The 60948-nt window shown below is 37.9% G+C and overlaps 2 protein-coding genes across 6 annotated transcripts; both read right to left on the bottom strand.

Annotated features, from left to right (window-relative positions):
- Positions 1 to 11342: 11342 nt before the first annotated feature.
- Positions 11343 to 49077, bottom strand: ZDHHC21 (zinc finger DHHC-type palmitoyltransferase 21). Of its 5 annotated transcripts, none has more exons than XM_061353834.1 (9): positions 48921 to 49077; positions 45635 to 45731; positions 41800 to 42003; positions 40926 to 41024; positions 38082 to 38193; positions 36046 to 36184; positions 28834 to 28950; positions 13650 to 13693; positions 11343 to 13121 (listed from the first exon to the last, which is right to left on the bottom strand). In XM_061353834.1, exons 3-9 carry the CDS (start codon positions 41951 to 41953, stop codon positions 12989 to 12991), a joined length of 798 nt encoding a protein of 265 aa, XP_061209818.1. In that variant the 5' UTR covers positions 41954 to 42003; positions 45635 to 45731; positions 48921 to 49077; the 3' UTR covers positions 11343 to 12988. The 5 variants fall into 5 exon arrangements, with proteins under 5 accessions (XP_061209818.1, XP_061209819.1, XP_061209821.1 ...); XM_061353835.1 differs by lacking the exon at positions 48921 to 49077 and adding an exon at positions 47871 to 48025; XM_061353837.1 differs by lacking the exon at positions 41800 to 42003.
- Positions 49078 to 55095: 6018 nt separating this feature from the next.
- Positions 55096 to 60075, bottom strand: CER1 (cerberus 1, DAN family BMP antagonist). Its single transcript, XM_061353839.1, has 2 exons — positions 58070 to 60075; positions 55096 to 56650 (listed from the first exon to the last, which is right to left on the bottom strand). The coding sequence occupies exons 1-2, from the start codon at positions 58595 to 58597 to the stop codon at positions 56357 to 56359; spliced, it is 822 nt and encodes a 273-aa protein (XP_061209823.1). The 5' UTR covers positions 58598 to 60075; the 3' UTR covers positions 55096 to 56356.
- Between the last annotated feature and the right edge of the window lie 873 nt (positions 60076 to 60948).

Raw genomic sequence — 60948 nt, forward strand, 5'->3', positions numbered from 1 at the left:
TGCTGCTTGAAATAACCTAGGAGTATCACTAACTACTGGCTCATGTCTCAGTAAGACCTATGATTATACTTGTTCCACCTGGCTGCTCAAGTAGTAGTGATTAATGATTTCCTCATATGAGCATTTTCAGTCCAGAGCCTGTTTTGCTTGTAAAAAATAAAAAGACAGGGGCAGGGTTAAGCTGTATGTAGTGTTTGGCACTGTTGAATGGCTACAATTGATTTCACTAGTTGTATTACATAAGAGAGGTAAGGAAAAGGGGAGAACAGGCCAGGGATAAAGAACATCTCATATGTGAAAGATCTAGAAGCTCAATTTCCTTTTAACTGCCTGGATTGATTGGTATATGATTTAAGTACTCATCTGTATGTGCTAAAAGTTAGCAATGCCCAAGACTATATTACAGTGATTTAATAAAAGTTTGGCCTGCTTGGTGTTTTTTCATTTTCCTGTGTTTCTGTGTCTTCCTTTTGTCCAGTTTAACCAGACACAGGCTAGCGCACTGTGGGCAGAGCATGAAGCAATCCAAGAAACTGACAAATCCTCTGCTGCCACACTAGATAACCCAAACCTCCAGGAGACTGCAAACATGATGAATCAAAGGTTCATGGGGAGCTCAGTAACCCAGCATTAGCAGAAGCTAGCCTCATTCTTCCAGTTTGTCATCTTCCTTTTGCCCCAGTGGAGCACAGAGCAGCAAGCTGTAGCAGAGAACAGCAAGCAATATGTAAATGGGAAGAAGTGTAAAATTTAACTCAGTTCCCACCTGGGAAAATTATTGTCTGCCTGATAATGGCCCTAGCATCTCAACAGTAACTATTTTTGAAAGCTTGCTCTTGAAAGGCATTCATATAATAATGTAGTTCAATTCAGCTACACAATCTATAATTCTCAGGACATATTAGACAAACTGAATGAATTATTTCAACCAGCCAGCCAGTCAACCACTCTGGGGAATTATAAACAAAACAAGCTATTTGGTTGATACAAATTCTTACCTTCAAGTGCTGATTGGCTTTTGTGAAATAACTACACAAAATGTGTCGATACAGATAGCATATCCTGCAAAGAATTCACTAAACCAGCAGATCTGCGGTTCCTGTCCTCCTCGAAAAGTAATTTTCCAGTGCTTTTTTACCATTTATTTTAAATGATAAATGATTGAGATCAGATTACATAGTGCTGGTTTTGTACTCAAGTACTACATAGGATAGGCATTCATATTCAAAACCCTTTAAAATTATAACTGAAAGTCCACTAAAGATAGGTTTACCAAATCATTTACTAGACCTAACAATGACAAGTAGCCATGTGGAGTAATAGAACAGCCTTGTTAGCATTCTCCTAGGTACAGTCCTTCCTCTCTGCCTCCTTTTTCAGCCATACATTGTTTACTGCATATCTTTTATGAGAAACCAAATCTCTTTTCCATCCATTCCCATAATTTTTCTCCTAAAATTTTATTAACCACAACAATACGCCAAAACCCAAGTAATTTCTTCCTTTCCCCAGAATCAGTCACACATTGCTATAAGAAAATTTGCCATTGTTGTGTTTCTCAAACAAAAGAAATGCAATTTTCGAGATAATCATTTCCACTAAGTACTATTCTGCCTTATCTGCCTCTCAGCCTAAGTCAAGATCTACTTGGAATAGTAGTGGTTTTGTTCAGACTTTTCCAAAACTGTGAAAGTGTTCATATACATCCATATATGCACACTAATTTCAATTGCAATGGGCAATTTTTCCTGTATCTTTTTTTAAGTATTTAGAATAGGACACCTAGAGAGTGACACATCTTAGCTGTAATACCTAACCCCTGGCTTTTCAACTGCCTTTGAGTTCGTTTTTCAGAAAATAGCAGCTACGTCTTTATTAGAACACTCTATGAAGTCTACAGATACCAATTTAGCCTGCATGTACACTCAAAGAATGATTTCGCTGCTTTGAAAAAGGCGTGCAGGTGGGAAATCTGACCAATTGGACATGACTGTGACTGAAAGTCAACAACGCCACCAATGCGACATTTTCTTAAGTATCTGCAGTTCTATTAGACTTGAAATGTTCAGCTTTTGTAAAGTCAGCTCTCTCGCTAATTTGCAGGAAGACTTGGGAAGAGTGGACTCTGTCCCAGCATGATGCACACATTCATAACTCAGCAATTCCACAGGGAAACTCCAAGAACAAAAGCATCTGAACTGATGATAGCAGAAAGGATAAAGAGACTAATTTTCACACGTAGGCTTGCTAACAGTAGCACTGCTCCCTGCATCTCTCTTTACCACTTTGAGCCAGAAACATTTTGACATTGGAAAGAATTCAGTCACCTTGGGGCAACAACCCTTTTCATCTCATTCAGGAGAGCTAAATCAAACTAGATGTGTATCTTCAGCCCTCCCACGTTTTTAAATGCCTGTCCACACTTTTATGCTTGTTATAGGCCAGCCTGCACATCTTTTTGTCACGTTTTAGGAAGGGTTTATTAAAACTTCTTCTGTAATGATGCAGTTTTCTTACATTCTACAGGGAACAGTACAAGAGCTAACATCAAGGACAGAATGTTTCTGGTAATATGTTTTCCCCCAGTCAAAAACACCTTTCCGAATTCTTGTTTCAAGTGCCAAAATCAAACTGAGATGGACAAGACATTTCGCATTTTGAAATCTCTTTGCCAATTCTGCTATGATAGATTCAATGTTTGTTACTTGCTTCCCCACCTGACGCAGATGATTGTGATTCTAATCTAGTCTTTGTGTGAAGTAATGACATTCTGTCAGTTTTGGACGTCTCACCACATTTACGGTTATTCTTCATTTCAAATATAAACCGATTTCCACATACAAATAAATTTCTTACTTGAATATTATTGTATTATCTTGCTTTATGTTTGACTGATTAGAGGTAAAATGCTACTCCTTTGATAATTTCAAAGGTTAGTGGATACTGATGCATTGTTTTCAACAGCTTTCTTCCTTACAAATAACTGAGTGAATATGAATCTTTTCCACCAAAAATGCTAGTACTTGAAAATGAAGATGAACTTAATGACAAAATTAGCACTGTTTTTAACTATAAATAGTTTTAATATATAAACAATTTTAATATGTTTCATGGTGGCCTGCTGTTAACTTGACAAACCTCTTCCATGGCACTGAGTACTGGCTTTCATGTCCCATGCAATACCACCAGAGACAAACAGACAGGAAGCATTAATGATAGTGAAGATAAAAGCTTACTGAAACAACACAAGAATGGTTGCAGTGCTGTTGAAAATAACTGATTTTGGCAATTTGAGGTCTGTGGGCTGCAAAAATGTACTTTCAGAACCACTTCGCCAAAAGCAGAGATCTGTGTCTAACTTGACATATCAAAAAATACACAGCACAGTCACTTTGAGTGAGAAAATAGAGTAAAATGGCATTGATTCAGAAATGTGAAAAACACTGTGCTGACAAATTCTTCAAAACCAAACATTTTCTTTAAAAAATGTCCAATTTAGGCTGTCATTTTCTAACAAAGAAACCTATAATTTATACTTTCCATCTAAAACTATCAGCACAAAACTAGATGTTCAGTAGCATTCTGGTTTCGTTGAATAGTTGGAAATAAGGTCCTGAAAAATTCTTTACTTGATTTGGTGAGTGCATCTTCTCATACTCACTTACAGAGGTTCAGACATATCTTTACCCTGGAAAGCTGAAAGTAAAGCTGTGTTTATGCAGCAGATACTCAGCAAGAGACTATCCTGCTGAGATGCCAAAGTAGTTCTAAGTTCTCATTTAAAAGGTGTGCAATGCTAACACAGTCACATTCCTTCTCCTTTATCTTCTTCTGCAAAGTTATGGAGGCTATTGAATTGACCCTACTGGAGCTCTCCATCTATGTGTTCAGTAGAACATGGCAAAACATGTTAAGATGTCATAGTCTGGATTTTATGTGACTCTTCCAGAAAAGCAGCTCTTTTAGAGGGGATTTTACAATCCTTCAGCTACCAAATCTTGCTTGTCTTTTGGTATCTGCCAAGCCACTGCCTAATTGGAAGATGACAGAAATATGGAGTATTTGAATCTCATTTCACAGTAAGCATTTATTTCAAGTGACAAAACTTGAGAGGTTTTGAACTTGAAGTTCCTTCTTCCCTTCCTTTCCCCACCCTTCCCTCCCCTTCCCCTGCAGCTAAAAATGGAAGTATATTATTCATCGTCTTGTTACAATACACTCAAAACCACCTCCTCTTCATGAAACTCATTACTTTTCTAATGAAGTGGGATAAAGGAGGAAATTTATTTTCTCATTTTTCTAACTGCCTTTTGGCAGAATGAGGGCAGAAAGCAAAATTGTTTTATCATTAGCAGAAATATGGTGACCTGTCTTACCTGGAAATAATGTTAGAAAGTCAATTAAACAGATCAACTTCTTGAATTCATGGCTTCTCCCTCAGGGCAGAAGCATTATTACATAAAACACCAAGTTGGAAACTACATGACAAAGCCTCATCAGACACAAATATGTGGGACAATAGATCTCTTTTTCTTCTTTGACACATAACAAAGTTACCTTCAACACTTGTGATTTTCAACATAATTCAAAAACCTTTCCATCTCATTTGTCAGAATATTTTGTGGAAATAAAAAAAAAATAAAAATTACAGCACCAAACCACTTATCACCCTTAACAACATTATCCTTAGCATAACTGAGGCAGAAAGCACTTGTAGTCCTACTCTGACATACAGGCAGAAAGAGATGGAGCCTGGATGAAAAACCTGCTACCTGGACCCTAGAAAAGGATGCCACAGCTGTGAATACTGGGGGTTTGACCTCCAGTGAAGTCACCATGGGAGTCAGCACTTTGTGAATGGCAGTTGTGAGCACCCAAGATGTGCTGGGACTACTCTGAGCTGGAAGGAGTACCAAATACCCCAGGGAACTGCTCTAACTGCAAGTCTCTGCTTAAAGATATGCACAATAACTCGCTATGGCCTTAATGTAGCAATGGCTACTGATGTAGTTGGCAAACCCTACCCATGCCCCCCCAGCTGTGTTTGGCTGCATCATTCAAAGGCTTCAGGAAAGGATCCGTGTCCTGCAGGCAGGAAGCAAATATGCAGCTCCCCAAGCAGAGGCAGCCTGGGGCAGTGGGAATGTATTGCTCTGGGCACCCTGGGAGCTCTGGATTCCATATGGGATTACAGCCTTGGCTGCTGTGACACACGATGCAGTGGGATGCACAGCAGCGCTAGAGAAAGGGATCGCAGCTTTCACCTTCGGCACTGCACTTCTACCCAACAACTGCTTTGGACACAAGGTGTCCTCACCAAGCAAACAGAGGCCACACAGAGAACTGAAGGCAGATCTCCTGAGTCCCACACTTGCAGTCTAACCCAGTGCGATAGCATCCATTAGCTACCGAAACAAATTCTCGAATCTCACCTTTGCAGGGATGGAGTAACTACATTGTTTGCATTTACACCACTCAGAAACAAAAGAGGAGCCCATCACCCAAATGGCAGCCAACAGATTGTGGAAGTAGCGCTTTTGGCTGCAGCTACAGGGAAGTACCAGCTTCATGGAATGAAAGGGTGAGAGTGTGAAGCATCCTAAGCAGCAAATAATTTTATATTTGGAGATAAATTATTACTTTGGCTTGAAAGGGTTCTTATTCCTCAGCAGCACCTGTCCAGTTCATTTTATGTTCAGCTCTGTGTGACTGAAATACAGCTTTTTGGCTTACTGCTTACAAAGCCTATTGCTGCATGTGTCAGATCTTAAACTAATCCTTCAGCAAAGGGAATGTTTTTGAGGGGAAGTCTAACAAGAAAAATATTGTGAAACTAGACATACAAAGAATATGCTGTGATTAATACAAATTCTCTCCTGGTTTTTCTTTTAAATTAGCACAGCTGTATTTTTTTCAGACTAACACATCCTCCATCCTTCCTCAAGCCTGTTTACTCAGCTGGATGTCCACAGGGTCCAATTTTCCCTCCAATTGCCCTTGCACGTTAATGTAATTGCAGCTCATATGGGTAATTGGGTCAGCCTACAGCAGTGCTTATATGCATTTGTTCATCTGCACTACCTGACAGCCTCTTAAAATTAATTTATAGACTCAAAGTACTGTTGAATACTTTGTTTTGTTCAGTTTATAAAAGAACAAAACACATCAAGAAACATTCCAGGAGCTTTAGGCATTAAAAATATTGCAGTCTACACAATAAAATTATTCTTATGGGCAAGTGGGAATAGACTTCTGCTTCCACACATCAAAAAGAAGGCACACATTCACACAGGTCAGTTCTATCTAATTTGTAAATACTAAACTAAATAAATTTTATAGCAGAGATCAACCAGATTCAAAATCATTATGTGGGGAAAAGAGGCCCACTGAAATTTCATACAAAGGAAACTGAAACTGTTGGCAGCAGGCACTACAGCCTTGTCTTGGAATACAGACAGAACACAGATTTTACAGGTCAGTTTTACACTGTTGTGGAAGGATCAGGACGGAAGTGATTTTTACTACTGTTATTACCAGAATCCAATTCCTGGGTTGAAACAGAAGACGCAAGTCCTGTGCCACAAACTGTCATCATGTAGTTTGTGCTCCTTTATTCATGAAGTGCCACAGCTCAGCTATTTTAATCATTTCCTTTCAGGCATAACCACTGGCTCTTTTCTTCAGCTGACTATTCTTGCAGTCTGTCTTCCCAGGTGCCCAAAATCTTCCTTTCACCCCTTGTAAAGCTGAGACTACTGCTCATACCATACCCAGCAGTTTCTGTTTTATTCCTCTCTCCTACACTTTTCTATGGCCATTAATACTTCTGCACTTGTTTTCACATGTCTAAATCCAGTACATCATTTGAAAGAGACAAACATGTGAAAACTCTCTGCATCAAAATCTGACATAAATTCACAGGTACACAAACCAGATGATTTGCTGATTCAGATCTATTTAACTCTTTCAAAATGAATGATCTAATACATTGTATAAAAACATATAAGACAAAGATTAAGAAGAAAAAAAAATGGCAATTCATGTAACTTTTAGTTTATGGCTATATCAGAGGCTCCTACTCTAGTGGGGGTTATGGAGAACTGTGAACTCTATCTTGGCATAAATGTGCTTGGGTCTCCTGTGCTTGCACCCCTGAGCAGCTTGCTTTAGAAATCTGATTGCTCTTACCTTCCATAACAAGAGCATAAAGAAAGAAAAAAAAAAAGGAGGGGGTGGAAGGGTAGGAGGGTTAATTCATCAGTATAACATGAACATGTGCATACACATAATTAAATTATATAGGCAAGAAATTTAACCAATACTGTAACTAGTGTTATTATACCAGTAGATACGCCTAACAGAGAAAGTTTTCAATGTTTCCACCAACACTCATTTGGTCTCTTAAAACCAACCAAGCTCAGACAAAAATTTCCTTACTAACTATTGAGTGATTTTTCACAGGTCATTTTTCAGAAACAATCATTTGGGATTATAGCTTAATCTAGTCACAACAAAAAAAATACTGAGCAATGAGAATAGTTTATATAAGAATTAGGAAAAAAAAAGAACAGATTTGGAAAATATTAGCAAAGGATTTACACAACTTTAAACCAATGTAAATGAAATCCAGAGAAGAAAAAGAAACTTTGGTCTCTTTTATAATATAAAAATAAGATTTCCAAAAAATACAGAACATAAGAAATCTCAGTAGGAATAAAAAAAAAAAATCTGTAACTTAAATCAATCAAAAAAGAAAAACCAGAAATACTATGTGACTAAAATAAAGAGAAACAAAAGACAGTACATTGTTTTGCAGATGTACATACTCTTGCACTTTTATATTTGATTAAAGGAATACCAGAGTAAGTTTCCCTGTTATGATATTATTCATCCGTTCACTTCATACATTACCCATTCAGGCATAATCAGTGCTAGATGTTGTAATTTTCAACAAGTACAGTATAAACATTAAACACCACTGTTTGAAAATAGTCAAGATAAACAAATCAGTAAAGCTCAATCACATGTGTAAACTACAAAATTCAGAACACTAGTTTACAAAACTCAGTATTATTTTGCTACCTGGCCCTTAGATTGAAACTGTTAAGGAGACAGAGTGATAATTATCTACCTGTAAACTACACTGTGATCTACAGTGTATGAGTCTCAGGAATGTGCACAGAAATACCTATTCACCCAGAAATGCATATAAATTACAATTTAAGTTTCATATTTTCTAACTTGAAAAGCACATGTTCAACTGTAAATCTGAATTAGTTTTACAGTTATACAGACAATATTTAGATGGGCTCATTGCAACAACTGACTTTCATTGCTCCACCACAGCTTGGCAAGCCACAAGATGCTTAGACACTGAGGAAGTGGTAAAAACTCTTTTGAAGAACAATGCGTTCTGAAGTATTCAGTCAGGCAGTATCTTGCAGATGAACAGACACTGTATTTCAGAAGTATCAATTCTTCCCAAAAGTAAATCGTAGCATCTCTTACTATCACTCAGTTTTAAAGTTGAAACAACACACTATGCACCCACTATTCATCCAACATCGCTTATATCTAACAGAGAGCTACAACATGGCTAGCCGGTATGACTAACAGCAATTTATACTGAGGGCAGAACGGGAAAATCCTTTCAGAGGGAAATGGTCTGACTGCAAAGGCACAGACCCTGAAAAGTGTATAGACTGGGCTTGTGCTATGTATATGCAAACTAAGATTATTTTTCTTGGTCCTGCTGGACAGCTACAGTGCCCAGTCAGGCCACTTCATCAGATTCAAACCTTTAATTCAAAAGACTTTGAATTAAAAGTCTTTGACAGATTCAAAGGCTTTGATATCAGATATGAGATTTTGTGGTTAAACAAAAACTAGTAATTTCTTGAAAGGCAAAAATCCAAACAGTACCTTTTCCTTCTGACAGTTAACTTTCAGTTGGTTACAAGACTATGAATAGAAATGTATTTCTTATATACAATGCTAAAAAAAAAAATATCAATTTATTATGCTTGCCCACGTAACACTACTGTAGTTGTAGGACTGAATGAGAAGTACTATGTGGTACTAATAAAGATCCACATTGTTTTATGCAATTCTTATTCTTCAGAAAGTACACGTACACTTAGTTTCTCTTTTAGGACTAGTTTAGAAATGCTAATACAGTATTAGTGATGTCAATATATGTGGAATATGCAACAATTCTTGTCTGAAAAGATAAAAACTCTGCCATACAAAGGAAACACTTTTAAAGAATGCAATGATATTTTCAGCTGGGATATTGAGAAGAGCCAGTCAACAATATTCATCTTTGTGATATGGTTGTTCCAACAGAGCTACATTGGTTTCTTATTTGTGACCTGTTGAGTGCGTGATGAAGACAAAGGGTGGAGATAGCCAAGTTAAATAATACTTCTAGGTGACAGCATCCTCAAATATACAACAGAAACACTGCAGTAAGTGATGTACCGCTGGCAGGAAGCCTAGACAAATAAGTTAAATAATGCATTACAAAAAAAGTGTTCCATGTTAACTAACAACTTCAGGTTGCCAGAAAACTCATCTTATTGATACGTTTCATCTGAATGCAAAGTTGACTTTAATAGTATTGTAGAAATCCTACCTTTGCCACCTACATTCCTTGCATTGGTACATAATGGCCAATGTATCATTTACTGCACAAAACTGGGCAACTGTAAGATGGACATTGAAAGACATCACATAATGACAGCATATGTATTTATTTACAGTGTAAACCACCACTCTTCACAATCTCACCTCATTTGGTATAATCTGGTCATGAATCAGAACAATCCTTTTGGCCCCACCTTCATTTTCTCTGTGATTCCATGAACATTCCACTCACATTAGCCAATTTTAGATTCAAACCAAGGTGAAAGCTGCCTAGTTCAAAATCTATCCTACCACTTGCTTCTTTGACTGTTTCTTACTTGTGAATCCTCCTCAAGACTGAGAATGACTGCATATCTCAGGTACTCTACCATTTGTTCAATGGAACTTGTCCTTGAAACCAACAGATCAGAGGGTGGGTTGGTAAAAGTTATTTAATGCACAATCTTTTATTTTAGACATCAAGATTTTCCAGATGAAAACTCAACTCTCGGGTATTATAATGAGACAGTGAGGTAGCATTGTTTGGTCCTACCAGGAGCTACCCCATACTGCAAATAAATCAGTTATTTTCCAGTGTTTTCAGGTTGTTTTCCATTAGTGTTTTGAGATCTCTTTGTACCCCTCAGAATATAAAATATGAAGTTCACATCTACTATTAACTGTGCTCATTAAAGCATGCGTAGCTTTGATATTACATTAGGACGAAACACGAGTAACAATGACAAGCACTAATTAGTCCTCAGAATGTAATTTCTACTAAAAAAAAAGAAAAAAATCATGAAGGAGAGCCAGAGGAAATAAGTGGGATTTCAAAGTAAAGATTCAAAGGATTTCAAACTAGATCATAAAAGTCTACCTGATCATTTCCTACTGGAATAACTCTTCCTGATAATCAGTTTCAGAAACATTAATAAACCAATAACATGATAAAGTAATTTTTTTTTAAATATTTTTATTACTTTTACACTTTCGGAGGCCTGTTATTCAAAGATGTAACTCACTGCCTCCTAAAAATGAAGCCTCTTCAAAATCTCCCTTCTCCCCTGCACATACTCAGAAATGGGGTAAAAAAAATGACGCAGTTGCCTCAATTGCATTGCATACTGATTCCCAATGAAAGGATTAATAGCATAGTCAAAAAAAAAAAAAAAAACACAAATAAAAACCCCACCAAACCAAAACCAAAAAAACATTTACATCAAAAATCCAACAATCCGACAACATTTGAGAAACTGTCTATCTGTGAAATCACTATTTTCATTTGACAATCGGGCCGGGTTTTCATGTGCATGATTTAGTTAAATGTATGGCTGATACTTCAGTCTCAAGGCTTTTCTTTCTATCACTCCAGCAAGCGCCTTATCACTCAAGAGATGATGATTTGTGGTTATAGTGGGTCGTTCCTCAGGGCGGCCAACAGAGGGAGCCAGGGGAGCGAAGGAGGACGGGCTGCCAGGTAAACCGCGAACGTCTGTGCGTCGTTTTTGGTACCCGTGCTCCACAGTGCCGGCAGACAACTGCTTTTATTTCCTTGTGTGTTTCACGAAGACTGAACTAGTGAAATTCCAGGGGGGGAACAAACAAACAAACAAACAAACACAAAAACCCCACAAACAAACAAAAAAAAAGGGGGGGGGGGGTAACCAAACCAACCAAACAAAAAAATACCCGAGAGAATACTGCCATTACTTTATAACGTGTATGCACATTCTTTTTAATTCCAAGCACTGCTCCAGCCTTTTCATCCACTTTCCTCAAGCTTCAAGTGATTTTTTAGATGTACCTTTTATAATTTTCAACAGATCATTAAAATCTGTTAATTCAATAAAGGGACACCCAACACTGGCAGTGGCTATGTTTAGGACTTCCAAAGAGCTGATGTAAAAAAACATTATAAATAAAACTCACGACAAATCTAGCCCTTCTTTTTCAATGAACTGTTCATAAACAAGCTATTCTCTCCAAACTCAACCTACCTATATCACATCCTGATTTTTTGTCCTTCATTACCCTGTTGCATGACTGTCATTTAAGGTGGATCCTAGTCCTGTTAGACAACACAGTAAGCAGCATAACTGAACAAAAATTCACACCAAAGCTGTGAATTTCTGAAAAAATTCACAGAACTTTCAAACATCATGTCCTGCTGGTATATGTACAGATCCAGAAGGGCAGAATAAATTACACAATTTTTCCAGATACAGCAAAGCTGATCCAGTACTTTGGAAATCATCATTTTACCAGATGTAACCTTAAGGATGCTTTCTTCGGTTAACTACTTCTGCACTTAAAGGGCCCAGAACAAGCTGTCTACATTGACATAGTAACCTATTATATCAGTTAATGTACTTCACTATTCATGTTAGTATCAAATATCCGATGTATAAATATTTTAAAATATTTTCACATATATTTCCAATATACAAACACAGACCAATTCCAGCTAATCATAACTAACGTAAATATAAAATTTATAACTTTATTAACAATATACTCTTTTTTATGGTACATCATGCAAACTAATTAAATCCACATTTTTAGAAAAGTAATCATTTGAGGTTTTGCACCATACAACTTCTTTATTGAATTATTGCAAAGAAATCCTTGTGATATATGGAAAACATGCTTTCTATCTGCATACTTTACCCTGGAACATATCATCTCCTTTGATGACATAAAGACATGAAAATTTTTCACTATAATCATATTTATGCAGAAAGATAACTGTAACATTTGATTTCTCTATTTAAACACATACATTGACACGTATTTTTACAAATGTCTCTGGGGAAGGCTTTGGAAGAAGTCTGCATCAGTTTTAAATGTTACCTTTTATAGTGCAGTGCCACAGGATTACTATTGCATATCATAAATAAATGGCAGTGTTAGCAAATTTTAAATACATATAGCAGAAAAAAGATGTAAATATTATCAAGACAGATCTACAGATAAAAATTCAAGGCCAAGTAAGACACTTAGTGGGAAAGCTAACAATCAATGTAAACTTCAGTGTTTTCTACCAAAATAAAAAAAAAAAACAATATGAAACAAAGAGAGTAAGACTGCATTCCAGTCATTTGGTTTTCGTATTAACCTCAAATACAAAAGAAATCCCCTTGGAAAGCTAATTTGGAAGTAAATACGCCTAAAATGAAACATACAACTTGTATTAATCTCAGAACAGAATCAAGACCACCATTAAAATAAAGACTGGAGCACACTGTTGTGTCTACGATTGGTGGGTGGATTTTAATTGACTTGAAGACTGTCATAGTCCTATTATCATAAAACCTGTAATGCACTTCCAGCATGGAGGACCCATCTGTGCCCACCATCCATCTGTTTAGACATGATTGGCAAAGTGGTAGGGAACGCGCAGTGGTTGCCTGTGCCTGAAAGGGATAAACCACAGGATCTTCCAGTGCGTGCCAAAAACTTCTGAGAAGGTCTGCTGCCATGGCTTTCGGGGCCTCGATCTACAGAAGACAGCATTATTAGTGAAAGACAGCACGCCCACAGTGCACTTCAGTCAGCTAGAACAATGCAGGTTGGCTGGGGATCCAGTACTGGACTCTGATGAATTGTGTCCCAGCATCATAAATGCAGCTTTTCTTTCATTATGGCAGACAGCTGAGACTTAACTTTGGAGAACAGAAACTATCTGTGTCGTCAATCAACCGAAGGCAACTGTTGAAGCAGAGTAGGACCTCTGAATCAATTAAATGTATGTCAAGACACAGCAGAAAGTGTCTTTTGATCTTTACTGCTGAAAGAAAATATAGTTCCACTGGCTTTGGAATGGGACTAATGTGAAGCTACTTTGTGTACAACAAATATTAAAAGATTAGTGAAGTGCTGCTAGAGATAGGAAGTACAGAGCACACCACCACACAAAAATAATCTTAACAAAGTCCCTGCAATTCCTTTTCTCTTTCACACAGTTTAAACCCCAACTACTCCTTTAGCTTTTCAGCAAATAAACGCAGAAATTTTATAGTACTTACATGTCTTCACAACAGTTTGACATTTTTTCTATACTTGTCGTGTCCTGTGGAAGAAAACACAATTAAAAAGTATTTATTTACAATTATTAACTGTTAAAATGTCATTCTGAAAGCAACTAGGTTACGTATTACTCACACACCAGATTAGTTTTAAATAGGTGTGAGATCATACATGCAAATTTACTCTGTTAAATGTTTTTCACAAACACAATATGAAACTACTGTGTGGTTTTACTGTGACAGTACATAGCACAGAATGTCAACAAAAATGTACAGCATTATTACATTCAACATTTACTCAGATATTACAATTAATGGGACATTTAGATGTAATGTGTGTAAGATAGACTCTTGACATACTTTTCACAAGCACTGATTCCAGACATGGAGTAGTCCACTGAGATAACCACAGAAAAATTTAGTAAAAAGCACCTGTTAACAGATGTGGCATTTTTGAAAAGCAGGAGCTATGAAGAAGTTTTAAAATAGTGATTTTTATGAGTATTCCAATGCAAACAGCACCACTAGGAATATACCATCAGTTTCCGCAGTCACTACAGGCAATTGCCAAATACAAAAATTATTCTCTTAAAATGTAACAAAAACTAAATATGCAGAGTGAATGCATCCCTGAAGCAAACAGTAAATTAAATTCATACTTTTCTGATTATCAGTCACAAAGTTTTATAATTTAAAAAAAATTAAGCTTAGATCACCCCCAAATACAGCTTTTAAAACTACCAACAATAGTACTTTTTCTCACTTTTGCACTACACAATTAACAAAAAAGCCAGTTTTGGTTGTTGTTTTTTTTTTTTTTTTGTTAAATTCCAGCATTATTAGGATTTTCAATGCACATTCATAGCTCATTCTGTTCCAAAATCCCTCATGAGGTCCAAAATTCAATAACCGAAATATTTCTCATGGTTCCATCTCTTTTTTACAGCAGCTTGACATTTCCCTTTACTGTTCATTGATTTAGGCATGCACATAATGCACCTGTCAGATTACACTAGCATCTGAATGAAACCAAGAACTAGTCTCCATTGTCCCAGCTATACAAACACACAAGGGCTGTGGTTTAATTAGGCTGCAACTTCATTGTCATCTGGAAACCAAGAACTAGCAATAAAACCATACTGTGTTCCTTGATTGTTCCTGCCATCAGTGCGTCCAATTCAGAGCAGGCACTGCTGGGATTCTGCCACCATCTTTCATAAAGCTTTGAAGAGGAAGGGTGAAATATGAGTGGGAATAAAATGAAGAAGCTTCACCAGATACAGGTGGCCTCAACTTCCCTTGTCAACTTTTGTCTTTCTAAATCTGCTTCCCAGCTCTGATGAGTTTTGGAAGAGGATCCTTTACCATATGCTAAATGGCAAAAAATCTTAATTGTGCTCATGATCTACCTAGCTGAATTCCAGATGCTCTATGGCAAACGAGAAGTTCCCTCTTCTCACGTATACCTGTGCATCGTGGTGACAATGCACAGGTTTTTCCCTGTTAGTGTAGAGAAGGCACGCTCACAGCAGACTACATAAACTGTTCTGGCCCATGATTAGTCAGATTTGAACAACCGCTCCATAGTGAGAGAGGATAAGACTGGAGACAGAAGAATGTAAATACTGTCTGTTGTTTTGATTCCCGCAGATAAACTCCTTCTTTCCACTGTATGGGCTTGCCTAGCATACCCCTCCTCACCTGAGGAGACTGAGCTCTCCTTGGCTAAGGGAACAGCCAAGGGATATTCTACTTCCTTGGGCTGGCTGTTTTCCTAACTCCTGCCAGAACAAATACCACCTTTTCTGACCACAGAAATCCTCACACAGCTTTCTGAATAAAAAGGACTAAGTAAACACAGGTATTGCTTCCACAACATTTCAGTGAGGCTACAGTATCATCTTCATGAGATGCACCTTCTGTAACTGCAGAAATATCTCAGCTCTACAAACTATCATCGCTATCAACGCAAAGGTGTCTAACTGTTACTAGAAAATAAAATTAACTTTGGTCTGTTTGAAACCAATGATTGCTAAAATGTTTGTACAACAGCAACATGCTAGTCCAGACTATAATTGATTTCTAGCTGTCAAAGATTTATGCTATCATTTCACTAAAGGAACCCTAAAGTAGCTTTGGGTTCAGAAGTAACACAATAAAACAACACCTTAAATCTGGCTTTTTGCCATGTTTCTTCACACTGTTTATTCATGAACATATTCATACAGCTCTTTAAATAATATATTTGAGATTTTTTTAAGAATTCCCAGGTTGAGAACTGGGGATTGTAATTCTTTTTAATTGTTATCATGGCATGTTATCATGACCTGGAAGATGCTCATGAAGGTTTCTCCCCCTCAAAATGTAACCCATTAAATTAATGATCTAAGTGAAAGCACCAAAACAGGAAGTGCGGAACATGACTGAAGAAAAGACTGTCAAGCTTTCACACTTTTAAAACACACTAGGGATATGGAAGTTGGATAGGAAGTCAAAGGAAATCCTTCCTTCTTTCCTTCTCTCCCTCCTTCCCTCTTCCCCTTTCCCAACATCTACTTTAGAATACTTTAAAGGAATTAGGACTGAGCAGTAAACCCTTTGATTCTGGGATACTTTTTCAGAATTAACAAAAACTTTATAGCCACATTTTAAAAGCTGTGAACTATGGCTGTGAATCAAATTCCCCTAACAGCTTCCCTCTGCCAACACTGCTGCCAAATAGTTGGGGTCATTTGAAATGTACTTGCATTTGAGAGTGAACTAATTTACCTTTTCATATGAAAGTGAAACTTCACGGCACCCCAAGAAACTTGGTAGCCCCTCTAGAGACAAGAAAGGATGGAAAGGGAGAGGACCCCAGTTGAGTTTCGGCCTGTTATTTAAGGCTTTCTTCTCAGACAGACAATTTCTATTTCTTTCAGAGACTGGAGGATTAGAATAATCTTATCACTCTTCTGAATGACAAGGTGTTCCTCTGTTCATTAACATATCTCACAGTGGCTTTCAACCAGAATACCACCTCTCTTAATTATGCATTTGATGTATACCCTGGTTTTGTTACATCAGTGTTACAGCCTAAGAGGCTTTGGCTGTCTGCATCTACTATCATCTTGGATTACTATTATCACAAATAGAACTCTGCTAAGATTCCCTCCCTGTTCCCTTACACTGATGTTAAAAATCTTTTGGAGAACTAGCAATCATCTGAAAGTTTAAAATAAACTGCTATGAGCAAACATGGCATATCTATTGAGTCTAGTAACCTCTATCTCCACAAAATAAAATTCACCATAAAATTCACAATCGCATACAAGAAAAAACTGACTAACCCATAATTGATTAATTTCACATGACGGGTCATGCGGACCCCTGGAGTGATCATCCAGACTGGAAACAACTATTATTCCTGCACCTAGTTATTCAGATATGTACCTACTGATAAGCATCTTAAAGCAACCAGGAAAAACAAAACTGTACCTTTGTGAGAAAGGCAAAAGAAATTGAAGGAATTAAACATAGCAATAATTAAAACCACATCACTTCAAAACAAGAGGAAAAGGGTATAGGTTTCTGATTCTGCTGAGGGAATGAAGAGTGGCTTTTTGCTTTGAAAACACTGCAAGTCTGCAACAGCAGCTTGTTTAAGGCACAACAGCTAAGATGAGGAATGGAAAGAACTATGTAAGAACACTGACTGCATTCTGCAGGCTAACTTAAGATTCATTTGCAAATAAATGCACCTGCATTCGCTAAAAAGAGGAATATATTTTTCGTAACTATATTTTGAATTAGCATAACCAACTGCTTGAAAAAACAGGCTTTTTATAAGGATCACATGCACTGTTTAACAAGCTGTGCCATAGGATGGGATTCATCATGAACTAATTTATCATAGAGGAAGCACATGGAAAAATATTTTCCTCTTATTGATTCATGGTCTCCAAAGGAGAAGCTATGATTTGTACCTCACAGGACTAACTCCTAAGCACGCAGCCACAATCTTGGGTTTTTCTTCTGTGTTTGCTTAAAGTGACATGTAATCAGTACAGCTCTATTTAATACTTCCAATAGAAGAATGTAAGCATTGTGCCACACTTTCTTAATATAGTATTTTCAAATACTTAGTATATAAGAATCAGCAGGAAAATATGATAAAGTGGAAAGAGGAGAAAAACATACTAACAAAATACTCAAAACTTGCAAGCCTTTCTGGATTTGCAGCCATTGCTTCTACGCTTAAGTGCAAGACAACATATCATCTAGCTGAATAATAAGTTTTTTCATTCCTTCTACCTAACATCCTTTAGTTGTATGTAAATGACAGGTGATCAACTGAAGAATATAAAAATACTGAAAAACACATAGAAAGCATACTTCCTATTTCAGAAATTTTCCCTTTTGACATTAATTACTTTTGGATTTCCACTTTGTCATCTTTTAGCACTGTTTCCTTATATCTAGACAGCTCATATAATTTTATCAATTACAATTATGTTCAGCCTGAAAATTACCAGTTCAGTTTTAACCTTAAGTCCCTAAATCAGAGAATTGTGTGCAAAATAAAAAAGCTAAACTATATTATTTCTAGGAATACTTCCACACTCCTCTGTGCTCTGATGTATGTAGTTGAACAGATTTCCAATGTATTGATCAGGTACTAGAAAATGATTCAAAGAAAACCTCTGATAGTAAATTAGGAACACACCTACAAACAGATCTCTTTTCTTTGTTCTATTTCAAATCCTTAGTGTGTCATGTGCAGACAGCTGCATGACAGCAAGGCATGTGACAAAAGATACTATTTTCCTTGATACTTAAAAATATCTTCTTAGCACAAAAATATTAAAGGAAAAAAAATACTTAGGAAGGCTAGGTGTTGACCTTCCTCACACAGAAGCCATTTTAATGGTCTGATGTCTAAAATGAGACAAGCAACTTTTAAAGAAAATGTAATCAGCACTCAGAACACTCAAATGTTATTATAGTTACTTATTTTCAATTGGTTAAAGGTACTTCCTTTACTATTTAGAAAAATAAGTAAATATACTAAATATTTATTTATAATAAATGTATAAAATAACTAGAATAGTAAAAGGACTTCCTCCTTGAATGATGATCACAGGATATTTTTTGCATTATATTTTGGTTCTCTGCACAATATAAAGTGTCTTTGATTAAATTTTCTAATGTATGTTTTTCCTTAATGATATTGTAAAAAATTAATTTCAATAAAAGCATTCCCACTTTACCTAAAACCATGTAATATTTTAAAAAATGCAGGTGAGATCTTTTGCCACTCGGTGTGCCTTACACTTGAATTTATCCTTAAATTTTAAATAGCTCAGGAAAGAGGTTTTGAAATTTACTAAAATTGTACTTTAACAGTAAATATGTGTTTAAGACTGTCAGAATACATTTAATGAAATGTTAAACAAATTGCTATTCTGATTGTGAAGAATAAGGTAAACATACGAAAGACTTCACACAGTTAAAAAAATCCCATCGAAAGACCAGGACATCACTAATTCCTGACAATTTACAGGACTTTATGGAGTCTTCTAATAAAAGTTTTACCTACAGGTGGATTACAGGTAGAGACAGGAAATGGGGAAGGGATAATAATGGGGAAGACACAGACAGGCAACATTAACATGAACTTATTTTCTGTTACATCTCTAATTTCAAATTACTAATTGCGTTTGAGGTTTACATACCTTTTGTTCTCCATCTACAATTACTTTATATCTTACACTTAATTATAACCAGGTAAGGAATACGTTTGTCTCCAATCCTAATTTCTTCTGTGTTAAACTTAATTATAAGGATTAATAATTCCTTGATTACATTTCTGCCATGTTTGAAAAAAACAGAAAAAAACCTTAGAATTTCACTAATCAAAATAGCATTTAATAGATTATCTGATTAAAGATATGATTATGAATAAGTTTAATTATAAGATACTTGAGAAACAAAAAAGCATTTTAGCACAACTAGATCACTTGTGCACTCTATATTAAAACAGCAATGGATCAACACTATGAAATATTCAAGGAATTAAAAAGCCTTTGAGCTTATGACTAACTGCAGTTAATTTTTCATTATTTTGCATTTCAACCTTTGTAAGAGTTTATCTGACTGATTATACAAAGAATTTTAATTTTTTCACTGGCATTTTTATTCTTTGCACTTCATTTTTGCACTATACTATTAAAGTAAATGATACTCCTAAAGAAAATTAATGGCTTGAAAATATTCTTTTGTAACAATTATATGTCCAATTTCCATCCTTAAAAATTTCCTTAAAGGACTTTTTGTTCTTTTGAGAACAAGCTTTGATCAAAATGAATAATGCTCCTTATTACATGCTCACCGTAAGTATCAGTCACACTAAGTAAAATAGTTAATATATATGAATTAATAAGTTTAAAATATCAAATTGATGAATGGACCCCTCAGTGGATAAAGAACTGACTGGAAGGCCGCACACAAAGAGTTGTGGTCAATGGCTTAGTGTCAGACTAGAGACCAGTAACAAGTGGTGTCCCTCAGGGATCGGTGTTGGGACCAGTCTTGTTTAACACCTTTGTTGCTGACATGGACAGTGGGATCGAGTGCGCCCTCAGCAAGTTTGCCAATGACACCAAGCTGTGTGGTTCGGTTGATACGCTGGAGGGAAGGAATGCCATCCAGAGGGACCTTGACTTGCTTGTGAGGTGGGCTGATGCCAACCTGATGAAGTTTAACCATGCCAAGTGCAAGGTCCTACACCTGGGTCGGAGCAATCCCAGGCACAGCTACAGGTTGGGCAGACAAGAGATTCAGAGCAGCCCTGCGGAGAAGGACTTGGGGGTGTTGGTCGATGAGAAAATGAACATGAACTGGCTTCAGTGTGCGCTTGCAGCCCAGAAAGCCAACCGTATCCTGGGCTGCATCAAAAGAAGCGTGACCAGCAGGTCCAAGGAGGTGATCCTGCCCCTTTATTCTGCCCTCATGAGACCTCACTTGGAGTATTGTGTACAATTCTGGTGTCCTCAACATAAAAAGGACATGGAACTGTTGGAACAAGTCCAGAGGAGGGCCACGAGGACGATCAGGGGACTGGAGCACCTCCCGTATGAAGATCGGCTGAGAAAGTTGGGACTGTTCAGCTTATAGAAGAGAAGGCTGCGTGGAGACCTCATAGCAGCCTTCCAGTATCTGAAGGAGGCCTATAGGGATGATGGGGATGGAGTCTTCATTAGGGACTGTAGTGACGGGACAAGGGGTAATGGGTTCAAACTTAAACAGGGGAAGTTTAGATTGGATATAAGGAGGAAATTCTTTCCTGTTAGGGTGGTGAGGCACTGGAATAGGTTGCCCAAGGAGCTTGTGAATGCTCTGTCCCTGACAGTGTTCAAGACCAGGTTGGACAAAGCCTTGGGTGATATGGTTTAGAGCGAGGTGTCCCTGCCCATGGCAGGGGGGTTGGAACTTGATGATCTTTAGGTCCCTTCCAACCCTAACTATTCTATGATTCTATGTGGAAACGGATCTGTTTACCAGTATGATAAAAAATAGCTAGTGAAATATATTTGGTACTTGAAGGTGAAAAGGAGAAACACTGCAACAATAATAAAACATAGCATTCAACAAATACGAAGATTGTAAAATGCTTCTACGGGAAAAAAGTCTATGTGATAGGCATCATATTGTGCACAAGACAGACTGTTGAACACCAGCTGTTAAAATATGTTCCCTTACATCCTCCCCAAAGCAAATAACGGGAAATTTTTCTCTACCACATCCACACAGTAGTGATGCATCAGGATATTGGCATATCACTGTACACCATTCAAACAGTTAATTAACAGGAAACCCTGGTAGCATTAATTAAATTAATAAAGTCATTGTCCACTTAGTTTATAATAATGCATCCACTATCTTGTACAAAGACCACATGGTATCTATTAAATTTATAAAAGCCCATCCATTACATAGTTTGACCCAGAGAAACAAGTTAATTACTAAATAATTTTAATGAAAAGTTTTTCTCCGAAATACTAACCACAAAAATCACACAAAATCGTATTAGATAGACATAGTGGTAAAATGAAGACAATTTCTTTAATTCCATATAAATACTTTGTTTGAACATACGGAAAAATGAAAACACAAACTGGTTAGTGTTTGAAATAAAAAACAATCAAAGGTAATCCTTTAAAATTAGGGTTCAGATTAGTCTCTGCAAAGGATGCTGTTTAACTGAAACATCTGGTAGTGTTATGTTGAGAGACAGGCCTTTTTTAACTTTGGAAATGAGATTAGTAGATCAGTTATTTGTAAGTGTCTGAGTAATTTCTAATTATTTTATCTGGGTCACAGATAATCTGCTTTTACAGGGCTCCCACAATGACATCAGAGGATCACTGCTGAACTGATTATCCTGTTACCTTCCACCATCCATGGGAAGAGAGGATTTTCCTTTTGTACAGAGGAAGAGAAAGAAGTGGCTGATTGCTTCAGACAGGTGGCAGCCAACAAGATAAAGAATACAGATCTTGACAGGAAGAAAACTTCACATATGGAAAAGGTACCAGCCTTATAAAAGGTCAGCAAACTGAATGCTTCTTTGTAGCGTATGGTGCAATTTAAAATCTCACTAGAGATGAATAAATATCAAAATATCCAGAAAAGCCATTTTTAAAAAAGTGTGCCATATAATTTATTACTTGTTCTACAATAATGCCTTGTAGATCAAACATAACTGATATCAGAATCTTACTGTATAAATAGAAAAATTGGCTTTTACCATCATTTAACTGTTGAAGTGATGTGAAAGACATATAGAAGTACTTTCTTAAAGCAAAAATGGAGCATGAGCAGGAATAACAGAAGTGCCAGGGCTAGTCTTGAACTAACATACACACAAGCATCCTGACAGTTCCACCTTTTAAAAGCAGAATTGCAGTTCTTTACCTCCTGCAATCATAAACCAGAAGCGACCTGTCGTTGATAAAATATACTTTTGTTAAACCTGAATGAATAAATAGGCTAGTTATGCTTTGCTCTTTTTTCTTTTCTTTTCTTTTTTTTTTTTTAGGAAAATAAGCATCTATTACACACAAAAATGAGAGAAGACTTCTTAAAAACCATTATGTCAAGAAGATATGTCTTGGGAAAGAAAGTTTCTGCATAACATTTGATTAGCTTCCAATTAAAACTTTATTATTCGATATAGGTCTAACTACAGAAAAAAAAGTAATTGGAAATAAAATTGAGTAAGACAGGTATGACTAGGTACATAGACATGTCTCTTCTAGGTTAAGTGCACAATATTATTTTCTACATAAACTTTGCATTTGCCATTGCAATACAATATAATTAATAGCTATTTGCTCTTCTTGTACAAGAAAGTGGATGCCTTGGATTTTTTTTTTTTTTTGTTGTTGAAAATTTAAAAACTTTCTGAAACGCAACTATCCCAAGCAAAATTATAAATTAGCTATAAATAGTGAGTTTATTATTTATTACAACCCACCAAATAAAAAACCCCATCTCTTTACCTTCATGGAGTTTTTCTACACTAGGGCCATCTTGTTACCCTGTAGTGTTTGAAGCAAAAAAGGAATAACTGTTTGTGAGAGTACAAGCAGCTAGAAGTGAAGTAAGGGGTACTTTAATTAAATAAAAAAAAAAGAAAAAACACAAAAAACCCTGCAAAAATATGTTAGTAGGAGAACATTTAGTTTTTGTAGGGTGCAACTGACAAAAATATCTTTTGGGTGGGGATTTTTGGGTTTGGGTGTTTTTTTTTTGCGGGGGGGGGGGTGTTTGTTTTTTTGCTTTGGATTGTTGTTGCTTTCCTTGGTTTGGGGTTTTGGTTTTTTTTCACTTACTGGTATATGCTAAGCTTGCTTTTATTTGTTGAGCACTGTCATTAGAAAATATCATGCTACCTGGGAATGTGAGAATAGGGGTTCATTTCCATTTAAGGAATATAAAGTTAAAATTTTTCCTACAAGCCGTGGCAGGGAGTAGAAGACTGGTAAAACAAGCACCAAGTATGGAAGATAAGCAGGCCTTCAATATAAATACAGTATCATTTTGAAAATTACATTAGGCATTGCTTTCTTCGTGGGTGAAACTGTTTTCTTCTATACAGTTCTCTAGAAACATGAAAATTGTAAGTAAGAAGTTATTGTTATGCTGAGGTTTTAGGAGTATCTTCTTAGGATCCTACAGTTCCTAAATTAGGATCTTAAATTTCTCCCTATTTCAGAGACTTAGGAACCGGAAATAACTGAAGTACTTCTGTTTCCAAAGTATCCAAATAAAAGTTCCCCAAGAGCAATCTCAAGTACATGCTGGAAGAAGTGTTAAAATTCAGGATGACAATGAATCAAAACATAGCTTGGGAAAGCAACTGCAGAAGGAGGATGAAAAGAGGTGTATGCCCTTCTGCTAGAAGTGCATTTCACATATGCTAGTTTCGAGGGAGAAAGCACTAATCTCATATACAGAGGCTACCTCAGCTGCTCCCCTCTTCACTGGAACAATTCATGTCAAAAGTTCCTCTAAGGACAGTTTTTGCCAACCAGCTGCTCTCCTCTCATTGTAGGAAGTCACCTCCCTTGCTCTTTGGCTTCCTGCACCTCCAGATGAGCTATGAACAGCCTTATGCTAATGATACCCTAACAGTGATACCAAAGTAAGAGAGGTGGTAAATGCACTCAATTACTACATGTTAGGCAACTTGTTCTGTTAATCACTTTCTCAAGCAGTGAGTACAGTCCTAAGAACATTCTCTTTGCAAGGGCCAAATTTGAGTACAGAAGTTAAAAAGTTTTCACTTTTACCAGAAATCACATTTTTTACAAGCATCTTAGTATCTGTCAAACACACATGAAATAGGATAACAGCAGATTACATGCACCTTTTTCTTAACTTATACAGTAGATACTGTTATAACTTATGCAAGTCATGCAATTCATAGGCACAGAAATCAGCCAACTGCACAACATTGAATTTTGGAAAGTGTCAGCACACACAGCAGAACGTTTCACCTGTACTTCATAAGGTGCTGCTTTGCTCTCCTGTTTTAGCTACTCCCCTGCTCCAGAAAAGCACGCTGGAGTATATTCACTGTATCCTTTCTACTGTATGTTCAGTTGGGCAACATTTTTTTACTTTAGAAAAAATTCATGAAAGAGGAGAAAACACCAGTATTTCCCCTTAAAATCCTATAAACAACTTCTGCTCATTCTTATGTCTCATCAAGCTATCACATCAATTATAGTAAAGAGTAACTCTGCTTATAAAATGCTGTATACGCAGGTCACTTAATGCAAATTAATTCTATACATTCAACTTTATCTAATTTGCTACAGTAGAAAAATTATAAGCTTCCATAAATACAAAGAAACAGCACAAGTGCTGTGACTAGGGTAGGTATCACATTTCATATGCATGTTACATTCCAATCATTTACATTTCAGCAGAGCCATTTAGACGTGGAAATCAACCATAAACAACGAAGTGGGAAGCTACCATTCCAGGTCACAGTTACTTATTACTCATGATGCTAAAAGAAGACAAACAAGTCTGTGATTTCCTTATCCCAAGTTGCTTCTGTAAGACTGACAGTAAGTAGAGCACATTCTATATATGTACTGAAAGACCAAGAACTGGGGATTTTTTCTTAACATGCACATCCAATATTCCTGGGAAAAGTCAGCCTTAGCTTTATATTACTTAGCTGGAAAAGAAAGTATTGGCTTGGTTTTCAGAAATGTATATAATAACATCAAGCAGGTTTACCTTACAGGCAATTGGGATATTTTGCTACAAAAATGATCAAAGTTTCATAGGTCCTGAGTTTATTTTTATTTCCAGAAATACGATATTGGCAGCATTTGAAATATAGGTAAATAATGTTAAACCACTACAACCCTGAACTTGCTGGACCCATTTAGCAACAGTATGTATCAGTGAAAGTTTAGACCACAGATAATGCTATGCTGACTGTCTTATTATTCAAAAATCACTTTTATCCAGGAGCTGTGGAACTAATCTTGTCTTGATGTTAAACTGCAAACACAGACATAGAGGATGAACTAGGAAGCTATTTATTATCTGTTTTCCTGTAAAAGCAAAAGAGCTGCTCTGCTTCACCTTTTCAAAAGGCCCATGCTCTTGCACACATCTCTGGGCAGCTTCGGCAATCACCGATATTGTTACTCTCAAGAACAGCTATGGATCAATCAATATAACATGAATGTTTTAACTGCATCTCAATGCCTTCAAGTGTTTGAATTTCTTTTAAATTAACCTCAAGTTTGCAGAATTATACTTTTAAAATTGCATTCTGCTGTTAAATGAATTTTTATCTGTATCTTTTCGTAAGTTAGGTTTAATTTCACCATTAATTAATTATTTTAAATAGAGCTCATTTCAGTTGCAATTCACTCAGTTTATACAGGAAGGTTAGATGTTGAACAATAACTCCAGCATAGTACACAGTAGGCACATTGCTGTCTCTTAGTGATCATGGTTCACTGCTTCCACAGGACTTGAATGCTTTCCACGCTGTGCGCTCAGCACTGTGGGTGGGTATACCCAGTTTCTTTGTTCCCCTACTCTATGCATCAGAGGCGTGTCTTTAGGGAGCCTGCAAAGAAACTACTCACTCAGCTGCTGCCCTCTCGTCTGCCATTTCCATTGGCTAGCCAAAGCTGTTAGTGCTTATGGAGGAAGCAAATCACCACACTACAATTCTGACAATCAGTATCATCTGTACAGAAATATTTTCTGACATAACTTGCAGGCTAAGCACAACTTCACCAAACAGATTTGGTTTTGTTTGATTGAAGTCTGACTAGTTGTTCCCAAGTAGATTTCCTCAGAATGACTGCATTGTTTATTCTTGCCAGTTCTGTATTAATGAAGAAAGGACTGTAAAAGAAGATGATTGTGCTGCTAATACAGAAATGCTTTGAGTGAGGGATGAACTAGATGACCTGTGGTGTTCTTCAGTGAGTCAATGCAACAGCATCCACATGGTGTGAATGAGTTACAGTTTGGAGATCCCAGTAATGGATTTCTACTTTCCCATCAATCCCAAACCTAAAAACTTGTCCATAGGAAGCAAGCACAACAGCCCCTCCACTACAGGTAGGGTGCAGTAGGATACCCTAATGCAGAAGAGCTGTACTTTCCAGCATCTGCCTCTCACAGTCTATTCATATCCACAATTGTGGTTCATTTCCAAAGTTGGGCAAAGAGGACAAAACAGAATATAAGGCATACTGCAGCTCAGCAACCCACAGAATTATGATTTCAGCACACAAAAGGAGGCTGGACTTGAAATGTAATTAGCCCACATCCGTTCCAGGGTAGTAGCCATCTTAGTAAGTGTATAGCATGTAGTTCACAGTATATAACGCAACTGACAGAACAAAAGGGCTTTATAGGACTTTTCATAAGAGTATGCAGTGGTGGTAGCAGCCTGGCAGTGCTAAGGCTCAGAACAGTAAAAGAACAAACTGCCTGTTGCAGAGGCAGCAGAGTTTGTGTTCTGTGTCAGAACAGAAATGTCCCAAATTTCGGGTGTATCTGACAGAATAGGGTTCAGTTTGAGAGCTTTTATTTCATGTGTACTAAAGGTAGCTGAATAAATGCTGATGGCCACTGCCAAAATTCAGTCCAGCTTCTGGCATCACACGGAACCGAATGGTAGACTTAGGTGGTTTAGTGTAGTACTGATCCCATGGCTTTTTGTTCCTTCTCAAATGCCCATTTAACAGAGACTAAAAAAATTCCGTATTTCAGCATCTGAACTCTAAGGCTTCCTGTGTTTCTGCCTCTCACACTACTGGGAGCAAGGGTGAGCAGAATTCAGATGTGCGCACCACTTCAGCTAGGTACCCAGCAAGGCACAGTATCAAATTAGAAAGAAGTCCCATCTCTAGAGGACACAAACACTAAGGTTGTGTGCCAGCATTTAAACAGGGAGATGAGAACCTGTCAGCAAGATTCTGGAACAGAAACCAGGCACACAGTGAAGGGGCACAAAGGCAAATCTGCAGACCTGGGGGGTTGACAGAAGTGCAGAAAGCGATCTGGTAGAGCAGCTGGAAGATGGCAAAAGTAACACACAGCATAGCTACAGTCACACAAAGAGCAGAAGGCAGTAAACTTACGTAAAGGTAATAAAATAAAACCAGTGCGCAATGTTACTGTTTTATCTAAAAGAAGGAAAAACTATGCAGTATTTTTTTTCTTTTATTCTATACAAAGAAATTACATTATATAGTTAGGAGGTTTTCCATTATGCACCTACAAAGGTTAATACTGTGTAAACCCTCATAATCCCCAAATGAGACCTCAGGCAGATCTCAACCAGTTGTAGTGACAAAGATGCTGTCATCTTGTACGTTACTGTCTTTAAAAAAAATTTGCAGGCCAGATCATACACCCTTTTAGACACATACAGATCCAGCTACTGTACTCTCTCCATTCAACACTTGCAGTACCTCAAACACTTGCATGGATTCTCAAGATAATTAAGGAATTCACTGCTGGTGACTAATTTCTAATGTACACAACAGGATATCACAGCAACAGACACTTGTTTCTTGTAGATATTTATGACATTACCAAATCTGTTTAACTGGAAAAATTTTCCATGCAGAGGATATTTTTTCTGTACCTTTAAATACAGGATATACATTTGGACTGTAAATTCTAGTTGATTCCATTCCACAGTTTGGTGACTGAAGAGATACAAATGTAAGCATATTTATTAAAATACTTAACAGAAAGTCTGTGTTCTTAGAACGTGTGACTTAACAGAGACCCTCACTGTCACAGAGTATAATCGACACCAAGGCACGTGAAAGTTTAAAATAAAACCAAAACTCAAAACCCACAAATACATACCTTGTAGACTGCACAATTCCAGGACCATGTATGGTTTTATTTTACCAATATAAACCAGGAAATTGCCTTGATAGGTGAACTTTACTAGATACTTGTTAGATGGCTTAGGACTTCCTTGGAAACAAGAGTTTTGACAGATCACATACCAAATAGATGCCTCAGAGTACAAGTGGTTTTCTACTTTTCCCTTAAATGCAATATACTTTTCTGCTTTTTTAAATTTTATTGAAAATAAAACTAATATATACTTCTAAAAACAGATACTTACAGTGAAAATACCCATAAGCTGAGTGTAAAAGAGTCCACTTATTCCACCTAACATTATTATACCCATGAAGGCAGATATTCTTAGGAGAGCAAGTTCATGTCTAAATACAAAAACATCCTATAACAACAGAAAGAAAAAAGACTTTAGCACACAGAAATCAATTTAAGTCTTTGAACTACATGGAAATGCTAGATAAAAGCTGTTCCCAAAGACTTACAACTAAAGGCAAATACTGGATTTTTTGAGCTACATTGCAAATTGATATATATATGGGCTGAAATTATAAACCAATAATCTTTTATTTGTTGCTGGGGAGGGTTTGCCAGATTTTCAAAAAACCTCATTTGGGTATTTAAGATTTAGGAATAGAGCATGCTCAAATGGGTTATTTCTGAATCTTTTATCTCAAACTGTGCCAGACTACTACTACAAAAAAACCTCCAAAATATAAGAACAGCATTGTGTTAAATACTCTGATTGATAAGATTCCTATACCTTGGCTCCAATCCACTCAAATTTAACATCTCATCTTTCAGACTAAAAATAACATTCCTCACTTGACTTTTAAAGATTATACCTATAAAATCTGAGTACCTGTATTGGATTAGTCTCACCGTAACACTATTATCTAACATAAACTTATCTTCATATTTTAACTTTTTGCCTTAAGTGGATTATGTTAACTTTGGATATGGGTGCACAGCCTCAGGGTATAGGAGAATACAAACTTACTGTATCACCTGCTCTAGAAAGCCTGCTCTCACCCAGCAGAAAACATGAAAAGCATAAGACAGTTTTATAGGTCTTTTTCAAAGGTTAAAACACCTTATTTTTATAACAGGAAAACATTTACACATGGTAGTTACTGTAGGTGTACCACAAGTTCACGTTTTGTCTTATCCTTTGATAATGAGTTAACACACCCATTCTTTTATTTATAAGTCTCTTTTGAATGTACACATCTGTTTTCCCACTTAGAAAAGCCAGATCACAGCAGGAAACTATTAAAACTTTTCAAGTATATTTTAAATTACAATCACAACATAAAAGTGAACTTTGAATGAAAGTGGGAAGAGAAAAAAAAAAAACAAAAAAAACAAAACACAATTGAAAAACACTGCTTTTGAACTTCCCTTCTTTAGGTTCAGTGTAATGGTTAAGGGTTTGGGAATACTGGGGTTTAATTAAACAGAAAATAGTTAAAGCAAATTATATTTAGTAAAAAAGTCTGATTTTAGATTTAAATTATTTCCACAAAGGTTCAAAATATAAACCCAGGAAAAAGGTTTATGCAGAAAAAAAGTTTATGCTGTCTATTAAGGCTATGAAGAGAGCTGATGTTTAATGAACAAGAAGAAAACACTAGATAAAACCAGATAAAACAAAAAGCAAATCCCACCATCTTTTGGGAACTGGTAAGCCAGCTCTTGTTAGCGTTGGCCTTTCTTGTTGCCTGTAGAAAACATGTTTCATTTCAATTTCTTTCTAAACTCCTCTTACCCAGTTAACAAGTTAATTCAAAATCACATTAACTCAAAATAAAAACATTCATACTAATTTTTGTTTCCCTTTCCACCACCAAGGTAAGACACAAGTTCTGCCAGCTGTAAAATTCTTTTCATACCACAGAATCAGCTAAGTTCAGAAAGACCCTTAAGATCATCAGGTCCAACTGTCACCTCAGCACTGCCAAGTCCACCACTAAACCATTTCACTAAGTGCCTCAACCACACATTTTTGAACACGCCCAGGGGTGGTGATTCCACCTCTTCCCTGGGAAGCCTGTTCCAATGTCCAACTGTGCTTTTAGTGGAGAAGTTGTTCCTAATACCCAATCTAAATCTCTCCTGGCGAGCTTCAGGCTGTTACCTCTTGCCTTATCACCTGTTACTCGGGAGAAGAGACGAGCCACCTCCTTGCTCCATCCTCCTTTCAGGTAGTTGTAGAGAGGAATAAGGTCCCCCCTGAGCCTTCTCTTCTCCAGACTAAACAACTCCAGTTTCCTCAGCTGTTCCTCATCAGACTTGTGCTTCAGACCCTTCACCAGATTTGTTGCTCTTCCCTGGACCTCCTCCAGCACCTCATGTCTCTCTTGTAGTGAGGGGCCCAGAACTGAACACAGGATTTGAGGTGCAGCCTCATTATTGCTGAGTACAGGTGGATAATCACTGCTCCGTCCCTGCTGGCCAGGCTGTTTCTGACACAGGCCAAGACGCCAGTGGCCTTCTTGGCTGCCTGAGCAGAAGCTGGCTCATGTACAGCAGCTGCCAGTCAGCACCTCCAGGCCCTTTTCTGCTGAGCAGCTTTCCAGCCACCCTTCCCTAAGCCTGTAGTGTTGCATGGGGTTTTGTGGCCCAACTGCATGTGTGGACAGGGCACTCTGCCTTGTTGAACAAGGTTTATCTTCATTGTTTATTTTATCAGAAAAGTTTGAACATACTCAAACTCATCAGAAAACTGTGAAACGTAAGAGAACAGTTCCAACAGCAAAGTCACATTCTGGATCTAGCATCACACTCCCCATTAGAAAAAAGTCTGTAGCACAGCTCTCGGCATCCCTCCAACACTGTAATTTTGAAGAGCTCCTTCTCTTGAGCATCACCTTCAAAACATAACCAGATAACCCAAAACATGAGAAAGGAAAATTCTAGTGTAAAGAAGGCAGACTGCATTTTGCTCTGGGCCCTCCTAACCTACATTGAAACTAGAAGTACAGAAAAGGAAAGATGTTTCATACTGAAGGGAAGACCAAGGAATACTACTTTCTTTCTTTCTTCCTTCTCTCCTTCCTTCCTTCTCTCCTTCCCTCCTTCCTTTTTCCTTTCCTTCTCTCTTTCCTTCCTACTCTTCTTCCTCCCATCCTAAAAACCAAAAGCATCTACCAGAAAAGACTGGGAGCTGCTGAAGAGGCAATATCACCAATGTTTTTCAGGCCATTACACAACCCAAGGAGAATAAAAGCCTCTGAGGCAATGATGATCTGGAAATCAGTACTGGACCCTCACCTAGCAATCTGTACAGACAGAACAGCATTTTTTCTATAGAAAAGATAAGTATATGCAGGAATAGAGTCTTTTGGTAATCAGATCTTAATAACAGAGATCATTTCACAATTCTGCATTGAAATAGAAATATGTGACTCCACAAAAATACGGTCAAAAAAAAATAAAATTAATTCATAAAACACAAGCTGCATTTTAATAAGCCATTTTGCAGAGATATTATTAATAACAACTGACATTTATGTAAGGTACTTTTTGAGCAGGACTATTTCAGTTCTACTAAATTAGTAATTTCGCAGTCTGATTCATGAATGATTTGGTTTGAAGTGAAAATGGGAATAACACTCTGACTTCAAAAACAATTGTCTACATACACTTCAATCCAAAGTGATAATTCTGAAGTCTTTTCAGACTAGAAAAGATTTTAAGAAAAGGCCATACAATCTTAACATACAAATGACACTAACACTGTATTTTTAACAAAATATTATCCTCTCAGTTGCTCCTATATTTTTCTGTACAGAACTTACTTTCTAAATATTCATATACTCTCCCTATAATTCTACAAGAGGAGAAGAGGGTTAGGTTGTTTTTTCAGAACACTGAGAAGGAACATTTTGATGTGCTTTATTTTTTTTTTAATTCTTACATCCTGCAGGTCATGTAATGGCCCTAAGAGCGAAAAGGTTTCCTTTAGGTTCTCTTTACAATATAAATGGACTTTGGATAATACATAATTCCAGATTCTAACTAATATTATAGCTACTACATAATATTGAAAGAAATAGTACTGTAAATAATCTCACAGAGGCTAATGAATATTTTCCAACACCACTTACTGGAATTGAGAAAGCTGGGTCCCAGACAGAGCAGGCTGATACTGCTACAGTGCTTCCTCAATTGCTACAGTGCTTCCTCCCTCTGTACTAATAGAGCCCAGAACTCTTTAAAAACCAATCAGTTTGGTAAAACTAATTCAGAACAAAGAGGTTTAGGTTTTCATAGGTCAGATGTTTTTTAAAAAACTCTGTTTTTTTAAAAAAAAAATCTTTTGCTTAAAAGATTGAAAGCCTTCTATAAATCAGGTAAAATACACCACCAATGCATTTATTTTTGCTTCTACTCAACCAGCTGTCTTGAATCTTTGCCAGCACAGACATAGTACACAGCAACTATATATGTAGTCATAAGAAGACTAGTATTTATTCTTGTCACCTCACTGTCCACAATATTTAATGCTTCCTAAAAGATACAAACTTCCTGACCTTGATGTTTTTTATTGAAGATGCAAAATGCAGAATGTTCCAGTTTTAGCCTCTTAAAACCACCAAAGGTAACAGAGGAACTCATATGCTGGTTTATTCGTATTAGGTATTTTTATTCTGCTAGGATCTCCCATTGACAATTTAATTACCATTTCCCTCATTCTTAGCAGTAATTGTACTCCTCCTGCTGGACAAACAGAGGCAATAACCAAAATCCGTCTTTCTTACAGTGTATCAATTAGAAGAGCCAAGAATACTATGAAGCAATTTTCTGCTATAAAACCTGAGCTGAAAGATTGTATCTCTATTGAAAGGGATTCTCCTATTAGCTTTAAAGCTATCACCTCTACTTCAGAGCACTTAAAAAATGTTTGGGGTTTTCCTACTTAACCCATTTAAAATAAAACCACAAGTTTATATTCAGAAGGAAATACTAGCATGCATATTGTGATCTTATTTTCATAATGCATTAATCAGTACTGTGATTATTTCACAACAGCCTTAAAAGCAATTTTAACTCTACTGCTTCTGTGTTCTGTATTATTTTATATCCAAAGAAATAAAATTAAGTTGAAGGCACACTGCCAAAAAACTCACATGTATTTTTAATGATCAGGGATAAGCAAATTCCAGATGGCTGTTTAGAAAAAAATATGCAGTTTTTTTGAATCTGTGCTAAACACTGGCCCCGTTCAATTCAGAAAATATAGCCTCTTAGTTATATCCAAAACTCCAACTAAAAGCAGCACTTCCAGGAGAGGTAGAAGGTACTTCAGTCTCCGAAATGCTATGGTACTTCAGTATTAGTTGATATACAAATACTAAGGAATCTTGCAGCATGCTTACTTAAAAAACCTACCTAATAGTAAGCAAGTATTTCCAGTGATCCTTTTCATTTGATATCAAAATTACCCAATTCTTACATGTTACTCTGTGACATGAAGTTATATGGCACTGTATCCTTAGCAACACTGTAAAAAAAAAATAGCTTAATGGGGCTCTGATTACATATTCCCAGCAGATATATCGACTAGACAACTAAATAAATTCAGAGCAGTATCACTGAGAGAGAAGTCTTGGCACTTGAAACCTGCGAACTCTATGTACAGGAAGCCTTCAGAATACACAAAATGTTAAGATCACTCTCTCCAGAAACACAGTAGGTTTACTTAGTTTATAAATCAAAAAAGAAGTTTACAAATCCACTGAAAGAAACTAGAAGCAAAGGATTTACATTTAGTCACCTTTCAAAAACTTAAGAAATTTTACTTAGATGACAGATTTACTGACTAATAGAGAAACTGCAATTTCATATTCCTTTTAACTTGGACACAGCTACAACAAGTCAATAGGTCCTTCAAATCTCACAATGCCTGTAAAACAATGTAAACATGAAAAGCCCATCTGCAACAAACTGGAATTAAAGTGAAAAATCTGAGTACTCCATTTTAATTAATATATTTTACAGGTCTGTCTCAGTTTAGAGGGCATTGCCTATGGAAAGATGCTCCAAGAAGACAACAAATTCTTCTCTTTTCCTTATTTTTAGAGTTCCCTAAGCCATTTAAAGGGAAAAGGGAAAACACACAGGCAGGAATGAAAAAAATAAATCCTTTAGAATATAAGTTATTTTAAGAGAGATTTGCAAAAATTCAACTTTGGTGCATTCCATATAATAAAAAGTTGGTCTCTATCAACTTGAATACAACACTTTTATCAATTCTGGATGGTCAAAGGAGTACAGTCTTTGACACATCATCTTCACACATGCTTTCTTGGGAACATCAAATCCACTGCAGACAGATAAGGAAGCAAAGAAGACTGGAAGGCTATGTATGCCCCATTCTTTTCCAGAAGTTCAAAGCTAAAAATAAGTTTCTTACTTCATACCATTTGGAATACAAAATAACATAACAAACTGAAGTCGTTCAACAAAATGGAAATGGGCTTAACTTACCCATAACCAAAAGCCTGTCTCCAGCACCCTTGAAAGATGGGTGTGACACCCCAGAGAATATTGCTGGGGTGTCAACATCAACATGGAATAAAAAACATCTGCAGCAATTCAGTATTTGGAAAAAATCTCAACAAATTTAGAGTACACTACCAATTTCTGGGATGGTCTTAGACTCTTCACTTAGGACATCTGGAATGTTATCTAATATTTAGTATATTTTAAACTTGTTTTCTAGGTTTTTTTCTTTAGGGTGCTTGTTTCATTACAGACCAGTACCAATACAAAGTCCATTTAAGATTTTGGGTAGAAGTTTTTACATTTCTTTATGAGCAAGATCTCATAATATTTGCTGTTCTAGCATTTTCACGGCTTCAGCAATTTTCAAGCACATTCATAAGTCCATATTCTCTGTGTGTTCAACTGCATTTTACTGATGACAAAATGCTGAAATATGATAACAGCACAGAGTTCTATTAAAAAATCCCACAAACTCAATTCTCCTTTAACCCACATAACTTTCTGAAAGCAACACAAAATACTGCTTCAAAACCAATGCAATTTTTACTCCTTTCAGAATTGTATGTTTTTCTCATTTTTCTGGCCTTATCAGTATTTTTAAATACAGACTTACAGTAGATAAAAAATTTACTTTAGAGGAAGTAAAAAGATACTTGAATACACATAAGGCAGTTATCTTGCTTCTCACCATTATTCACTAATCTCTTCTAAAGAAAACTAACTGGTTCTGTCCTTTCCTAGATTTCTAAGAAATCTAATGTTGTGTTTTTAACAAACAGGAACCATATACCCTTTTAGAAAGATATTTTGTTACTTACTGTAAACCAGTTTGCTCATTTAGCACGCATCTAGTTGAACTCTCTTCACTGCAAACGACTGAGCTAGAAGAAGCATGTGGTAACTATATACCAAAATAAATTACATTACAGCACAAGCTACTTACTCACTTTGTAAAAAAACAGATTCTTACCCAATTTTCTTTTTTCAGAGGCAAAAAGTAGTAGTAATGGCAGAAATCAAGTATGAGCGTATATGAACTAAGGATCTGAGTGTAGAAACACAGCTGTAAAAACAGCCAATGATTGTCTTCACCAACACAATTATTAATCCTGCGGAGAAATAAAATGTATAAAGACAGAAATATAAAGACTTTAACAGTGCAGTTATGGTATTGTAAGAGAAGTTATGGTTCTTCATGGCACAAACATAAGAACTACTGACTAATCACTCCATTCTTAATATTTTCGAGATGGCAGTTACTATAAGGAGTTGTTTCCTTACACTGCCACTTAAAGTGTAGGTTATAGAATCATAGAAGAGTTAGGGTTGGAAGGGACCTTAAGAACATCAAGTTTCAAACCCCCCCTGCCATGGGCAGGGACACCTCGCTCTAAACCATATCACCCAAGGCTTTGTCCAACCTGGTCTTGAACAATGCCAGGGATGGAGCATTCACAACCTCCCTGGGCAACCTATTCCAGTGCCTCACCACCCTAACAGGAAAGAATTTCCTCCTTATATCCAATCTAAAGTTCCCCTGTTTAAGTTTTAACCCATTGCCCCTTGTCCTATCGCTACAGTCCCTAATGAAGAGTCCCTCCCCAGCATCCCTATAGGCCCCCTTCAGATACCGGAAGGCTGCTGTGAGGTCTCCATGCAGCCTTCTTTTCTCCAGGTTGTATTACTGAGATCACTGCTTAGAACAGAAGATATATTTCTCTGTATCTTCATATAGCAAACATACTCCCACAATTTTAAGTAATACTCAAGTAACAAAACAAAAAAGTCTGCAAAATTTCACAGTAGTACGCATTATCTCCAGCTACTCAATGCATTTGACTGGTTGTGAACTATACAGAGTCCAAAAACTGGAAATGCAGATGAGTGGTTTGAAATAAATGTCATCACAAGATACCTCAATGACAAACAAGCGTGACTTGGGTAGCAGCCTAAGACACAGAAGACAGAACAGGCATCTTTATTCAGAAACTGCTTCTGCAAACTCCAACATAAATGAGTAAAGAAATCACCAGGATTCTAGAAATAGTGATATTCAAGACTTTTGAATTCTAGGTCTAGTTTGCTTCATAGAAGTTACATTGATGCAAAAACTGTGTTCAGGGTGCAATTTCATACAAACGTTCTTCGCACAGTACCGGTTTAAGGCATAATAACAAAAGCACTATATTGGCACAATTTTCTGAAGTAGCAATTGACAAAAAGGGTAGTTTGAAAAATTACTAAATCAGCATAGAAGGATCATGATGTCAGTTGTGTCCTATGCAGTTTTTCATTGCTGTCTTGCCGCAAACAGTACCTTAGAACTACAGACAGAAATGTTTAATTTTAAGCTACTATCAGTTTAAACAGAGGATTTTACCCGTATTAGTTCATTTTGACTGAAACTAGTTAGAGAACACTAAAATAAGCAATTCCACTACAAAATCAGAGCAGCTATGACAAGTAGAGCATGGTATGAATCACTAACATTTTCTACTCATCACTGCCATTTAGTAAATTAAAATCAAAACCTGTCTGAAACCATCAGCTTTTTTTTAGTAAAATAAAGAACATCCTCTCTTATATTAAAATTGTAATCTTTTATTTCAAGAAACACATTGTTTAATGTCCTAAAAAAAGATATTTTTTTTCCAGCATCAGAAACTGAACTTCAACTGCTGAAACACATCTGCAGTGTAGAAATTAATTATGCTGAGATCACTATTAGCAGTACAAAATCCAGTTACTTAAACAAAGTATGGTAATTTTCCAAAACTATATGTCATATAACAATTTGACAATGATGTTCCATGCAGTAGTCCCTACTTTCAGTTTTACTTGCAGATATATGAAAATCCCAAAGCTGTTCTTCCCTGATCTAAATGCCTAAACAAGTAAGCACTGCCAGGAAAGAAATATGGCAAATGAGTAATAGTGAAGACCATGAACTTTGAAATAATTCACTAAAACAACAGTAGAGTTTTAGAACAAACAGCCTGGTCTTACCATGGACAGTGGTGATCCATTCTCCTCACACAATGTCCACAACGACTGCAATGGTGTGAACGCTTTGGTCTCATCATATTGCATTTGTTACATAATTCCCAATATTCTCGTTCTAGGTGAAAATGTAAAGACACTTTAAACTCAGTAAAGTACACTCATGATAAATCTGTAAACTAGTGATTAAAAAAGAAAAATAAAATCTTACTATGATCTGAGAAGGGTAAGCAGCATATGAAAAACTTTTCTCCCACTGTCACCTTAATTAAACTGGAAAATATTATTGCCAATCTGTGTCAGTCTTCCCCAAAATCTTCTCTCCTCCTCTGTGTTTCTAGGAGTAATTATTACAGCACGAAAGCTGTCGCTCAAACAAGGAAGACTGTAATTCAATTATTTTCTTACACGCTCATTGTAAAAAAGGTATCTGCTAGGCAAAACCATCATAAAATCTCCCTGCCATTCCAAAACCTCCTGAGGAAATACTGCTACTCAAATTTGTCAACGCCAGCTAATTAAAATAAAATGCAGAATGAACACTTCAGAAGCATCTTCCACCTCAAAACATTTTCAGACATACACCACACAACATGCAATTTTACACATAAGGGAAACACAGAACAGAGGACAGACCTGTATATAAAGTTATACTCTATGTTTGGATGCTCAGCGTGAGATTCTGATCTCCAGAGATACTAAACAGCTGAAACTACCAGGAGCTACTATTACTCAGCTTATTATTTATCTCAAAATGCACCACCCAAATTAGAGGAAGCCTCTGAAAATGACAATTCAAATGATATATTCGGAAGTTCATTTTCACGGGGGAAACAAATCACACCAACACTGTAACACTTCCATTCACAAAAGCATGTATATTTTGTCTTTAAGGAAAACAGGTGCATGACGGAGAATCTTAAAATACTTTGACTGGTTGTTTCTACCTAGATTGAACTTTTTTGATGCAGAGAAATTTCTTGAATCCTGGGGGAGGTCAGAAAGGAATAAGCTTACTTTTTGCAGTAGGGCATTCTGAAATTTCACATGAAAAAGCACTGTCCCAATATAAATTAAATAAAGTTAATGTAGCACTTCTAAGCTACCTGCAGGCAGCTCTAATCTTATCTTTCTTGCAACAAAATAACATTTGGACACTGGAAGTAAAGAAGCCAAACATCTGAGATCATTAAACGAGTAATAACACCAGATGGAAACTGATTCACAATCTGTTCCCATAAAACCAGTGTCACGAAGATGTCACTCCCTAATAGGATAGCTCCCAGCAAAGTTCAAAAACACCAACTAATTTTTAATACAATTTATACCATGTAAAAATGTATCTTCCTGTCAATCTACAGAATACCAGGGAACTGAAGTGCTACTTCAGAAAGTATAAAGTCCCTGATATGGCATACACCAAATCATCACATCAATGTCACAGTCAAGCCTAAGCATTCCATCTTCGTAAGTATCTATAAAGCATCACTATCATATGAAATGAATGGAGCACGAAAAGGCTGGAGGGCTGTTCATCAGGATCCTTTAAAAGGGGAAGAAACATGTTTACAAAAGGAATTTGTACTGGTCCTGGTATCTTGCAGGTAAATGAACATTCAGTCATAAAATATAATTGTCTGTAACTGTACTAAGTATCTTCATTCTCCAGCTTGGGCTGCAGAACCCATTTTGCTCTTCCTGCGGCAAGAACTCTGACTGCAGAACCCAAGTCTGAGCCACCTTTCCTTTTACTGGATCAAAGGATCATTTACCAAAGCAGAAAGAACATTGACATGAGATTTTCTGCAATCAGTATTTTACATCTGAATCCCAGAAAGATACACCCCTTCCTACTATCTGCTGCCTAGTTTAGGCATCTTTTAACATCAGTGCTGAGGGTAAACTGATCATGTTTCTGAACACATTATCCTAGATTCTACTAGCATTAGGAAGAGAGAGTGAAATACAATGTGGCAGATGCCAGGAACAACAAAAAAAGACTGAAATAGTCACCCCCCACTCCATGTCATGCATTTTAACAGACCTATTTAGTAGACATACTATTTAATAGACCTACTCAATTCAAAACTGCTACATAAAAGCTCTCTGCATTAGATAAGCACCTTTATAGCATTCAACAGGTCCTAAAAATATTGGCTTTCTCTGTAGAGAATTATTAAGGTTTCAAATTTCCTTCTATTTCTGGAGCCTCAGATACTATTAAGGAATTGTGAAATAAATTCACAAGGACAGAAGGGAAATCTAACATGTGAAGTTGCTACCCCATAGGAATGCAATGTAATTAGCATCACATTTGTTTGGTTAACAGCCCACACAAACATAAGTTACTGAAAAAGATTGTGTAGAAAATACATAGATAAAATCCTGTACCTTCTACTACCACCTTGGATATCTTATAAATCTACTAGGAAAAAAGCTATGGAATTATAATGACTAACCATCTCTAAGCATTTTTTATTAAATGTTATCAAGTTAGAAGTACATGCATACGTTTGAAAGCCTAGAATGCAAAAAAAGATCTTCATGTGGAAAGATTTCCTAGCAGAAGTTCCTAAATAACTAAACTTCTAATGGAATATAAGTTTTGAAAAAGAAGTTTTCAAAACTTTTATACAAGCGAAAAGTCCTAGAAAAGTCTATAAAAGGGGAAGTCCTAGGAATTTACATGTTAAAAACAGCACCATACCAATTCTAATATTATTAACAACATAGGCTCCAGCAGAAACTGCTCATAGCTTTCATCAAATCTCACAAAATCAAATTGATTCCTATTATTTTGAGGACATTAAAATAACTTTTATTAAGTTATACAGAAACAACTTAACGTACCTGTAATTGGTATCTTTGGGTTTTCAGGCAGTTTTCCTGGGTCAGCGACTGAGGCCCTTAGTAATGAAGCTATACAAAACAATGAGCAGAAATAATAACCTAAAAAAATAAGCAAGATCTTGTTAGTCTTCTTCAGGTGTACAAAATACCCTGTACACTGCATCAAAAATATAGATGCTCCAGCACTGAGTTAGAAATTACTCAGCCTTCTCATTCAATTCCAGGCATGTATTTGGTACTATGCAGTCTAAAATATTAAGTAATCCCCAGTCTTAAAAAGGGAAAGGAAAATGTAGCAGTGAACACTGTTTTGACAGCACCAACAGAATGACACTATGACCTTATACTCCTATATTTAAGAAGTTCCTTCACTATTGTATTAGCAGAAAAGGCCTACACATGGAAAGGACATTCCCAATAGTCAATCTTCACTTTAAACTTGGTTCCAGTTATAATCCAAGCCTTTCTCCAGAAAAACTCATTACCATAACTCATATTAGCTGATGCACCCAGGTCATTTGTCATTTTTATGACAAAACTACCAAAACTCTGCTTGCCAGTACTACCACCCTGAATTCTGACAAGCACTAGGATTTGTCTGCCTGAAATTAGGTCAACAAGTTTTAGCTACAGGATCTGAAAACCATATTAACACTTTTCCCCAGTTTCCACACAAACGTGTTTTACCAGAACACCTTTGAAATGAAAGAAAGTCTCAGCTCCTCAGAACACAAAATTGTAGGATGCACCTCAGTACTTTTATCTTTTATGCTTCGCCCCTTTTCTTTTTCTCATCTTTCTCGTACATGTTAACTATTACCCAAATATACGATTTTTGCTGGTATAAAAAAAGGGCTAAGTTAAATTGACTTACACAAAATTGCAAGAACTGAAATATGTCCCTCTTCATAGTGGGGAAAAAGGATGACTTTTGGAATAAAGATTGTGTTGTACAGCCAGACAAAGATAATCAGACCCATGCAGCACCAACCCTGAGGGTCAACCACAAAGTGAATTCGGCGTCCCATTGAATGCAAACAGGTAATAATCTGTCACAACCCAGGAATCAAAAATTATCCTAGAGAGATAAATTAAAAAAATCATTTTAAAAAAGAGTAAATTAGCTAGTATCATGCAACCTATAGGGTCCTACATACATTCAAATAGGAAAAAAAAAAAAAACAAAAACAAAACAACCAAACCTGTCAGCTACTGATTTAAGGGATTAAATGAAAACTTACAGACATTATACATGCACTGCTCAAGTATCAGGAAGAGAAATAGTTTATTATTTCATTAGTTATATCTCACTAAAACAAAAGGTTTATCAAAATGCAAGTAAAACATGTACCTGGAAAAGCTATTAAGTAATAGTAAGCAACTGACAGCCAGCTAGCAGCAGCAAAGGATATAAATATTAGAGAAATATTCCATCAAAATAAAAAGGTTGCAAAGCAAAAAAGAAACACAGGGAATGACTTATACAAGGATTCATCCCACCTACCTATTGCAGGCTACCAACAATATTTTAAGATTATTTTTAAAAGCTTGCATGCTAAAATACTCACAAGCTTCCCTAGGAATCCGTTATGTTTCCCTGCTTAAAAAAAACCTCCTTCATGGCATTTATAACAGACCAGTAAGGAAAGAAACCACTCTACCCTAATATCTTTCATGTAGATCAGTAAGAGGTCTTGTAAAATAATAAGTTTTCTCATTATTAATTACACTTAAAACATTGAGATTTCCATTCTGATGTTTTAGTGTGCTGGGTTATTTTTTATTTTAGACTGAAGAAACTCCACCAAGTCCTACAGTATGAACACCGGAGCTTCATAAACCGATCTTCATAAAAATGCCACACTAAACTGGAAGCACTATTCAGCAGAATTTTCAAGGGAAGGATTACTACTGCTGCTTTTTTCGTCAGGCTGCTTTCATATATGTGTCTTATTACTGCAACACACAAACGCCAAGCTATTCTCCTAAATCCATTAGTTTCCATTATTTCTGGGCTTCAGGATTTATCCATTTGAGCTTCCTCTTCTTGCACTGAAATTTCATCTTACGTGCCTGTTTCCAGTGTTTTCTTACTTATTTCATGTTTCCTCACTTGCATTTTCAATTTCTCTGCTTAATATTATTGACAAGTTTCATTAATGTATTGCTTTCTTCTTTTCCTAGATGTCTAATCAAAATCAGACCCAAATAAGCTATTTTTCCACACTTCTCTTATGCACCATTTATCATAACTCTTTGCTTGTTATCTTCCAGTGCAACAGTGTTTCCATTCAAGTACAGCAGAGTATTAAGCGCTTATTTTTATCCTAAAAAATTCATCATATATGCTAACTTTTTCTTTTATAAATCCATGTTAAGTACTGAATACAGCTACTATACCCTTAAAACTGCTTATAAGTTCATAATACTCATAAAAACTGTTCAGGCCTACATCTACTGTTCTTTTTTAATTTTACTATATGTAGCATGCAAGTACCACAGTCTGCTGTATACATAGTATTAATACACTACAAAATTATGTACAGTCTCTAGATATATAATTGATCTAGCATTATGTTGCTGAATCCACCAGCTATTAGTGTGCCTCTGTTATAAGTTAACTTTAGCAACCAGCACGTTTAGAACTAAAAAAACATTTCATATCCTTCTAAGCATGCACTAATGGAGGATCTGTTAAGCAGAGAAGCATTGTGAGTAGGTGAGCAGACTATGTAACATCAGGGATGCAGAAAAGGAGAGAGACCAGATTCCCTTCAAGACCCTGCAGCTACAGGAGCCCCTACTGCACAGAGAAGGTGCAGGCAGAACCTTATCTTGTGAAGCTGGGATTGGAGATGCCAAGTCATGTGAAGCCTGTGAGCTTGCAAGCTCTAGCACTACGAAGACCATTCCTGCTTCCCCTGCAGCTCTGATCTACAGAGCAGGTTCTGAGCCCTGGCAGCAGGCAGAGAGCTCTGTCCAATGAAGCCTCTGAGCTGGCATCCTATGGCAGTGCGGCAGGATGGGTCAAGGAACAGTGGTCAGAAACACTGCTGCTGGGACAGAGGTACCTCTGCCACCTCCACCAGCAAGGTTTGCTGCTTACCTGGTGCTTGGCTCCTGGACACCATGGATAGGCTGTTGCTGAGGTTAGTAGTAGTCTGGCCTTCAAACTATTATCCTCAGCTGCTCCTCCATATGGGTACCACAGATACAGCCAAGGGAGGCCAGGAGTGTATCAAGCACAACTACAGTGATCAGAGGGTGCTGGGCCAGTGCCTGGTAGCCAGCTGGTGTATATTTTGTCCTGCTTGTGAAGGGGGGAGGAGGAGCCTATGAATCCCACCAGCAACAACAATTCATTATGCAGCTGACATCAACAACAGGGACTCAGCCTTTACGATGATGGGACCTTCACTAAGTTCAAAGAACTGCCAGGTGATGAAGTCCACTGACCATGTGGGGCAAAAGCATCTTTGCCAAAAGGCTAGTCAACTTGCTAAGGGAAGGCTTAGACGAGAAATGATGGGAAGAGAGGTGTGATGTACAGTCTAGTGAGGAAGTGGTGGTCAGGGTTTGCACGCAAAGCATGCAGGGTGATGTGGACAATAGAGATCTTATAATCAACAAAACAGAGGTGAAGTGGAGCTACATCAAGTGTGTGCACACACCTGATACAGGAACACCATTTTGGTATACTCAGATGGAGTTAGGAAAAACAAGGTGCACCTGGAGTTGAATCTGGAGAGGGATGTGAAGGTCAAAAGTTTTGTACAAGTACATGAGCAGCATACAGAAGGCTAGGGGAAACACAGGCCTGATGCTAAATGGGAGGGGTACTTGATGAAACAATGCCAAAATGTCAAAGAGCCTTCTTCACCTTGCTCAATGGGTAAGACCCACTTTCTGAAATTCCAGCCCCCTGAGACTAGTGGGAAAGTCTGGAGCTATAAAGACTCTAAATGAGGAACAATCAGATTAAGAAATCTTTAAACAAATTGGACGTAACACTTCTGTGGGACCTCATGAGATGCCACTATGAGTGCTGAGACAGCTGTCCCTGTAATTGTGAGGCCACTCTCAACTGTCTGTAAGCTTTAAGCTGATGGGTGAGGTTCCAGAGGACTGAGGAAAGCAAGCAACAACCCTGTTTTCAAGGGCAAAAAGGGAGGATCCAGGCAAATACAGGCCTGTTGGCCTCACCCTGATCTCTGGGAAGGTGGAGCAAATAATCCTGCAAACTGTTTCCAAACACAGTAAGGGCAACAAAGTGATTGGTAGTAGTCAGCATGAATTTATGAATGCGAAATCATGCCGACTGACAGAAACACAGAGGCCAGAAAACCTGAAGGGAGTTAGAAGCACTGCTGACTGCTCAGGAATCTGCCTGTTTTCCATCTCACCAGGGCAGCAGAGATCCTGTGACTCCACAGTCCTTCCTCAGAAGGTAAAATACCAACTCAAACAAAACAGAGATGCAAGTACTGAAATACTTGTTTACAAATGACCTACTAAGCACAATGTGTGAGCAATAAGGCAGTAAGAGAGATTCTGGAGAAAACTATGGAAATGCCTCCAACTGAAATATATACCAATTTTTTACAACTCAATGACTAACTTTTGCCTGCATGAAATTATTTAATTTTATAATTAGAAAAAAATGAAAAGCAAAACAAAACCAATCACCGCTACCCCACCCAAATCCATACCTTTGATGGAAAGTTCCACAATTAAATTGGAATTATGCAAAAAAAAGCCCCATTCTCAAGAAAGTGATTTTTTTCACCATTGTCTTCTGTATCTTTTCTGAAAGAGATAGAAAAGAGTGACAAACAACCATCATCCCTATTTTCAGAGGCTGTGTATAATAGATTACCTCCTATTCTGTTCTTCATACCTCATCCCACAGAGTAGGGCTTCCTCTCAAGTCATTAACAGAAATACCCAGATGCTTTGCATCTCACATCAGAACTGACATGCTGATTCTAACTATCGTTCCTTAAATTTCAGTTCTAGGCCATTCATAAATTCAATATAGATTTAAAAAGATAGGAGCATTCATGAAAAAGGGTCTGTATAAAACTGCACTACTGCCAATGCGGTTTAGTTATTTTAAACTATGATGCAGTTGCTTCCTGCATGCATATTACATTGAAAAATTAAGTTTCATATTTTTCATTATACTTTTTCAGCAATACCGCATAAGCAACATTAATATACTGACTCCCTCCAGTAAAGTGAGCTTTTTCCCCCCTCTCCCTCTTGGTTTATGTACCATAAATAAATAAGTAAGGGATAGAAGTGGTACAAAGAAAACCTACAACATGCACGTTCTGATGAGTAGGTAGAAAGCAGTAGATTCCAGTTTAACACATGGACAAAGTGAATTCATAGTCTTCTCTTTTTAAACAGACTTTTTTTTTAAAAAAAATCTGTATTAACTCTTTTAAATACAACATCAAAAGAAAGGAAGACTGATCTCAAATAATTCTGTTCTTTAGGATGAGTCATTTTTGATAATAACTACAATATGTAGAGAAAAAAGTATATGAACAGGTTTACAACAAATCAGTTGAAAAGAAACAATTAAGTGATTTATATCCATATACAGTCAGCATTCATACATGCAGTGCCTAAAGATTTTCCAATAAAATAATTTAGGATAAAATGCACAACACTAATGTTGGAGGTTTTGTGGCTTTCTTCCCTCTTACCCTAATTTATAGCCATTTTTCCTAAATATATCAAAATATTTGAAAACAAACAGTAGCTATGGCTGTGAAAAGTTCTGATTTTCCAAAATATGACTGAGTCTTTCCTACATGATCAAGAATTGTTATTGCCTTTCCAAAAATTAATTTTACTATGCAATGACTGGACAGCATTTTTTCATAAACCTTTCATTTCTGTCCAAATCAATAAGATCATAAACTCCATATTTGTTCACTACAGTCGCCTCCAGTCTGATGTGACATCCGCTGAATAATGAGACCACAGAATGAGTCAGGCAGCAGAAACTCACTTCTGAGAAACAAGAAAGCATTGCACTAACCCGGAATCTTACCATGAAATAAAGTTTGTTTTAATTGGCTCATCTGATTACAACCTTCAATAAAAAGTATACAGTTTTGCACCAAGACTTTCCCAAAACATTCTTAGAAAATTCTGCTTCATAAATAAACCCAATACAAGGACTACTCAATTTCCCATCCTAAGAAGGATGACAGCTCCCCATGGTGACATCCCGCTCCTTGCATTCTTATGGTTCCTCCTTTGATACATAACTGGAAAATAAGACCCTAGACATTCTGCCTCAACTCAGCCCTGGACTTCAACTTCAGTAAGGAAAGTGAGACTTGTGACATCTGATTTCCATAACTTTTTTCCCCAAATGCTTAAACAAGTCCAGAGCCACACAGAGCAATAATATTTAGTATTGTTCAACTAAAACATCGGTGTGTTATCAGTATTGTTCTCAGACTACAGCCAAAACACAGTACTGCACCAGCTGCTTGGAAGAAAAACAACTCTACCCCAGCCAAAACCCGGACAACTGTGAAACCAGTTTTAAGACTACACAGACTGAACAATACTATGCTTTATAAAATACATTTCTAGGGTGAGAAAAAACACCACTTTCTGAAAAGGCTGCGTTCTAAGCAATTGAAAGAGAAAAGGGAACAGAGAGTAGAAACGCAAGACAAATGCTGTAATACTAGTGACAGCCAAGGCAAGGCCACAGCAATCAACAGCCTTCATCAATTTATGATCCACCTGTGGTTTTAGATCTTCGACCTTCTTTAAATCTTCACAATTACTGCCAAAATCTACTGATATAAAACTAACAATATACTTCACCAAAAACAAAACAGACAAACCCAAAACCCCAAACCTTAAACCAAACAACTAAATTACTTTCAACTACATTTTAAAGAAATCACTTACATGATGTTACCAGGTGTCAGAATACAATTACCATTGTGCTTTCTGCAGCTCTTCCGTTTAACAAACTAGTATCTGAACAACCAGATAATACAAACAGCAGCATTTTTATGCCATGACTAAAGGCCGGGTACCTAGCATTGCAGGTATCTATGCAATAGATGTTGCTAGGTGGCTGCTGACAGGCTGCTGAAGGTTAGCAAAGACTTTCCCACCCAAGTTCTTTCTACAGATAGGCTCTTGCAAGGCGTAGCTGTAAACACCTACTGCATTCAACAGAGATGCCACATGGGCTTGGCCTGCAATGTGGCTCAGTGTTAATGTACGCCCACTAAATCCTCAATGATCACAATCCATGAACACTATCTTCACCCACTGCTGAGCAAACAGATACTTGTAGGGACATCATCTATGTTACTTAAGCCTATCACTGTCTGGATCCTCAGTGGGAAGGACATGAAGATGTACAATCTTGTTTTACTAACTCCTGGAGATGGAAAACGTAAGTATGATACTTGGAGATGTCAGAGGGCACTGTGATTCCTTATGCCATGTTGCGGAGTACTCACCCTTCCCATTGCCACCCCAAAGGCAGCACTCGCCCTCCTCGCCATTTGGCAGAGAAAGCAGCACCGCGGGTCTTGATGAAAGTGGCAGCAGTATTTGTTTATCTTACAGGTAAGGATATAGCCAGGAACCCAGCTTAGGGCTTCCCTTCCCGGGTGTCTGTGCAGAAACCAGCACTCCTGCAGTGTCACTACAGTGACTACAGGTGAAGCAGCACCCAGGACTGGCAGGGCAGCGCCAACAGCGCGCCCAGGGTCGGCCTGCTGCAGCCCCCCTTGCCAGTGCCGCGGGGCCCCGGCGCTGCCCACCGCCCGCCGCACCAGGGCCGGAGCGGCCCCTCCTACAGCGGAGCGCAGCCCTCGGGAACGGGGACACGGCGGGCCAAGCAGTCGCAGTCGCCCCAAGCCCCAGCGCGCGGCGCAGCACCCCCTCCCCACCAGCCGGCAGCCCCTCCCCCCTCCCACCGCGGCGCGAGGCGGAACCAACCGTTGGGCGACGCCGGGCGGGAAAAGGGGGGCCGCCGTCACGCGCCCTCCTCTGCCCCGCTCTCCATGGCAACGCACGCGCCCAACCGCCCCTGCGCGCGGCACAGACACCTTTCCGCTTCCGCCGGGCGAGCCGCGCATGCGCGCACCGGCAGAGCGGCCGGCTCGGGGGGGCGTTAGGTGGTCGGAGTCTCATGAGGGGAGTGGAGCCTGAGGGAAGGTGGGGTGAGTTTAGTCGTTTGTGGGGCTGTGCCCGGGCAGTGGGAGTGATGCTGCGTGTTTCTGCTTGTGGCCGTTCCTGCCGGGCGGGAGACTGGGAAACCGGCTCTCCTTGCCCGCTTTTGGGTGTGCGGCCGTGTTCCTCCAGCGCAGGGCCGTTCCCGAGCGCAGCCGCTTGTCAAGGTGATTGCTGTCTCCTTTACGTGTAGTGTCCTCTCGCAATCCCTTGCAAAACCCGAGTGCTGCGGGCAAGGCCTCTGTCTCGGTCTGCGAGCTCCTGTTCGGAGAACTGGTTCCCTAACTATTGTACCAAGCAGTCTTTGTGGTATGAAATTGCATTAACTTCATAGTATGAAACCATATTACCTTTCTTAAGGCACATTTATATATATATATATATATAAATATATATTTATAGCCATTGATATATATAACCATAATCATAGTTAAATGAGCATAACTGAAAGGCCTAGTTCACTGCAAGAAGGAGAAAGACAGTTCTCACCTTAAGGATATTTTTCTTTTTTTCTCAGAATCTTAAAGTCATCCATGAAGAAGGGATACCCATGTGCTACTCATATAACCTCCAGCATTCCAGCCCCTCCAGCACTTGTGTGAAATCCTCCCATTATGTAGCACCGTAGATAAGTAACTATAGCAAGACCAACTCCAGGCTTGGACTAGGTTCCCTGGGATCTAGGGGCACCTAGATCAAGAAAGAAGCAGGTGGATGATGGCATTGTAGAATTATAGTTGGTTTTCAAAATAGAAGTATGTGTGTGCAAGAAATCATGTACCTGAATGCTTGAAAGGTATGAGAACCATGTGTAAAAAACTACATGTGGTGTGCCCAGATTTGAATGGGACACGTCATGAGCATGGATAAAGAATTATTCTTGTAATTCTATACTTTTAGCATCTCTCCTCATTCAGCATAGGCCAGTTGTGAGACTTTTATGACACTTGTGTCCCCTGCTGTGCTGTGTCCCGTACTCACAGAGGGCCCTTACCTGGCCACAGAAGCCAATCTGTTTTTAAAAGATAATTCTGACCCACAAGGGATTAGCAGTGGCTAAAAGCCACAGACAGCTTGTAGCGGACAGCATTTTCAGTGTTCCCAGCTGGGAATCATGCCTTGAGCACCCATTGCTGATGCACAAACATGATCTTTTGGCTACCTAAAGGTAACCCCATCTGCCTGAGTGGCATAGTTCCCACTGTAAATTATGGGCTCTTGCCCCAGAGCATTTTTCCTACACAATGATGGATGAAATGGAGGAAGAGTAATATGATCACCACAGAAAACTCTTCCTTATTACTGATAACATTTTTCCTAAAATTTAAATCATTATATGATTTTTTCTGAAAAGACAGTGCCCAGAAAGCCAGGTTAGTGTTCAGGTGGATTTCAAGCTTTTGTGGACCTTGTCCTGATTTATTTTTCAGTGTCCAGAATCTTCTGTTATACAGGGCAATTGTTAGCATTTGAAGCTAAAGTTACTCTGACCTGAAAATACATAGTCGTAGCAGGAACTGGAGGTTGTCTAGAAAGAAAATGGAGCATGTTCAAGACAGAAGACAGCACTTCCTCCAGAGCAACCTACATATGTTCCTAGGAAGAGGTACCACCAAAAATAATAGATACATTAATTGGACTATTAAAAAAATATGGGGAGAAGAGTCCTGGAAAGGTTGTTGTAATAAAAAAAACTACCTCTGCTTCTCTTCCATGACAAATTTCACATCTGAATTTATGGCTATATGTAGAAGACACAATAAAAGGTGAAAGATTTTCACAGATTTGAAGAATGAATGTAAATGATGGCAAACAGACAAGGAGTGGAAAGGAAATCAAGGACTTGGGAAATAAAGAGGAAAGATAAAGAGGGGTGGTATGGTTGATGAAGTTTTTTTGGTAGTATGAAGAAGAGTCAGTCAATAATATAATCTTCTAATGATGTACCAGGTGTTTGCATTTCTGTAGTGGTACACTGGTAATGGCCAGACATTAGATTTGTTGTCAGACAGATTGTGTTTTACTTTTCTCTACTCACAGATGTACAGAGTAAATACAAGTTGCAGAATAAGGGCAGTAGTCTATTCAGGCTCAGTCATCTGCACAGCAGTTCACATTTGTAAGTATTTCTTTTGGGGAAGCAGAGCACAAGAAGAAAAGCAGGCAATCATCTGCTGGACTTCCCAATTGAACTTGCAAAGGGTCAGACCAGAGAGATTACTTGACACATTTGACAGAGTATGAAATCCAGATGGATAGATAAGGAGTCTTTGTGGTGAGCTCCATTCTGAATGAAAACAACATACCTAGGGGAAATAAGAACTTTGCATAGTATGGACTTTACCTAAAGCGCAGTATGGATGCCTTAGACAAAGATTATTAAAAGTCTGCAAAATTAGAAAATACATTCTTCAGTGTTGAATATTGCACACTGGCATAGAATTCCTCTTGGAATTTCTGATTCCTGTGCTATGTTGTTGTTGCTGTTTATAAATTACCACAGGAGCCACCAGCTGTCATCATATAAATTTTATTGGCACTCTGTAAATATTAAATCAGCATGCTAAAATGAAGCCATGTGCAGTAACAGCTGATGCTCGGTTATGGAGAGCACATGCAGGAGAGAGGTATGCACTGTGACTCCAGTGATTCTTAAATGCTTACAAGCCCCTTGTTTTATGAGACTGTTTTCCAGGATTCATTTTGAGCCCAAATGTGTCCCTTGTACAGGAGGGATGCTGAGCACAGGTATCTCCTGGTTTGAGAAATCAGCCTTCTCAACAGTGCTCATCTTCCTATGTCCTTCTAAATTGTACAGTTTGCTACTGCCACTTCTTTTCTGAATGACTATTGCATTGTTACATCTTTGTAAACTTTGATGATGGCCATAGGAGACATGTTAACTCTAGAACGGGAGCAAAATCCTTCATGTCATGAAGATCCATGTCATAAAAACTGTCTGTGTCTGTCATAAAAACTGTCTGGGCTCTCTCTCTGTGTCTGTCTGAAACAAAAGCTGTCCTGGCCCAGTTTTGTCAGTCACAAGGTCACATACTGAGGATGAGGCAATAGATGTGAAAGGAAAAGAAAATGTCTCTCAGGCTACATTTTTTGCCTGATCTAATTCCCAGAAAAATCAAAGGCAAGGTATGTTTTATGAACTGTCTGCCTCAGTAGTTATAAGGAGCTCTGTTCAGATAATGCCCAGTGGGCATTACAGTAGATGTCCTAGTATTAGCTCTTCTAATATCTCTTTCCTTCCAGGAGTTGCTGCCTAAAATGCAGGCAGCACACTGCTTGAATGCTTCTGTATCTATTACAGTACAAAGGGAGTTTAAACCAGCTTCAGCAGAGGGTTAAGCTGAGATACTGTCCCTTTCATAAAGACAGCTTAGGCACATGCCAGTCCTGTCTGAACACCCCAACTGCAGGCTGCAGCTGCCAGCTGAACTAAATGGGTTGTAATACCAACATCCTAAACCAGCAGAAGTAAAATGTCTCAGAAAAGGCCTTAGGGAAACATAAAAGCTGTCCCTGAATTTTCCTATTATTATTCATTTTAGCTTTTGTTCCATTTTTAGTTTTTCAAGTTGAAGTGCATTTTATTGGTGCCGTGGAGCACAAGGCACTGTAAACAGGGTGATTTTTTTCTCAGTGTGGACAATTAACATTTTTATCAATATTCTTGCAGCAGGCCAGCTACAGTCTTCTTATCCCCATTCTTTTGCATCTGAGCAGAGAGGGAGTGTGTGCAGCTGTCAGGGAGAGATTTCAGGGCAGCTGAAGTTGGTGGCTGCATACCAGATATTCAAGGAGTTTGGTTTAGCAAAACAGCAAATACAAAATATTTATAATTCAGTATAAATGTTTCATGTTTCCACTGGCAAGCTGCCTGGTGGAGGACCTGAGGTAGCCTCAACCCCACACCTCTTCACGTGCACCATCCTGCACAGCATGAGCTCACAGACATGATGTGATTATGCAGCTGTACAGACTGGCAGGGGGCTTCTCTCTGAGTAGAGAATCTCATCGTCTTGCCATTTCAGCAAGGAGCTAGTACATTTAGGAGGAAGCATCACAAGAGATTTCACCACCTGTCAGTAAAACATGTTAAAGCTTGTTAGCTGACAACCATGGGGTTAGCTGTGAATTTTTCATAAATGGTGAACAAACTACCAAGCACAGCATGAAGTACTGAGTGCAACTTCACAGTCTTTTCCCTGGAATACATAGTTGTACAGAATTTAGTAAGAGTTCTATGTAACTTTACTGTGTGGTGTAAGTACATTAGGCATTAAAGTCAACTGCATAAAAACCTTATTTAAGAAAATTAAATTTATTTTGCTTAAGCAGTTATCATAAACAGCACTTCAGTTATTTTCAAGATAAAGCCCACCCATTTGGAAAAGAGGCAATAGGTCAAACGAAATAGCAGAAGTGTACAAACTCCGCTTGGAATTGAGCTGAATTTTCAGAGACCTCTGCAACCATAGTCTTTCAGACAGAGTCTTTCTCTGTATGGTAGGTTTGTACAGGGAGTGCTCTGAAATGGAAGAGATCACATTAACTGCATCCGTTTTAAGCATGCAGCCTCTGTGTGGACACAACTGAAGTCATGCAGATTTGCAGCTTTAATGGAATTACTACTGGAAGCAACCATATAGTGATGCAGATCACGCCTCACCTTTCTGACCCACATCATTATACTAGTAGAGGCCATCATAGCTGTGCAGCAAGAGCAAAATCCTGTTAGCCCCTGGGCACAACATATTCCTAATAGGAAATTTTTTAAAGGCTGAGAAATCTGATCCAATTAACACATTCTTGATTTTGCAGAATACTGTGCTAATTATGTGCAGCCAGTCATTGCTGGGTTAATTAAACATTCATCAAAAAAACCTACAGCACTAATCTAATTAGCAGTTACTACAGCTGTCACTACCTCTTCTCACCTACTATTAAGCTGTGCAAATTCACACTAAGAATCTGGTCCTGCAAACTCCTTATATGAATATGTTTCTTTAACTGCAATAATACTTCAGCACACAGAAGGCACTTTAAAATCTAGGCTGAATACTGTGTAGTCCACAGGATAGCTTCAGCTGTGCCATCCTTATGTGCAAAAGTCACAGTTCAGTCAGCCATGTCAAAATTACAAGACTGGCAGATTTTTCTTTTTAATTGACTTGTCATCTTACGGGAAGTGATGTAGGTCCTACGTTCAACTGGTTCCCTGCAAGTATCAAACCTGAAACGTATTTGCATTTCAGAAAAAAAGAAAATGCAGGCAAGCATTCTTATATATTTGCACAGCTTTAAAACATCAGTGGTTAGAAGGCTCAGAAGATTTAGCTTTTTCAGATTAAAAAAGTAAAATTGGGAATAAAAGAGAAAAAAGTTGGGAACTTTGATGCTGTATGTGCTTTTTTATTCCTTAGGCACAATTAAAAATGAACACTTATAATCACAATGACTCACAAAGTTTTAGTAAGGTGCTGAGATTTGGACCTCGTGGTAAGGCAGGAAGCTGTTTCTTTCCACTTCTGTGGAATGCAGTAGTTGTTAAGGTTGAATGTGCAATTGGACATGCCCAGTGAGGAGGAATCTACTGAAAAAAAAGCATGACTTTTAAAGAATTACTTTCTTCTCTGAAACTATACAGTTGCTAGCTGGTGCTACTTTGTCTATTAGAAAAGCTTTTCTTTGGTCATAACATGAGCCCATTCATACTCAATGCAGCCTAACCTGGGAAGGTGGATTTCTGAATCTGAGTGCTAATTCACTGCACTAGCATCCCAAGGATATCGATCAGCATTATAAAGCTAGAATAATTATTAAGTTAAAATAAGTATATCCTTTATTGCATTCAGTACAGAGTTGTTAAGGCCTTGACTGCTTGTTATGTGGAATTACATCAACACAATGCCACAACATACAAACAGCCATACAAAATTTGCACATCAATCCTTAAAGGATCAAGAGAAGGCTTTGTTCAGTTTTAGTATACAATTTTTATTATTTAAAACCAGGTTTGTGTATAATGTAGGATAATTATATACTAATCTTGAGTTTGCTGACTGCAATTGACCTGCAGAAGCAAACAGCTGTTGCAGCAGTTCAGATCCAGTAGCAGAATATCATTCAGGTGCAATTTTCAGTAAATATTAAACATGGGTCTTGCACTCCAAAGCCATGCTGAATGTATTTTTTGACAGGAAATCAAGACACTTCTGATCACAGAGCAGTTCATATACAAGTAATCATTTACCCAAACCTTGACTTGGCCAGCTATTTCAATACTGATTTCCAGTGTCCCAAAAAAGAGCTGTGGATAGTTCAACAACAGGGGCTCAGGTCTGAGAGTTTGGCAACAGCAGTGGAGCAGATTTCCAGAGAGCTGAATGAGCTGGGTTAGAAATAGGCTGAAGTCTAGCTGCTGGAAGCTGATCACTGCCTGGTGTGCCAGGTTTGTGAAACAAATTCAGGGAGAAGCAGCTGGAGGGAGCAGGGAAGCCAGAAGTTCAGCTAAAAAAAGCCATGCAGAGCAAATGCAGGCACATAGAAGGAGAGTAAGTGGTTTCTATGGCAAAATAGCCTTTGCAACCACTATCCTAGTGTGTAATTTGTAAAGTATATTAGTTTTCACTGGGAACTGGACCCCAGCTACAAGCAGTCAGAGTGACCTTAACTATAACAGCCTTCTGTCTGCCTTATGCCCATTTATATTTTACATTCAGGCACTATCTTGATTGAATTTAGACCTGTTTTTGCAAGGAAGAAACTAAAGCCTTATCTGTGTTGCCAGTAAAGCTATGTTGGCAGTCCCTGCAAGCAAAGGGGATGTAAACCAGCTAATACATCCGGGTTTTGCACAGATAAATCTTGCTAGTTCTCCAGCTGTTGTTTACTGGCATTCTAGAAACAGTGATAAGAAGGGTGGAAAATTTTTTAAAGGTTTCCCTTGTTAAAGTAAGAACTGCACACATAAGCCCAATAATCTCATCTCCATTTCTTTAACAGCTGCAAGGAAACATCTGTTACATGTTAGGTAAATTTATTGTTGAAGCAGAGAAGCAGTTCAGGCAGTTTAATATTTTTGTGCATCAGTGTGATGAAAGCTTTAGTTTTGGTGTCGGGTTTGCGTTTTTTTTCTCCATTTACAAATTCTTACGATCAAGCTGTTAAGAAGTACTTTGCACAGATTAATAGTGGTGATGTACATTTGCATGCAAGTCTGACAGTAGAGATCCAGTTGCAGGGCCTTCAATCTTCTGAGTCTCACATTTACACTCTTCCACAATCATGACTTCTTTGACCACTGGAACAGAACCAGTGCAGTTGAGATCTAGCCGCTTCATGGAGAACTTGCTGGGCAAACAATGAGAACAAAATGTATAAAGATGATCTTCTGAACCAGGAACATGGAAGGAACTGCATTTTCCAAAGCACAGATTATTCTGCACCATCACCTTCTCACAGCTATCATGAGTAACACCCTGAAACAGAAAGCAGTTTTAAGTTTGTGGTACATGGACTTTGCTAGTGGGCATGAAGGCAACACTCTTCCCTCATAGCACCTCCCCACACCCTCTAAATACTGTATTTTTCTCCTCAGAACACTTAGTTTACATTTATTTTTTTCTGTCAAGCAAGCAGCAAAACATAAGAGCTTTTAAAAAAAAATTATAGCCCTCCTATGAGCAGTTCTTAGATTGAACAACAAAGTCAAAGTCAACTTCAGTCAGGGCCTTTGTGAGCTTATGGTGGAAATCCTACAAGTGGGTTAGTCATATTTTCCTTTTAACTATTGAGTTCTACATTTCTGAAATGGTTAAGCAGTCTTACTCACATAGTAGGACTTAAAATATAATTTTGGCTCAATCTTCTTGTGTATGAACCACAAGCTAGACTCAGCTGTAATCATGAAGATTTGTCTTCAAATCTTGTGAAAGAGACAATGTTCTTTAGCAGTATTTGGGGTTTTTTTAAATGAAAATCTTTAAAGTGCAATAGAAGTTCTATAATCTCTTGGTTTGCAAGAATAACAATTCCTTGTATCAGGAGGGCCTATGTCATCTCTCAAGCCTTAAAAAGCTAGGCTGAAGTGAGCCCTTTTATACTGGCATAACTGCAGCCGTCCTGGAGAAATCTTGCCATGTTACATGACCCAAGTAAAATAGTACAGGTTTCCAGGCCACATCTAATATTTAATAATTTACATCTCTATTTTTTCAGCTAGTGAACTAAATTTAGTGAGGGATGTGCAAAAAACATAGTCCTTGATGGACTGTGAATACAGAAACACTGAGAATAGACATTGCCTTACAAGTAATGCAGCTCTTATATCTATACTATTTGCTTGTCTTTGTGTTACAATATGACAGAATGGCTTCATCTGTGCATGAGACAATTACCAGTTCTCTAGCATCCTTAGCACAGAACTAGATGTATGCATCAGTCTTCCAATTAATACAGCAGAAAGTCCTTGCTTAGGTCTGGTCAAACAGCTTCTCCTGTAGATACTTGCCCTGAAACTCTGTATATTTGCATATGTGTATCTGAATATACATATTTTTATATAGGTAATTAATGTATAAAAGCTGTTTTGATATATATTCCTTGAATAGATAATTACTAACCACTGCCCTGCTTGCTCAGACTGGGTCAGAACATCTTAGCATAAGAACAAATAACTGAAGATTTAATGTGTGGCTTTCTGGTGCTGCAATTTAGCAATTTGCCTCGTCATACTAAAGCTTTTCCAGACCTTTTCAGAAGTGTTTTTCAGGCACTTGTGTGAATGTTCTAAAGCAGCCCCATGACTTAGCAAATGAAATAACCCATGAATCTTTAGTTTCTGATTACAAGGGGCAGCGGAAAGGACAAGTGTATTGATCTTGGACACCTGATCTTACCTGGGAAAAAGGCAGCGTTCTGCAGTTTTGTTGGTGCATTTCATTGGTCTTGATTGGCAGGACAACCTCTTCAGATGCTGAATTTTTCTTTAACATGAAGTGATCCCAGAATTTCTTGGCATCTCTTCTATAGGAACGTTCAACCTCCCTCTTGCTGGAAAAAGGGGATGGAGAGAAGTTTTCCAGAGAAGAGATCTCTCTGGGTGCTGCCCAGGTTCTCAGGCCTTGTTCTACATGGAGTTTTGTATCAGGAAGGATGAATCTGGACATTTTTTTCTCCTTTTGCTTCCCACTTTTAAATGCCGTCTGTGGAATTGCTACAAAAAAACTTGGTTCTCCCGGAGTTTCCTCAACACCTGCTGGGTTTTCTCCTGCCAGCTCACGAAAATTCTGACTTTCAAGTAGTTTTTTGTCCAGATAGAGGAGGTGCTGAAATGTCCTTCTGCTTTTCTTTCGTGGTGAATCTCCATCTGGCTCTGTGGCTCCAAGACATGAGAGCACTAACAGCTGAAAGAGAAGCAGTGACATGACCCCGTAAAGTGCAAGCCTGTAGACCTGCTGCTATTAGAGTATCCTAGCTTTATACAAGAGCCTGGTGTCAATTTATGGATGCTGTCTGTGTGCAGAGGAGGGGAGGGCTCAGGGGAGACCTGGTGTGGCTAATTGCATTCATTTACTGTAGATTACAATTATGATAGGGGAGTTTGTGCTAATGAAACTCTGCTTTCAATCTGGATTATGTGTATTAGAAGTTCCTATCTAAAATCTTGTAACCCAGTATGGCGTGAGGGACAGAAGGAGTGAACAGGAGGAAATGTTTGGATAAGCTGTCTAGTTTAGGCCTAGGAATTAAGGAAACATTTGAGGTTGTGTATTAGCATGTTCAGTGGGGTCTTCATTGTTTATTTTGACTTTCCATTCCACAAAGCCAGAGACTGTCAAAACTGGGAATGTTATTTCATCACAACAGGAAAAGGCAAGCTGATTAAACTTTGTTAAAACATAAAGCTGGATCTGGAGACATCAAATCAGACTGTGTTTTCAAAAGCTGAGTCTAATTCACCTCTGACCCAAGGCCTGCATCAGCACTACTGCAAACTGGCAGACTGGTACTCACACACACACACAGGAATCTGGTCCTTGCTTCACTTCCTTCACAGCATGTTTGCAGCTGCTGGATTGCAGGCATAATGCTAACCCAGAATAAAAGGTCCTGGGGCGAATAAACGCTGCGCCCCACATTCTCAAAGATTAGGTAGCACTGCTACGTCTCTTTTGGGTGCCAAAGCCACTACAGGCATCCTATAAGGTTGGTAAACAAACTGGGGATTTAAGCAAAACTTCTTAAAACTGACATATTTTGTGATTCTAGACATCAGTGACTCAACAGAAGTATTTGAAGACTGCCAGACCCCAAACTGGAGGTGTCTTTGGCAAAATTACCATGCAGTATGTAATGAAAAAGAGAAATCTGACAGAACATACAGAGGAAAGTGTTGGGAGGAGGAAAACATATTTTCAGTCTACGTTGCAAACATTGATCCTCACCTGAAAATGCTAAAAGGAAATTCTGCTTCAGATAATTTGTTATTTAGGTACTCTAATCTCTACAGACTCCTGTTTCTTTCAGAAAGAATCTATCGATAGACTCTAAACTTTGTAGCTAATCTCTTCATTATTCTTGACAATTTAGGTGGTCTGTATTAGGTGTATGAGGTTATTTGACTTTAATTTCCAGCAAATTTATTTATTGCATGATAATTAAAGCAGACTAATTTCTTAGCAACATGCTTGTGGGGCATTTAGAACATTAGCAGAAAGTTGGAGGAACTCTAAAGCTTTTCCATACATCATAACTCACTTGAGTTAAAATATGCTGTAATCCTGACATCCATCCTGGGACAGGAGTGCATGGAGCTCCAGCAAGAATAGGGGCTCCCACACCAATCTTAGAGTGTATTTGCTCCTTGACCTCAGTGGGATGATCTTATTAAGGGAGATGCAGCCATGAAGCACAAGCTTTGTTACTCCTGTCATTTCAGCTGAAGGCAGTTTAATTCTGCCACTGATCTGGTGCCTTCCTGAAGTCTGAGGTGTGCCCTGGGAGGGCAGATTCTGTCACAGCTATCAGGAGTGAAATAATGAAAAATACTGGCATCTACAACAAGATCGGTCCTTGCGTCATATTTACACAAGCATGTACAGTATTGAAGTGCAGCAACAGTGAGTCAACAGGGTTGATTTGATAATTAATTAGCTTGGTAGGTAATTAAGTATTCTAGAAGTGCCATTTAAATCCCCATTTTATCTTTATTGGGCAACAAGTTAAACTGAAGTAATTGACCTTTGGAACTAAAATTTCTTGTACCTGGTGCATGTTGGTGGTAGTTATGCCAAATTATTTGGCAAGAACAAGGACATTACATTTTGAGTTTTACTTCTTTTTTTTTCCTCTTTATTTTAGTTTCTAAGAGAGTTACAAGACTTGGCTGATACTCAGACCTATGTATTATATTGTATTATGTAGCTACAGGTGGGCCTCACATTTGACAGTGCCTTTGAAACACAAGATTTGACTGAAGCAACATATGTTTTTGCAGCTCACCTAAAAATGTCTCTGTCAGTGCACAGATAAAAATTAAGTAAATAATAGTACTGAAATAATTGGGCTACCAGACACTTCTATCTAACTTAAACTGGTCTGGATTTTATAGATGTAGTGCAGATACTAACAAGGAATGTATAAAAAACTAGTATTGACATATATGCATAGATGTTAAGGTGCTAGTGTTACATTTGCAGTGGAATGGCACTGAAAATAACCTGTTCAGGATCTGTTCATGGTATGTACTATTCTATACTATAACATACAGAAAGAA

Source organism: Neopsephotus bourkii, unplaced genomic scaffold, assembly GCF_033783945.1.
Source record: "Neopsephotus bourkii isolate Nb327-2 ecotype Australia unplaced genomic scaffold, CSIRO-AGI_Nbou_v1 NB_704, whole genome shotgun sequence".
NCBI lineage: Eukaryota > Metazoa > Chordata > Aves > Psittaciformes > Psittacidae > Neopsephotus > Neopsephotus bourkii.

What these genes read in the sequence shown, in the direction of transcription:
- ZDHHC21 (XM_061353834.1), bottom strand. Translation starts at nt 41,953, where the DNA reads ATGGGACGCCGAATTCACTTTGTGGTTGACCCTCAGGGTTGGTGCTGC. An exon ending in TTCAGTTCTTGCAATTTTGT is followed by an intron (nt 41,025 to 41,799) that starts GTAAGTCAATTT and finishes TTATTTTTTTAG; the next exon opens with GTTATTATTTCTGCTCATTG. An exon ending in TCAAACTGTTGTGAAGACAT is followed by an intron (nt 13,122 to 13,649) that starts GTAAGTACTATA and finishes TGTCTTCTGTAG; the next exon opens with ATCGAGGCCCCGAAAGCCAT.
- CER1 (XM_061353839.1), bottom strand. Translation starts at nt 58,597, where the DNA reads ATGTCACTGCTTCTCTTTCAGCTGTTAGTGCTCTCATGTCTTGGAGCC. An exon ending in GAACGCTGCCTTTTTCCCAG is followed by an intron (nt 56,651 to 58,069) that starts GTAAGATCAGGT and finishes TTTCTGTTTCAG; the next exon opens with GGTGTTACTCATGATAGCTG.